A 72089-nucleotide genomic window follows, 5' to 3' on the forward strand; every position below is an offset into this window, starting at 1 on the left:
CTTTTTAATTGCATGATACCCATTTTTTGGCATTATCTACTTCACATTACAGATGCACATTGACCCACTAGTCATTGCAGTTCTGTGGGTTCCAATGCCAATCATCTTATTTACACTTTTTAGGCTTAGTCGAAAGGAGTACAAATATAGTATAAATATATACGAAATAATGCAAAATGTAAGGTTTTGCACTCTATATATTTGTATTCATACTCCTTCCAAACTGAGCCTTAATAAGAATTCTTGGTCCGAATTGGTATATATCGACTGGATGTGCACAACTGATAGGAGCCAGTAGCGCGTATCTAACGTACTAACTATTAGTGACACTATTGCAGCATCATCCCGCCCTAATTTTTTACTAGAAGGTAGCTCGGAAGAGAGGATGCTGAGGTCAATAGATCGAATCTGTGAAACAATAAACAGTCATAGTACCCGGGGTGATTGACCAGGCTAATGCTTAAGTTAGTTGAACTGAGCGAGATTGGTAAGAGGACAGAGAATAGAGAGAGTGAAAGCTTGTTTTGCATGAGATCGAGCGTACCTTGTGAGGGTTCGGAGGTCCCTTTATATAGACATTGGGGCCCGAGTGGCATGTCCGAGATATCCGGGAACGATAAGCCTTATCGGCCTATTATCTTTAGGGCATGTCGTACTAGTATTGTGATCACCCTCATCCGGTTCCTATCAAAGCGGATGAAACTAGGCTCATCACTGCCACATAGGCGACATGTCATTGTGTTCTTTGGAACTGATAGGCAAATCAAGTGGATGAGGTTGGACGTGTCACGTTGAGCTTTTACAGTGGAATAAAGGCTAACATGCAAGAGTCTTCTTGAATGGCCAAGTTGAACAATCACCCAACATGGATATCAACATTGTCGACAACATCGGCACCACACCTAACTTCGTCACCTCGTCCTCGAGGGGGCATTTGTAGGCATGTAAATTTTTAAAGCCAAATAAGTGGGCTTAATTTACATGACAACCTCTAAATAATATGGGCTTCCATGGGCCCAAGGCCCAAGTCTACATAAATATGTCTTAATGGCCTAAGGATCCAAGCTTATTAAGTCAAATTTGGCCCATCTCCTATTGTAATAGGGTAGCCCTATTGGCAAGACCACTAACTCCTACATAATGGTGAGTGTATAGGAGTTAATGCTAACCCAACACCCCACTCACATGGGATTGGTTAGCTAAGTGGGTTGAGGTGGCTGTCCTAATCCTTGGCTATAAATAGCCTTGCCTAGGAAGAAAGAGGCCATTTTCTTCATTTTGAGAGAATCACACTACAAGAAGCTCTCAGACACCAACACTGAAAATTGCAAGTAACCACAATCTCTTGCAACCTCCAGCAACTGCAAGATCAAGAGAGAAGAAAGAAGGCAAAATCTTATTCGTTCTCTACAACACTTGGATTCAGGCTCTCCAAAGAAGATCAAGCCACCACAAAAGGGCCCTTCTTAGAGAAGCATCTTTCACAGTCGATTAAGCGTGAAGCCCGGAGTGAAGAAATCTACATCAAATCTCCCAAAGCATCAAAATCAAGGAAATCTACATCAACACTTCAAGAAGTACAAGAAGCACGCCAACGGCCCTCGTCTTCACCAAATTTGACCGTCAATCAGAGGTTGCTCACGTCATCAAGCAGAAATCAAAGAGAGTTCATTCCCTTGTTTGTTTTCTTTATTATAAATTCATTTTTGTAATTTGTCTCCATATTTTGTGTTAACTAAAATATACGAAATTTGTGTCGACAAATTTCTGGTACGCCCGGTGGGACGCTCTCTTCCTTTCATCTTTCGAGTTGACAACTGCAACAATCATCCAATGGCTACCAAGAAGGCTGCAACTTCCTTCCACAAGTCCTCTGGCGCTTTCGGTTCTTCCTACAACCATCCTGTCACATGTGCCATGGCGAAGTCCAACAAAGCGCAACTACCATCTCTAGTGGAGCTTCCTACACGAAAAATCACCAAGGCGACTACTCTGCAGAAGGAAAGCCTCTTCAACTCTCCACACATTGATGTGAAAGGAAATAAACACTTTCTCCCAGATGACCAATCCAGCAATGCATCGAGGATGGCGTCTTACTCCTCTCCATCACACAACTCCTACTCTACTTCTAGTGGCGTCGTACCAGTGATGATGACAGAAACTGCGATGGTGGAAGAATGGCTCCAGAAGATGGTTGAAGCATTGGCAACCTCAAGAGCTCTAATGCTGAGAAAGATCTCTAGATTGCCTTCTTGATGAACAAATTGGAGATACAAAACCGCCAAGCAGAGTCCAGTCAATGATCTTCTCACCCTCCAGGATTCACTCCTCCAATGACTCCTAACCTCCAAGAGCAGTAGAAGCAGCAACAAGAGGAGCATGATCGGGTCACAGTGCAGAACATGATGCAAGACACCACCCAAGTTTCTGTCGCTTCTCTGATGGTGCAACAACTCCAGTACATGATCGCTGACACCATAAGGGCTCAATATGGAGGAGTTCCACAGACCTCTCTAGTGTATGCCAAACCATACACTCTCCGTATTGATGAGATGCGCATGCCAGTCGGCTACCAACCTCCTAAGTTCTAGCAGTTCGACGGGAAGGGCAATCCGAAATAGCACATAACCCACTTCATCGAGACGTGCAATAACACGGGAACCTACGACGACTAAATGGTGAAACAGTTTGTTCGCTCCCTCAAGTCTACAGCATTTGATTGGTACACCAACCTCCAGCCCAGCTCCATCGACAGTTGGGACCATCTTGAGAGAGAATTCCTCACTCGCTTCTACTGTACACGACAAACTATTGGACTTCTAGAACTCTCTACTACAATGCAAGGAAAGGATGAGTCTGTCATCGACTACATCGAGCGGTGGAGGAACCTCGCCCTTCAGTGCAAGGAACAAATAAGCCAATCCTCTGCCATAGACACAGCGTACAAGGGATGCATTGGGGACTACTCTATAGCCTCAAAGGGAACATGTCTACCACCTTTGAAGAGTTAGCTACTTGAGCTCGTGACTTAGATATCCAAATAGCTAAGCATGGGAATCCCCAACAAAGTAATCCTCGTGAAAAGAAGGATGAAAAGAAAGAAGTCAAGAAGGACCTTAACACCTCCTCCTCCAAAGGAAAGGAAGTCATGAATACCACTGCACCAGTTAAGATCTCCGACAAGAATAGGAAAACAGAGATCAAAGTGAAGTCTTTTGCAAAACAAGGCCAAGAGAAATCTAGGCCTACTCTGAAGGAACTAGAAGAGGAGTACCCATTCCCTGAAGGAACAAGAGAAATCTAGGCCTGCTCAACCAACTACTTCAATCAAAGTTGATCGAGTTTCCACCGCCCAAGCGACCTGAAGAGCAAGGACATGTGACTGACCCCAAGTATTGCCAGTATCATCGGATGGTAAGTCATCTAACTGAAAAGTGTTTTGTGAATGACAAAATACTTCATCTCACAGAACAAGGAAAGATCGAGTTAGATCTTGGTGAAAATTTTGCTGCTACTAATGTCACCATGGTGACCTTTAGGTCCTTTGACCCAGTACCATTGCAACCTTCCACGGGTTCTTTCTCCTCTGCTCAAGCTACAGCGAATGTCCAGACCTCAAGCAACTCTACACCCGCAAAAGGGAAGGCGACACCACAACACAACTCAGTGGATTCTCCTCAAATTATGGAGACTGGGGGCAAGGTAGCTGGACCCCCAACGACGTCTTTTCCTACGGTATCCCTCCTATAGGGGGCAATTCCTGTCCAGATTATTGTTGATCAAGAGGTGACCACGGTTTATGCCTATCCTAACATGCCAAGGTTCGGCAATCCTGACATCCCAATTCTCTATTAGTTGATGACTGATGACTTGGACTACTAGGAAGAGTCATCTGTTTCAGAAGATGAGATAGAAGATTGGTGGTTCACCTTCACCAGCAAGAAATCCATGGAGAAGGTACGGCACCAACCCAAAGGATCAATTCGAATGAGGGCAACACTATCTCCATCTACTCTAGTGACTCAGAAACATCTCAAAATGAGATCGGAAGGATTGTCGTCGCTCAGCGTAAGAACAAGGCTCCTCGTCCTGTCGTCCCTATGTCAACCAAACCAAAGCGGACTAGAAGACGGCGAATACACAACGCCTCCAAGAAGAAAGTGCCAAAGAAGAAAGCACCTCAAGTACCGCCAGTTAGTGAGGAGGAAGTGCTTCAACAACCTCATCCAACTCTAGTAACCCTTTGGGAGTTCATGCCAAGAGAACTTTTCCAGAGGAATGTGTTGCGACATACATGGTGACAGTTGGCGAAGAGGAAACATCACCATCAGTAGAAAAGGCTTCATCCGACGAGGACGAAGACATGACAAGGCTTCTTCAAGAGCACCCCATGTGTGATGAAAAAGTAGCAAAGCAACTGGAGGAAGTGCCATCCCACTTGTGCCTTACCCAAGCGCTATAACTACCACAGAAGGTTCACTTTGCAATGGCGAAGACCTTGATCCTCCCCAACAAGTACCAAAGCAAAGTACCAAAAGGGTACAACTGCACGGATTGCATGGAGACAATTACCTTCACATATGAAGATTTACAACTTGGGTCACGTCCACATAACATACCCTTGTATGTTGCCGGATATGTTCGTGAATAGAAGATGTCACGCATCTTCATTGATTATGGATCTGCTGTCAACATCATGCCAGTCTCCACTATGAAACAACTTGGGATTGACAAGGATGAATTGCTAAAGACCAAGTTGACAATCCAAAGCTTTAATCAAAAGGGACAACGTGTCGTGGGCATGGTTCGTCTCGAGATAGAAATAGGAAACTTAACATCTTCGACCCTTCTACATGTCATTGACGCCAAGACATCTTACCAACTACTTTTGGGACGCCATTGGTTGCATGAGACAGGAGTGGTTCCTTCAACGTGGCACCAATGCTTCAAATACTACCGTAATGAAACACAAAGGAAAGTTGTCGCTGAGCCAGAGCCTTTCAACAAAGCTGAAGCACATTTTGCTGACGCAAAGTTCTATGCTAACAAGGTCATTTCAGATGCTCTTTTGGTATTTGTGCCAAAACCTTTCACGATGAAGGTTTGGAAGAAAAAGGAAGACACGATGCATGAAGAAGAAAATGCATCTTCAAGTAGTGACAAGGAGCATCTACAAAACCAGCATGCATTTGCTACCTTGCCAACAACTCCACCATCGACTTCCTCTTCTTATAACCAATCAACCCCCTCCCTTCATTACACACCAAAGTCAAGGAGAAGGGAAGGGCAACTACCTTTTGAGATCATGGCTGCACCAATCACTGAACCAGTACCAATGAGTGACATTGGAGTTCTTGAGAAGGATTTTGTGCTTCCAATCTCTACAGCATTGAAGTCATCGGTCTCTAAGCCACCTCTAGAAGGATTTGTTAGAGCTTCACCAACCAGTAAAGTAGGGTAACATCAAGAATGGTGGTTTGACCCCAACGCTGAGAAGCTCCTCGAGAAGTAGGTTACAAAGAAGGTGAAAATCGTTAGTTAGGGACTTTGAGTCAGTCCTTACAAGTGGACAAGCCTATGGCCTAACAAAGACACAAAGAGCTTTACAAAGTGGAGGCTCCCACATCTCTCAGCAAAATGTTGGCTTAGGATACCATCGAATCCACCAACTCAAATTTCACGGAGGAAGGTGTCATCCAACCACATCACTGTAGAAGTGGTGGACAAGAAGAAAAAGAAGCATACACAGCGGAGTTTAGTCTTCGATTGGCTAGGAGAACCAAGAGAAAGACAATCAGTTTTCGACATACTTGGAGGACAAGATGCTGCTCCAACGTCATCTGCTCAACTACAAAGGACTTCAGTACTCTCCTACATAGGGCCCAAGGGCAGACAACAAAGTCAAAGCCTACAATGCGCCATCGCTACAAAGGAGAAGTCAGAGCATCGGAGTGTTGTTTCTTCTCGTATGAAGAGGGTGGTGAATTTGGAAGTTTCCTCTAATGAGACATTGACAGTTAGACAACAGATTATTGTCATCACATTTCCATCATCTTCTCAATTAAAGTTCAACCTTCAACCAAGACAAGACATGGAAGAACAAAGTGAAGGGCTAACTGAGGATGAAGACATTGTCTCAGTTAATCACATCACCATTGAGGAGAAGGAGGATAAAGATCTGCCAAGCAATTCTTCAGATGAAGAACTTGAGCCTGCTCCACCTACTTTTGTAGAAGGAGGCTAAGCAATAGTGGATGACCTGAAGGAGTTTAACCTTGGCACTGAAGAGGAACCTAGACCTATCTACATCAGTGCACTCCTTAGCCCTGAAGAAGAAGCCAAATACTTCAAACTACTTCAGGAGCATAAGGATGTTTTTGCTTGGACATACAAGGAAATGCCCGGGTTAGACCCAAAGGTTGTTGTCCACCACCTTTCTATTAGGCATGGGGTACGACCAATCAAGCAAGCACAACATCGATTTGGACACGAGTTGATTATGCAAATTGAAGCAGAAATCAACAAGCTCATTGAAGTTGGTTTCATTCGGGAGGTGAAGTATCCAACTTGGATTGCAAACATTATCCCTGTAAGAAAGAAGAATGGTCAAATTCGGGTCTGTGTTCACTTTCGAGACCTAAATCAAGCTTGCCCAAAACACAACTTTCCTTTGCCTATCACTGAACTCATGGTAAATGTAACTATAGGCCACGAGGCATTATCCTTCATGGACGGTTCATATGGATACAAATTCACATGGCGCCTAAGGATGAAGAACTCATGGCCTTTCGAACACCAAAGGGGATCTATTGTTACAAAGTGATGCCTTTTGGGCTTAAGAATGTAGGTGCTACATACCAGCACAAATGCAACAAATCTTCGATGACATTCTTCACAAGAAGGTCGAGTGCTACATCGATGATTTGGTTGTTAAGTCTAAGAAGAGAGAAGACCATCTCGATGATTTGCATAGCATCTTCAATAAGCTAAGGAGATATCAACTAAAGATGAACCCTCTAAAGTGTGCATTTGGAGTAACCTCAGGTAAGTTCCTCGGGTTCATTGTTCGCCATCGAGGGATTGAAATTGATCAATCAAAGATTGATGCCATCCAAAACATGCCAGAGCCGCGGAACTTACAAGAGTTGAAGAGTCTCCAAGGATGACTGGCTTACATTCGGTGGTTCATCTCTAACCTGGCAGGATGTTGTCAACCATTCAACAAGTTGATGAAAAAGGATGTCCCATTTAAGTGGGATGAGGCCTACAAAAAGGCCTTAGAGAGCATAAAGCAATACATTTTCAAACCCCCAGTACTTATCACACCAATCCCTGAGAAGCCGCTTATTTTATACATCGCTACACAAGAGCAATCATTGGGAGCCTTGTTGGCACAAGTCAATGAGGAAGGAAAAGAGAATGCACTCTACTACCTCAGTCGGACACTAATAGGAACTGAGTTGAACTACTCACCCATAGAGAAGACTTGTCTTGCTCTCATCTTTGCCACGAAGAAGATATGGCATTAGATGTTGGCACATACTGTCCACCTCATCTCAAGGGTAGACCCCATCAAGTACATCATGACACGACTTGTACATTCAGGGAGATTGGCTAAATGGGCTCTACTCTTGTCAGAATTTGACATCACCTATGTTCCACAGAAGACTGTGAAAGGACAGGCACTGGCAGACTTCCTTGCAGATCACCCTATTCTAGCAGATTGGGAACTCTCCGAAGACCTTCTTGATGAAGAGGTTTTTTACATAGACATGTTACGGCATGGATGATGTTTTTCGATGGAGCAGCACGCAAAGATGGTGGGGGTGCCGGTGTTGTATTTGTCTTGCCACAAAGAGAAATCCTCACATACTCATTTTCCTTGATTGAGCTTTGCTCTAACAACATGGCGGAGTACCATGCTTTAATCATTGGCTTAGAAATGGCTCTTGACTTGGAAATCCACTACCTCACAGTCTATGGGGATTCGAAATTGGTAATCAACCAATTGAAGACAAAGTATGAGGTGCGTAAGGATGACTTAGTTTCCTATCACCATTATGCAATCCAATTACTAAAAGAGTTCGAGCATGCTACCATTAAACATGTACCCAGAAGCGAAAACAAGCAAGCAGATGCCCTTGCCAATCTAGCAGCAGTCTTAGCACTCGTGGATGATGAAGCAACAACAATACCCGTTTGTGCACAATGGGCTCTCCCCCCTAAGTCACCTCAAGAAGAGATAGAGCAAGAAAGCAATGTAGCTTCTATATTCACTATAGATGTTGAGGACTAGAAACAACCCTTCATCGACTACTTGCAGCATGGGAAGTTACCCGAAGATCCCAAGCGTAGAGCCGAGATACGGCGTCGAGCACCTCGTTTCCTATACTACAATGACAACCTCTACAAACACTCCTTCAATGATGTCTACATGAGGTGTATCCACGGAGACGAAGTCCAAAGTGCACTCGACCAAACACACTATGGAGTTTGTGGTGCTCATTAATCAGGACCTAAGCTCCATGGTCGCCTTAAGCGAATGGGCTTTTATTGGCCAACAATGGTACAAGACTCAATTGAATATGCCAAAAGATGTTAAGCATGTCAAATTCATGGGGATTTTATTTGCCAACCACCAGAACTTCTACATCCTACAGTTGCATCATGGCCATTTGATGCATGGGGACTTGATGTGGTTGGTCCCTTGCCTAAGTCTTCTCGCCAGCATCTCTTCATCTTAGCAGAAACGGATTACTTTTCCAAATGGGCTGAAACAGTTCCTCTTCGAGAAGTAAAGAAATATGTTGTCAACTTTCTCTGGATTCACATTGTCTATCTCTACAGTGTTCCACGTTACATAATCACAAATATTGGGAAGCCATTCTCAGCAACATTGGTGACACATTTTTGTGACAAGTTTGGCATTAAGTAGATGTTTTCAACCATATACAATGCAGTGGCCAATAGACTTGCAGAGGCCTTTAACAAAACTCTTTGTAAGTTACTTGAGAAGATTGTGTACAATTCAAGAAAGATTGGCATGAACGCTTGGATGAGGCCTTATAGGCTTATCGGACATCTTACCGCACCGCTACAAATGCAACTCCTCTTCCCTTAGTATATGGTGTAGAAGTTGTACTTCCCCTAGAGAGACAAATGAACTCCCTAAGGATGGCTATCCAGGTGAGAATTATAGAAGATGAGAATGCAAAGCTATGACTAGCTGAGCTCAAAACGCTAGATGAGAAGAGATTAGAAGCTCAACAAAGAATAGAGTGCTACCAAGCTCGTTTGACTCATTCATTCAACAAGAAGGTTCATCTTCGCTCCTTTCAGAAAGGAGATATTGTCCTTGCTGTTCGACAACCTATCGTTCTCTCACACCGTTCAAGTAGGAAATTTGACCCTAAATGGGATGAGCATCACATGGTGGAAGAAGTCTACACTAATGGTGCTTATCTCCTTGTCATGCTAGAGGGTCTACATCTTGGGCCCATTAATGGAAAGTACCTTAAGAGGTACTACCCCTAGTCTTTTGCATTGTAACACTCCTGTCCCATATGAGCCTAAACTGTTAATGACAAAAAAAAAAAAACAAGTCTTTTGCATTGTAACGCTCCTGATCCGCATGAGCCTAAATTGTGAATGATAAAACAAAAACAAAAACAAGTCTTTTGCATTGTAACACTCTTGGCCCGCATGAGCATAAACTGTAAACGGCAAAAAAAAAAAAAAGAAAAGTCTTTTGCATTGTGACGCTCCTGACCCGCATGACCCTAAACTGTGAATGGAAAAAAAAAGTCTTTTGCACTATAATGCTCTTAGTCCACATGTGCCTAAACTATGAATGGCAAAACAAATGTCAAATATGAGAATTTCTCTCTTAGAAGAAAAAGAATGAAACATCAAGTTCATTTCCAACATCATTTGACTACAATGTAGAAGTTGTTTCATTTACAAGAGAAAGACCACTTTTTGGAGTTCTACATAATTGAATACACTCTTACAAAGAGCAATGAATGCTTCTACAAGTTGTGTTAACACTTAACATTGACTTGCATCTCTTGCTTGTTGGTTGTCTTCAATTTTTTCAACTCGTCATGCTGAGCTTTTCCGTTACAAGTGCTTCACTATCTTCCTATTGCTTCTTGCTAAAGTGTTGCCTTTGGAAGTTAAGGAAAGGTGTTGTTCCACCTACTTATATTATTGCTCCTCTATTCCTTGCCATTCCTCCTCAAAGGTACAAGACATTACATCAATGTGGAGTTTCTTGTTGTCGGAGGAAGACATGTCAACTAATCTTTACCCATTCATTCATATAGGTAAAGATCTTCACAATAAGCTTCCTTAGAAGGGGTACAAAGAATTTTCTCCCTTTCATGTTAAAGGAATGCGCTCATCCCATATGATCTCATGGAAGTCAAACAAACTCTCTAGAAGCAACAAAAGGCTCTAGCATTGCATAATCCATGACAATTCATTTTGGTTGGAGAGGTTCAAAGAGCTCCTTCTGTTCAGCTCTATGTTAACAACGAGGACTTGTCAAAAAGTTCTGTAAAAATAAGCACTAGTTGTTGAACATTCTACAAGTAAAGCAGAGAGATCATCCCTTCAAAGTTAGGTCTTCAGGGTTTGCCTCAAGGTGGAAGGTCTGCTGTTGATGAAGCTCCGCATGGTGTGACTCTCTAGTGAAGAAGCTCTGTGCAAGCTAATCCCTAAATCCAAGAGACCTTGCACCAAAATTTCAACGAAACTTAGGACCTAGGGACCCCAGACCATTGAAGGTCTGCAAGGACCTGCTGCTGATGAAGTTTTGCATGATGCAATTCTCTAGTGAAGAAGCTTTGTGCAAGCTAATCCCTAAATCTAAGAGACCTCGGACCTGAAAGGGACCCCAGACCATTGAAGGTCTGCAAGGACCTGCTGCTAATGAAGTTTTGCATGATGCAATTCTCTAGTGAAGAAGCTTTGTGCAAGCTAATCCCTAAATCCAAGAGACCTCAGACCTGAAAGTCTACGAAGCTCTGAACCTAGGGGCCCCGAATCATTGAAGGTCTGCGAGGGCTTGTTGCTGATGAAGCTTTGCATGATGCGGTTCTCTGGTGAAGAAGCTCTGTGCAAGCTAATCCCTAAATCCAAGAGACCTCGGACCCAAAAGTCTATGAAGCTATGGACGTAGGGACCTCGAACCATTGAAGGTCTACGAGGGCCTGTTGCTGATGAAACTCCGCATGCTGTGACTCTTTGGTGAAGAAGCTTTATGCAAGATAATCCCTACATCCAAGATACGTCGCACCTAAATGTCTAGGAAGCTCTGGGCCTAGGGACCCTAAGCATTGAAGGATTGCGAGGGCCTACTGCTGATGAAACTTTGCATGATGCAATTCTCTGGTGAAGAAGCTCTATGCAAGTTAATCCCTAAATCTAAGAGATCTCAAACCCAAAAGTCTACAATGCTCTGGACCTAGGGACCTCAAACCATTGACGGTCTACAAGGGTCTGCTGTTAATGAAGCTCCGCATGCTGTGACTCTTTGGTGAAGAAGCTCTATGCAAGGTAATCCCTAAATCCAAGAGACCTAAGACTCAGAAGTCTATGAAACTCTGGACCTAGGAACCACAGACCATTGAAGGTCTGCGATGGCCTGTAAGTGATGAAGCCATACTGATGTGCCAATTGGTGAAGTTCTAACCCGTCAAGTCTTATAGAAATGCGGTGCAATTCGTGATACCTTGACAAGAGATGACACACAGTTGACGTATCAAAGTACTAAGTTGTAGTATTAATGCACGAAGTAAGGCAAATGAAATGAGAAGAAGGAATCACTATTTTCAAATAAAGGAAGATCAGGGCATATGTAACCCATTAATCTAGTGATCCAGGGATGTGAAATCTCAATGAGATTTGGGAGTGCATGTTGCCATCCTTTGTACATCAGTGGCAAATCAATCAATTTGCTTTAATCAGTGGCTCGACTGAAAAGGAACAGCCTTGCAAGGACAGTTCAACGGCAAGCATAGGTATATAAATTCGTGCTTATAGAATTTGTGAGCTTAACAAACCCTCTGAATAAGCATGGGGTATGTATTTAGGCACTATTCATTTTCAATACAAGGCTTTGATGAAGATGGAGTTTCCGACAAAAGTAGGCCACACTCATGATGCCTATATATAGCAGAAATCAGCGTAATCCAGTTTCAAGCTAGAGTTCTTTACACTCCTATGGTCAAAATACAGACCAATAGTAGGTGAAGGAAATATCGTCACTGATATCCCACCATGCAGAGAATCTCAAAGAAAGATTCATGGTATCAGTCTCTTGCAGTCTTAAGAAACTCACGACATCATGGAGAATCCGGGTGTGTGTTGCACACACTCTTGATCCATTTAATAATGTTACAAAGGGAGGAAAAGATGCGGCCTAGAGCATCATTACCAATTCAGAAATATAAAAAGGGAGGAAATACAGTCATTTTATTGCAAAGATGGGAAACTCAATGAATGTTTAAATAACAATTCCATGGATGCTAGTACATGCAGTGACGAGTGCTTTGACGGTCCACTACAGTTATCATAGATAGATAATGAATATGGTAAAAGGCACCCCCAGAAGTTATGCCTCCATGATATGGCTTTGTATCTCTTTCAAGTCCCATTCATGAAAGGATAGGACAAGTGGAATGGTTTTAACCACATCACGTGTGGCTATTTCTAATCATCAAAAGTCTCTCCATGATTGTTTTAACAACCCAAGAAAGGGAATCCTTTTCTTCTCTTAACAAGAATCTTGTTTTGTTATGAAAAAGAGGGCAATTTTTGGGGTTTAATAATATTTTTTAAAAAATATTCAAAAATAGGTCAACTTTTTTAAAATAATAAATAAAGGGTAAAAACACTTTTCGCTATCTTCTTCTTGCCATTTGTTCACCAGTGCCGCTGCCCGCCGCCACCTGCCACCACTGTCCGCTGCCGCCCGCCTCCAGCAACGTTGTCGGAGGGAGCGCTGGTGGTCATTTCTCTGCCCGACGCTGCCACCTCCGCCTTCGACAACGTTGCCGGAGGTGGGTGGAGACAGAGGTGGCAACGACGGCGCTGGGCAGAGGAATGACCACCAGCGCCGCCACCACCACCTCTGCCTCCGGCAATATTGCCAGAGGCAGAGGCGGAGATGGGTGGCAGCAGACAGCAGTGGCGGACGGCGGTGCTGATGAACAAATGGCAAGAAGAATATGATGAACAGTATTTTTTCCCTTTATTGATATTATTTTTAAAAAGTTAATCTATTTTTGATTTTTTTTAAATATTATTTTAATTGATATTAAATCCAAAAGTTGCCCTTATATGCTATTACCCTTTATTATTATGGAGTTGCCTCATAATCAAGATTGAAAGTCAAATCAAGATAGGTTACAATGGTGGGATCGTGGAATTCAAGAAGGTGCATTGTACAGCTTATAAACATTAATAAAGAACCCTTGCCAAGAACAAACCTGAAGAGAACGAATTTGAAACGGTAACCTGACGCAGTAACGACAACTCTTGTCTTCCTGTAGAAATTCGTTTCAATCTCCAAAACTCTGTCCCTTTGGCAAGAAACCACTTCCACCTAGAGAGCACCTACGACACTTTGCTGATGGTTTCAAATTGCAACCTCGATCTCCACAGCAAGCTACAATCGGGAGTAACTGTATGGAACTCAATACCGGTAATGACCCGCAACTACATAAGAGGGGATGGTTCTCTCAGAGAATTCAACAGTAGTCTCTTTGAGGTAAAAACCCTAACATCAAGTCATGGTGACTATTTATGCGAGAAAACATGGAGAGTTTATATTTTACGACAAGTCCAATACTCCAAGTCTATCCGTGATTCTTTCCAAGAATTTCTAATCATTATCAGATTAGGTGGCTAATGGAGCAACCAGATAAGTGGGACATTGGCGTTCACCACGAGACCTGAAAATTTGTTGGTCTGGTAAATCAAACGAACAGTTAGACATCCTTGAATCCCACGTGCATCATGATTCAAAAACGTTGAGCTTTTACAATGGAATAAATGTTAGATATAATGATGATTATAGAAGTATTCTTTGGTCTAAAAATGGATTGAAATAAGTAAAATCGACCTTGAGCCGTTGATGTGAAGTTGGCATCCATGACTCTATTCCGATATTAGAGACCTTCAGAAACACCTCTTACAGTTTTGTTATTTTCTCTCTTTCTCTTCTCTATGAGAAAACGAACTAGAGAACACTTTGCTCATTGCTGAACTACAAAATCTGAAAAATAAAGTATAATGGAGACTCTTCTTTCTAGTCACGGTTTCTCTCAACCGATGGATGGCTAGTGTGTGTGTATATGGGGTTCTATTTGTAGAGCTCGAACCGCTTAGAGAGGGGCCTTCCTTCATGGTTAAGGAACTGTAAAACCAGAGGCTCCATCAACCTCTGTTTTACAAATCATTGGATATAAAACAATGTATTCCCTCTCTCAGTGGGAGCCTTAGGTGGGCTTCTAGAATAGCTTGCCATTTTAGCAGCTAGTTCTAGACACTACTGGGTCCCAGTTGCTGATTTATCTCAAGCTATAAGTTCTAACAATCTCCCACTTAGCTGACATAAATCTTTCTGTTTAATTTATATGGCCATTAATGACCCAGTATGATAAACCTAAGGGTATCTGTTCCATTCAATTGAAATGACTATCCCAAATCACCAAAGTCACTTCAGTTCTATTAATTTGACTCAGAACCATCGATGGTTATAGAGTTAGCAACTTCAACCAATATGAACACAATGCTTAGACAACCTAAGCATGGTCCATATATCTCAGTCTCATGTTATGTGTACACATTTAAATTGAGAGGAAGATTAGAGATATGTTTATCAGAATCAGTAACTTTATTGTGATCATATGCAGTGGTGTCAATAAGAATCATCACACTCAATACATATCCAATTTATCAAAACTATCCACCAACCCTATGCACGTTACATGCTCCAAAAAGAGTTTGGGTGGGAGTCCCTTCGTTAATGGATCAGCTAGCATGAGTATAGTATTAATATGTTCTATTGACACAATCTGATCTTGAACCCTTTCCCTCACAACGAGGTACTTGATGTCAATGTGCTTCGACCCTGTTCTTGTCTTATTATTTTTTGAGAAAAACACGACAGCAACATTATCACAATAAATCCTCATTGGTCTTTGAATCAAGTCCACTACTCGAAGACCTGAGATAAAATTATGCAACCATATGGCATGACTAGTTACATCATAACAAGCTATGAATTCTGCTTTCATAGTAGATGAAGCAGTTCTTGCAATTTATTTTGCACTTCTCCATGAAATAGGCCCTTCTGCCATCATGAAGATATAACCAGAGGTAAATGCACGAGTATCCCGACATCTAACAAAGTCAGAATCAGTATATCGTATTACCTCCAAATTTTCTGAGTGCTTATAAGTGAGCATATAATTCTTAGTTCCTTGTAAACAGCGCATGACTTTCTTGGCTGCCTTCCAATGGTCGATACCAAGATTCTTTTGGTATCTTCTAAGCATACCAACAACAAATGCTATATCAGGACAGGTACACACATCTGCGTACATAAGACTTCCCACAGATGATGAATAAGGAGTGTTGTTCATCTGCTCTTTTTTTAACTGGTTCTTAGGGTATTGAAGTAAACTGAATGTATCTCCTTTTACCACAGGAGCAGTAGTGCTAGCACAATTTTGCATGTTAAATCTTTTAAGCACCTTTTCTATATATGCTTTCTAGGTTAATCCCGGGATACTCGTGGAATAAAGGCTAACAATGTCATGTTGAGCTTTTGTAGTGGAATAAAGGCTAACATGGAAGAATCTTCTTGAATGGCCAAGTTGAACAATCACCCAACATGGATATCAACATTGTTGACGACACCGGCACCGCACCTAACTTCGTCACCTCGTCCTCGAGGGGAATTTGTAGGCATGTAAATTTTTAAAGCCAAATAAGTGGGCTTAATTTACATGACAACCTCTAAATAATATGGGCTTCCATGGGCCCAAGGCCCAAGTCTACATAAATATGTCTTGATGGCCTAAGGATCAAAGCGTATTAAGTCCAATTTGGCCTATCTCCTATTGTAATAGGGTGGTCCTATTGGCAAGACCACTAACTCCTACATAATGGTGCATGTATAGGAGTTAATGCTAACCCAACACTCCACTCACATAGGATTGGTTAGCTAAGTGGGCTGAGGTGGCAGTCCTAATCCTTGGCTATAAATAGCCTTGCCTAAGAAGAAAGAGGCCATTTTCTTCCTTTTGAGAGAATCACTACAAGAAGCTCTCAAACATCAATACTGAAGATTGCAAGCAACCACAAGCTCCTGCAACCTCCGGCAACTGCAAGATCAAGAGGGAAAAAAAAAGGGAAAAGCTTCTTCGTTCTCTACAAAACTTGGATTCAAGCTCTCTAAAGAAGATCAAGCCACCACAGAAGGGCCCTTCTTAGAGAAGCATCTTTTACAGCTGATCAAGCGTGAAGCCCGGAGTGAAGAAATCTACATCAAATCTCCCAAAGCACCAAAATCAAGGAAATGTATATGAACACTTCAAGGAGTACGAGAAACATGCCAACGGCCCTCGTCTTCACCAAATTCGACCGTCAATCAGAGGTTGCTCACATCATCGAGCAAAAATCAAAGAGAGTTCATTCCCTTGTTTGTTTTTTTTATTACAAATTCATTTTTATAATTTGTCTCTATATTTTGTGTTAACAGAAATACACGAAATTTGTGTCGACAGGCACCTAATTTTTTCAAGTGCTTATTCTAAAAAATAAACACTTATTTTATATTGGGCGTTTAATAACCTTTTTTCTCTAATAAGCACTTAAATAAGCATTTGTAACTATTTTGTCCCTGATTTTCTTTCAAATTTTCAAAATATACCCTTTGAAAGTACTTTTATTAAATTACTTTTATAAAAATACTTTTATGAAAGCACTTTACAAAAGCACATTTATAGAAGCACTTTAACGAAAGAACTTTTAAGAAAGTACTTTTATAAAAGCACTTTAAAATTCAGTTAGGAATCATTTTATAAGTTGTATTTTAAAATTCAACTGGGGATAATTTTGAAAGAAATAATTGAATAAATACTTATTATATAAGCACTTAAAAAAACTGAAATTTTAGATTTTAAAAAAATAAGCTCTTATTTTTAAAATAAACACATTTTATACTTATTTCCCAAATACCAATAATTACTTAATAATCCAGATAAACAAGTATTTATTTTTACCACTCCCAAACATGGAACTACTAATCCAAACTCAAACTGTAACTGTTTTATACAACCAATGAACCATGCATCACTCTCCCAGAGTCCCTGTTAAGAAGGAACTAGCCCATCGTGGCTCCTGGATAGAGGCTGAATGCAATATTTGCCATAATAAAGATGAATCAATCATCGTCTGTTTTTCAGATTTTCCAATAATTCGGGGGATCTGATTCAGTGATTCTCTTTCACTGGGTACAAGTTGAGGCTTGTGAAGAATGGAGCTTGAATGATTGGTTGATTCACTGGGTACAAGTAGATCATCTTCCAAACAAATTTCATTTTTTCAAATTTCTCTCAATGCTCGGTGACTCTTTGGCAGATTTGGAAATCAAGATGCCGCAACTGATTTTTGAGAGATCCCGGTCCTTTTTGATAACATAGACAGTGATATTTTGAGAAATTTGTCTTTTATCAACTGTTGTTCGTTTAGCGTAGACCTCCAACACACCATATTAATGCCCCGTTTGGTTCGTGGGAATAGGGGTCTGGAATTGGAATTGGAATGGGTTATTCCGATTCCAGTTGTTTGGTTGAGCGGCATCGGAATCTTATTCCTATTTCTGTTAGAATGGTATTCTTCCAATTGAGGGAATGGTCATTTCTTGCCCTTCCCTTGGGAATGAAATGTCATTCATACTAATTTTAACTCCATTCTCCTTCCTGTCTGAACCAAACAGATTATGAGAATGGACTATTCCAATTCTAACTACGAACCAAACGGACCCTTAGATGATTGGGGGTTTGATGTTTGCTCTCCTCCGGAAGTCGCCGTGTTGATATTACATGAAGCTTTGAAACTGGCCATTCAACTCCAATTTCATCAAGCCATTACTGAGGGCGATGCACTAGTAGTAATAAATTTCCTGGTGGTCCGGGAATCAAGTTTGCCATTTATTGGCCAAAAGATTTATTCAATTGTTTGCTCTCCTCCCTATAGAGGGATTGTAATATGAGCCTCTAATTTGAATGAATTGTAAAAAAAAAAAAAAAGAAAAAGAAAAAAACTCTTTACACAACCATGGTGATTTGGTTTATGCTTTCTTTAGGTTTACATTTTATTTTATCCGAATATGGGTGGAACTAAGGGTGTCAATGGACCAGTTTTAGATTGGACCCCATCCAGTCCAAAATCAATTTGGACAGATTGGACCGATCAACAAGACATTGGATTGGACCAATCCGGTCCAAAATATTTTAGATTGGATTGGACCTAATCCATCCATAATAAATTTATATTGGATTGGGCTGAATTAAACCAATATCTGGTGATTCTGGTCCATTGATTTAAGATAAGGATATAGGTGTCAATGGACCGAATTTGGGTTAAAACCAATCTAAATTAAAACGAATTTGAACAGATTGGACACTCTAGAGTCTAGACATTAAATTGGATTGATCCAAAATATTGATTGGGTTGATTTAGACCTGTTCCATTTATATGGACCAAATCCAGTCCAATTGACGCCCCCATAGGTGGAATCAGATTGTTAGGAAAGATCGAAAGCTTGAGGCCCACCACAAAATTAAGGGGGTATTTTCAAGCATGAATGTTAAATCAAAAGCTCATTCCCGGGAAGAAATGGGCTTGGACTCCGACGTTACGAAGTTGAGCTGGGCTTGAGCCAAATTTGCCCGTGACCAAGGAGATTGGGTTTACGTTGCCTTTTCTTTTCCTTTTGTTTGCCTTCTGCTATTTTATGTTTCCCTTGCTTTCTCATCAATAACGAATTATGAGAGATGTTCCCAAATCCTCCAAAGTATTCGACATACTCTGAATTTAGGGAGACCAAATTGGAACAAAAAACGATTCAGTATTTCAGTCCAACAGCAAAAGGAAAGAAAAAACAAAATAGAGATAAATACTTCTATAAATTTGTTACGAGCATATTCGAATGCCACATGAAAATGAAAAGATTTACAATTGTGGTTTTACATCAAATTGGAGGGAACAACGCTCACAATCTAAATTGAAGCTATACGTGATTGTAAGAAAGGAAAATTTATCCTGCCAGAAAAATATGATATCGTAAAAGTTTTGACCAATCAAAATCCTTCAATTTTGATAAATACCACCTGAGAAATTCATTTGATAGACCATTATTCAGATATTTTCTTTTAAAAATATGAATTTAGATATGTTTGAGAGATCTTAAAAATAAGTATTTATTTAAACAAGCACTTATTTTGGGTCAGGACCAAATTTTGGGCTTATTCTGAGTAGCCCAAATAAATGCTTGTTCTGAGTTACTCAAATTTTGGGCTTAATTTTTAAGTGTTTATTTCCTTTCTGGCCTATCTTAACCTACCACGTCATTTTGAAAATACCTATACTACCCCTGTTTAAAATAAATGTATTTTCACCTAACAATCATAAGCACTTATTTTTTCAAATCATCACTCCCAAATTTAGCCATAATATCTTCTGAGTTGTGTTTTTATTGGATCCCTACTCATAGGCAACTAGCAAATCGGGAGTTTGTACTTAGGGCTGCGTTTGGTTGTAATGTAAATGTAAATATGTACACAACATATTTACCCATTTTCGGTTCATGAATGCAAACATGGTTCATATTTTAAACCGTTTTTGCATTCATCTTGTTTGTTTGAAATGAGTCCAAAAGTGTGGGCTCACCACTAAATGCTCCAACTATCTTATGCTCCAATGTATTAACTTTGGTCAAAAAGTTAATTATCAAAAGAATATAAAATTGTATCAAAAAAATAGGTACAATAATGCTCTCTTTTCAGAGTACAAAACTGTCAGAAAATATGTCTTTTGGCTGAATCTTTCCGAAATCAGCCCAAAATAAGCTTCTCGCATCTTTTCGGTGTACCGTCTTTTAGCAGTTAAATCTTTTATGAACCAAAAAACCGTACGAAAAGACACGCCAAACAGCTCTAAACCATGCATGCATAGTTGCAAACAATCCGAATGTTGGGTCCAAATCATCCTAATCCAATACAGGCGGTGACAAGAATATCGGTTATGGGTCCTTTGTCTCGAGACCCAAGACTACTACTACTTAGTGCTTGGCTAGAAGCTTTGTATTATTCTGAAAATATTTGGAAAGAATAGCCGTTATGTATCCACTTCTTGATAAAGAGAGAACTTTTTTTTTTGGTGCATTTCTAATGTTTTCTTTCGAAATGAAGGAACAAGAAATAAGAAAGGGAACCTTGAAAAGTTGGTGGGAATTTGGAAATTGATTTCTCACTTTTTTTTTGGGTAAAAATTAATTTGCTCACTTTAATCGTTGAAAAAGAAATACCCTAAATTAAAAAAAAAAAAAAAAAGAAGAAGAAGCTGATGTTTGTTTGGTTGAAAAATCGTCTTAAAATCGTCTGATGCAAACTTCAATAGAGGAGTTGATGTCCCAATTCCTTAAGAAACTTTATTTAAAAAAAAAAAAACAACATTCCTGTGAACAAAGAACATGATCCAAACAAAGTGTATAGAGAAAGAGAAACAACAAAATGTCTTCCAGATCAACCACCACAGATGGAAATACTAGATAGATGAATAAACTAATAGAAATATTAATATAAAATGCAAAAACAAAATGAGAAAAAAACCAAGAAATAGCGTGTGGAGATCAAAGGTTTACAAATTGCAGGAATAAAATATTGATTTAAAAAAGTAAAAGTTAGGAGGAGGCCCCGTGACATTTACGCCATCAAAAGATAAAAAGTTTGGCAAATAATGATATATAATCAAGGAAGAGTGTGGAAGCCATGTGCTCAGTTTAGAATAATAACACAGACAATCTGAAACTAATAAGCGGCGTGTGGATTCCACGCGCTTTTCTCATTTAAAAATTCTCCGTGCTGAAAATGTAAGGAAGAATGTTTTCTTCTCTGTTGAATCTTAATGGTGTAGTTGTTGCGTTGTAATTTCTGAAGAAGGATGAACAAGTTTTGTATTTTATTTTATAACATTAATTACCTTATCTTCTGTTTATAGATGACTTAAGAGTAAAGCAATGCTTATAAAAAGGATTCTACTATTGCTAGTACTATTATTTTATTATTTTGATGAAGAAAAGGGAATGAAGAGAGGGAAATTTTGGTTCTAGAAAGCAATTTTATACAATGCCCAAGAAAAGTTGTTGTGACTTGTGATTTTTTGAGTTGATTGGGTCAAAATCCCATTTGGGTTTGAGTAGGACCAAAGCTGACCCATGCCATATTGGAAAAGTTGTTGTGACTTGTGCATTTTCATTTTTGAGGTTTGAGTTAAAAGAATGGATCAAGTGGCTTCTAGTGTTTCCTCCATAGTCCTAAAAGTGGAATTCTTTTTAGGACAAATAGTTGATTGATAGGATTCCGGTTATTTGTTGCAGTTGTGGATTATGTAAGTGACCATTTATTTGATCATGTCAAATTCTGGGATCATTTTTTTATGAGATTGAATAATACACAAATTTAACAAGGATCAAATTAAGAATGACACAACTTTAAGAGATATTTCAAGGCTTTTTGCTGCTATCTACCCAGTAGTACACTAGTACTTCTTCAATGGCTGTGGTTTCCTCAGTTTGAAAAAAAACTCCGACGACCCTACTAAATGCAGTGGCGACGGTGCTTCCACTGTGCACAATTTATCTGCTAAATCAATCAAACGTGCATTAATTATAAAGCAGAAAAATGGATGGGTCACAAGTTAATCATAAGAGAATGATTGTTCAGTTTATCTCAGAATTTTTATAGGGAGTAGGATGAATTCTGACCATAAATTGATGTCAAATCTAGATGTGGTTTATAGGGAGACTACTTATAGACTATGAAAGGCTATAATTTCAGAATTCTACAGTGGACTGCATTGTACTTCTCGGGCTGGTTTTAATCTTATAAGAGGCTTCCATGAAAAACTTGAAAGAGAGACAATTATTAAAATTAATGAGATGCATGTATATAAGTTAACAGAATAGTCAACTTTGGAAGGCGGATCTTCACCACTTAAAAGAAACCATTGCCTTTGATATACCGACAATTGTGAAGTTCTTTTCATTTCTTTTAGGTATCGAATTTCTTTCTTTGATACCATCGGGTAGTGCTTTTCTTGACAAATAACCATTAACCTAGTTTTCATATAGAGTGCGAGTCGGACCACATGGGTCAACCGCTCCTTTGATATTGTCTCTTCACGCCAACCGTGTTTTACTATGTCAACTTCAATTCATGGCTGAACTCTAAACATATATAATAATAAAAGCTTCAAATTCTATATTAGACAAACATGAAAGCACTAATTATATATGTATTTGGTTCCTTATGTTTATTGATGGTGTCACATAGGCGCCCTGTCAGCAAATGCCTCATTAATTTCATTTGTGTGTATCCAAATTTATAAAAGCAAACTTCGGTTTCTGTGCACCTCTCCTGTTTCAGAAAACTTGATTTTGGAGCTTTTTGGCATTTTGCTGATGTGGTGCCTAATAACGCCTATGTATCATAAATGCCTTCATTAAATGTGTTTCTCAGTTTTACAGGTCAGGTAAATATAACCAAACACACTCTATATTGGTGCCCAAACTTATCACTACCTCCATACATCTATACTATTACTGAGATTCTCCCGACATTGATAATAATAGTCGGATAAAGATGCAATTTATATATGTTGAAATTTTGAATCAATTTCGATATGCTGTGAATATTAGAAGAATGAAATCCTTTCGATGCAACTGTGTGCATTGTAAGAACACAACCAAGCATGCAATTAAAAGAAAAAAAAAAAGTGTAGGAACAAGTTTGCATGCTCCTATTCTCTCGAGAAGGACACTTCTTTTAAGAAGCTCATGATGGAGGAGAAACACTTTCTCTATCAAGTGCTATTCATAGGTCTCAAATTAAATAGCAGATTCCATTTCCAATATACATTTTACAGTGATTTTCACTTGCAAATCTAATGAAAAAAAAAAAAAAAAGTAAACGAAGCACTTGAGGCATCCATCATTTCAAACCCCACCTTCTCTACAATTATTTGAAATCCATATTCTTCCTTCCTCTCTTTCTTTTCCTTATCATTTCAATAATTCTCTCTCCCTCCCTCTCTCTGTCTTTTTTATTATTATATTCATATTTTCTCAGTTTTCCTCTATCTAGTTTGGATAAATCTCAGGGTCGAGCGTCATGAGTCTACACATATATCTTACAATATGCGAGGTCAAGATATATATATCTGGGAAGACAAATCAGATCAGGATATTGTTTTTTAATATATTTCCTTTCTAGATTTTCAAACACTTGACTTAGGACCAAATTTTCATTAAGTGTTCGTGGAGATAACAACGACCAGCAGTTAAAATCCGGTTTGGTCTGCTCCAGCAGGCAGTCTGGTTCACAGCTGGTTTGGTTTATTGATATATAGAAAATAAGAGAGAAACAGAACGTTGAGGGAAAATTGTTAACAAATTTTGTGTAATTCATTGAAAATTTTTCCTCAACTTTAATTCGACAGTCTCGATCTCTTGTTTTCTAACAAACAAAACGCACAACACAGCCTAGCTTGGGTCTAGTTTCAAGACAACGCACAGGGCACACGTCACCGATGACTGGCTATATATTAATGAAGAAAAGCAAAAGCAATAGTGATCACAACTATCAACGCTAGATATGTATAAACGCTCAGCTTGGATTATCTAATGGATGTGAAACCAGTTTTATCCTCTAGAAGCAAATAGAATTGGAGCAAGGATTGTTACGACGGGATACCATCCAGATGGAAAGAATGGGAGATGTGGGAATTGATACCTTCAGCGAGAGATCCACTAGAACATTCTGGGATGTTTTTGGACCACTGGGATCTAACCCACATAATATATATACATCAATGGAACAGCCTTTTCCATTAGATTACTAGGTTTTGTATAGATGGTGGGGTCAGTCGGAATCTGACCTAAGGATGGTCCAAGACGAAAGACTAGTTGTTGTTAAGAGAAAACGGGAAAAAGGAATATCTACAGAAAATTTGAAAAGGTTTTCAGAGGGAGACAAGGCATTAAACATTTTCTTTTGAGAGGCGAAGGTAGGAGTGGTGGCGGTGGCGGTGGTGGTGGTCTCTCTCCATGCTTTTTCAGTTTTTTCATTCATCAAGTCGCAACTCCCAACCCCTTCATTGTGGCCGTGTATATAATGGGCCCTAGATTCCTTCTGCCTAGCTAATGTTGTTGGACCTGGTCGATTCTTCGATTCTCTCTCTCTCTCTCTCTGTGGTGTGTGTGTGTTTGTTTTTGTTATTGTAGATAGGACCACCATTGGCAACAGATCTTGGGTCCAACCATGGAATAGGGAAGTCGCCGTTTTGTTGCTTGTTAACTTATGGTTGAAACATTTAATTGTGACGCTTTACATATGTGGTTATTCCCACCACTTCCATTTCTCCGATATGCATGGTTGTCTTTCATCTAGGGTTCATTGTGGATGGAAATACTCAAATACCTGGAGCTTTCTGTGTTCATTTTTGACTAGTTTCAATCAAAACCCAATAATCTAACATCTGATGCACGAATAGTATTGCCACATTTTGAAGAGGACCCATGTTTCAGATGTTTTGTTAACTCAATTATAGATGAGTGAGTGATATCATTGAAACACTGTGAGAGAGAGCCCCTCAGCTGAAGGACTATATATTACAACAATTGAATTCAGGTAGAACAAACTTTTGACTGATTGAAACTGATCCAAATATCTATACCACCATTGGTGGGTGCAAAAATACATTCTCTATACCCCACCCAAAGTATATGACTCTTATCTCTCACTTACTGACAGCAAATAATGGGGAGATCACTCATGATGTCTACCATATGTTTGCAAATTACATGGAAGTCGATTGATAATGTGTAATACCGACGATTCGCTAAGTCAACACACAGATATCGTTGAACCAAATGAAAATCTAAATACACCATTACTTGCTATCATCAAGTAGTTGAATATAACACTGATAGCTAGCTGTGCCTTAATAAGTGGGGTATGAGAGCTAAACGAATTCAAACTGATACACAATTGTAGTTATATAACAGATGAAGATACATGCACCTGGTCATCATGGATAAACTTATCAAGTAATTAAAATATAAAATTAAGCGATCTGAATTAATGGTAACTAACATCGGGTGCTTAATTTTGATGCATGGGAACAAACCAGAACAGTGCATGTCTCGATATGTCTCTGTAATGGCACTTGTTTAAATTGTGCATCTGCATCTCTTTATTTTGCATTACTTGGTCCCGGCCGCAAATGGGTTTGCCCAATACAATTTCTTTTTGTACTATCTATATATAATAATATATTAATAACTGTCACTGAGTACTTCTTGATTTTCTTTGTAGCTCTGTATGTAACTGCAGACTCTGTTCAAAAGAAAAAATCATCTGGGGAGTAATGCTAGCTAGTCCTGACATAATAAATGTATATACATACATGCATAGATATGTGAATATGTTACATAAAACAAGTGAACCATTTGGAGCTAATTTACACTTTAGTTTACACCATGCGTTCATATTCTTTGTATTAATTAACATATGTGATCAGCATAAAACATCATCTAACCATTATAAATGGCCTTTAAGTAAACTAATTAATAAACCATTTTCATATATATATATATACTCATCAATTTGCTGTGTTTGGTCGATTTTATTCTTCAATTTCAAAATACTACTTTCTTGAACCTTTCTCCAACGCTAATGTCATTTCTCTCATCTTGTGAAGGATGGTTCTAGCCCAACTTACTTTGCCAAAGTGTATCAACTGATCAACTCAAGATATCTTTATTGATCCCAACTCCCAACCATTTGGGGCCGGTTTTACTTGCTAAAGTGGTTTATTAATTAAAAAAGCAAAAAAGTTTCACCACTTTGAACTCAACGTATTTGATGGGTTATAGCAAAAGCTAAAATATAATAAACAAAGACAAAAAGTAGACTTGGACAAACTTTGAGCATGCAAAAGTTATTGTTTCCCACTTTCTGATTTAAAAGCAAAGCCTTACCCATTGGATGTGCAATTGAATAATTATATTATGAAGTGTCTCGATCGGTGGCACCACCCAACAAACTGATCGGGATTTGATGCACTAGGTTGTTAGTTGGAAAAATCCCCAATATCTATAGATTAAGAACAACTTTGTAATGGAATAAGACAATGTGATTCACAACATGTGGTTAGCAATAAAGTATAGTTCATTGTTTCATAAGCTCATACTTAAGTTCAGTTTGTTTGCGGTACAAATTTCATTTGCATTTGTATAAATGCATAGAGTGCAAATAATTACTTGAGATTAAATTCTGTTTTACTTTTGCTTCTTCAGATTTGCATGATGATCATCTGTTTGTAAGGCTCAGTTTGGAAGGAGTATAAATACAAATTTGTAGAGTACAAAAAATATGATGTAATCCCCCTTATCTAAAAGAAAATGGAGGTAAGAGGATGATTAATTATTTCTTTAGGAATGAGGTAATTAAGAAGCAAGATGATGTGGTCCCTGCTTTAAATGGAACAATTGATGTAGGAGGAAAGTGGTACAAAATTTGCAATGACATTGAGTGCAAATTAAATAAGGCAAAAAGGATAGAAAAAATCTATCATGCCAGAAAGACTTGATATTGGAAAGGATTTTACCAATCAAAATCCACCCTGAACTCTGATGAAAACTCTCCATTGGTTACCACTTTTATGACACTGGTTGATTAGTTATAAGTTTTTTCAGTATCATTTTTTTCTAGCATCATAATCAAACCCAAAAATATAAATTTTGTATCAGACAAGAGTGCAAATCATAATTACAAACAAACAGATGTAAAGCTGAATTTGATGCAAAATTTGTATCCCATTTAGACTTGCACTGCAAATAATGAAAACTAAGTCTAAGAGTCATATCAAAAGGCTATATCATGATTTTTAAAACCAGACCGCACCGGATGATCAGACCAGAAAAACTAGGAACCAATCAGGTGACTGGTTCCATTTTTCCCCATAACCGTTATTTCACCAAAAACTAGTTTGGGTGTTTTTATTTTTTGTCAGAATAGGCCATTGATTTAGTTCAAACGATCGGACCATTCAAGCCAGGAATGAAACCTGACCAGTTCAATGTCCGATTCGGTTTTAAAAAACTTGGGTTATATTGGTTAGATAGAATTATTGGAGAGAGAGAGAGAGAGAGGTTGTATCCCGGGGAGGTTTCCAACCTGTGTCATGTTTAAGGAGTTAGAAATCCATGGTGCTAATCAATCTTGCCTAACTCACTCCTGGAAAAGTCGATATTTTCTCTAGGAGGAAAGTGGAAAAGGTGAATCACTTTTTCCTCTCTTTTGCCACCCAGTTCGCATAGTTTTGAATTGTCGTCACCCTTCACGTCATATCACTTGCTAACGTGGTGATCACATTACCATATAATAATCCATAATATCATGTTTCCATGTACCTACAATCTTCATTTTCTTTCTTTGATAATCAAAGGGACCCTGAACCGACACTTAATTACCCCCTCAATGGTCTTTAATTTAATTTGGCTATATATATATAATATATATACACGATTTCTATTAAGTTTTTCTTTTTCTTTTTCTTTATTTAGAATATATGTATTACAATCTTAAATAAAAAATTCTAACATTCCTCCACGCAATAAGAAGAATTTCTCCCATTACTTTCATAGTTTTCTTCTTTTCGAAGGTAAACTCTAAAAATGGTGAGCAGGTTTGAACATCTGCTTTATAGCCAACATTGAGACCACATAAAACACATGAAACAGAAGCAGGAAATAAAAGCACTTGTAAGCTCTGCACCTCCAATATTGAACTTTGATCCCATTGATGGAATGAAGCTGTGCAATTAATGACGTTTCTCTACGTAACGTTATACAGTTTTTCTTTTAGTTTTCCGTTAAACCTGACTGAAACACTTCATAATCAGGGCTACAAATGGATATCTGCTCAAATCTGAATCTGAATTTGATTCATAAATTTTGAGATTCAGTGGCCGGGTTTAGATTCAATTCAGAATTAATTCGAATTGGATTTGTATATTGAACACCATTTATTAAGGTTATGTTTGGTTACAATGCAATTTTATTTGCACTGGCTCAGTTTGGAAGGAGTACAAATACAAATATGTACAATACAAAATAATACAAAATACAAGGTTTTGCACTCTACATATTTGTATTCGTATTCCTTTCAAACTGAGCTACTAGTATAAATGTATGGGAATGCAAATGAAAAGAATGCAAATTTTGGCTTATTTTATTTTGGATTTTACTTTATTCTGTTTCAGGTCTTATTTTACTTCATTTTTAGTATAATCAAATACAATAAGGTAAATTTTGAAATGAAAATATATCATAATTTACACCAAAATCATTTTCACTACAATAGTTTTGCATCAGTTCAAATAAATCCGCATTGCAACCAAACACAGCCTATGGTTCAAACTATTGGCATCACAATTTTAAGCCATGCATTGTAAGCAATATATATATATATACACAAGATGTACTAAGGAATGGTGGGGAAATGATAGAAGAATTAAATTATGACTTAAATTACAAAAATTATAAATTTCAATGTGTGAACCACTTTAATTAACGGCTTAAACATCTCTCTTTTGAATATCAATATATTTCAAATTTGAATTAGGCACATTGGTATCGGTTTGTAGAAGTTGAATACCAAGATAATTCGAATTTGTAATGGCTAATTATGGGTTGAATTTATTATGAATTCATCCTAGAAATTGGGTTGAACTTGATATAAATTGAGGGGATGCACTTCAAATTGTTCAAGCTTTGTTGGAGACTGACAAGTCTCCTCCTTGGAAACTACTACAAAAGGTGATTGCTGATTGCAGAGCTTGCTTGAATCAAACCTCTCAGTGCTCAATTCATTATGTCTACTAATTCTACTGCTCGTTGTATAGCTCGTTTTGCTTTATCTATTTCTCAAACTCAAACCCGAACTCTCTGTCCTTTCTTCCTACTCTCTTGTATTAAAAAGGACTGTAACCAAAGCATATGACTAATGAATTTGCCTCATCAGACTTCAAAAAAAAAAGAACTATGGGTTTCAAATGGTTTGTAGCAGTTGGGTATCGATTTGTAATGTTTTACCACCTGTATGTTACAGTTTGAAGACCAACTCTTACAAACAATATACAATCAATACTGCCTTGTATCAGTTAATACCCATTGACTTAGGTGTAATGACACCAAAACAAATTTTATATATTATGAAGCAGATATATATTTGCTTTATTATTGGTGCAGCTCATAAAAGTGAAGTTTGATTATATAATGTTAACTTGTAGTTTTACCCTTTATTTGCACATAAGCATAACATGTGCCCTTGCACTAGATATAATATAGAGAAGATGAAAAATAACTTTTAATATTGTACATATATCATGAATAAAATAAATAAATTGAAAATAATTTATATCAGTTTTGAAGTTATATATGATTTTTAGTAAACAAACAATATTAATTTATGTAGAAAAAGAAAAACAAGGCCACATGACCTTTTAAGATAAATAAAAAATGTGAAAGGGCATGGATACCCCTAGCAATTCTCCTACCAACCTTTTAGTAAGAAAACCTGCCTAGGGGCAAAATAATTTTTTTTTCTTACCATTAATTTAGTTGAAGGGACGTTAGGGTAAAAAAAAAAAAAAAACTATTTCCCACTCCCATATCTAAGAAAAAAAGTGGTAAATAATCAATTACAAACAATAAGGGTGTCATAGTAATTTGAAAACTAAAAGGTAGGTTTTAATAAATATGTGAAACTATAGAGGCGTCTATGTAAATGACCCATATAAATATTAAGGCTAGGTTGGGAATGAGTACAAATACAAATTTGTAGAGTGTGAAACCTTATATTTTGTATTATTTTGTATATATTTGCACTATAGATATTTGTATTAGTACTCCTTCCAAATGGAGCCTAAAGAATCAGATCATATTGGATTGGATAGTAGTAGAGACATATCAGTTCCAAACGGAATAATGTCAACAAATAGATACCATTTGCAGTCCTTCACACTTTTTTCTGTTCTAATTCTAGTAACATGTATTTTTAGTGGAACCCATCTAAAACAAGTCCCAATTAATTTGTTTGAGAACCTTTGTGGAGTGCTCTTAGTAGCATTGCTCTCTTTATTATGTTATTTGTATGAATTATTTGTTCTTGATTGTTTAGATAGAAGAGAATCTAGATAGGGGTCCATCTATGCATACCTTTAGATCGTTACTGTCAAGGAGGATTAACAATCTCCTCTCTCTCTCTCTCTTTAAATTCATTTAAAATATTCTATTTTCCAAATTATGACTCTAGAAAATTAGACCCAAACAATGGAATCCATATATGTGCAAGTGCAACTGGTCCACCAATCGAGTGCTGATCAAAAGTTGGCCCTCCACAGTAGTAGGCAAAAGAAAAAATAAAAAAGAAAGGATCCATTTTGACATGGTTAATATGATTTAAGCAATCATTTGGATTTTGAAATTGACAAATTAGTATTTTCAACACAGAAACGTTTGGAGTTGGAAATCCAAGGTTTTCAACGTTGAATAAGTTTTCCAAGTAGCAACAGTCGTCTATATAGTATGATCTGTCTTGTTCAATCCAGCTAATACAAGTAATCTTTTTTTTTTTTTTCTTTGGATTTTCTGATAATCGTCGCAAGTAAAATTGATGAAGACACCCTCCCTTTGAAAATGGGTCAAAGTGTTGCCCATAGAAAATCGAATCAAATTAACTAGTTGATGGATATTAAAATTAGCTTGTTTCAGAAGAAAACAAGTTTGAGCCTGTTTTCCTTAGACGTCCAATTGTGTTTACACTTAGAAACAGACAACTTCAGCTCCCATCTCAGTACAGATTATGGACGTTAGCCCATTAGGTTAGAATAATCCGGGTCCCCACTTGTCAAATACAGTCCATTCTCTAAAATTTGTTAAACACCATTTTGTTTATGATTTCTGCAACCCAAACCCGCCTGACTGACTTGTCTGAGTGTGAGCTACGTACCCATTTCCATTTATAAGCCCTCCTTTATCCCCTACTTCCATGCAGCTACCATTTGTAGGTAACGGTAGATGAGTTGTCCAGGTCTTGTCTTCTGGGAGAGGCCTTCATGCCCGTGACAGTTGGACAGACAAAACACTCTGGGGATGTCGTGTATCGGATCTAATTCATCAATCTCCACCATTAATGTAATGTAAGTTGCAGAGTAGTAGTTCTTGGGTGATCAGCCGATCCAAGACCCTAAGAGACATTGAATCTTATCCATGTCTATACAGCTAGCCCGTTTTTTCTGTCCTTTGGGGAGACGAAACTGATGATCTTGCCTTTTTAATCGTTTCCTTGTCATCTTCTGTTTGTTTTCCTTCCTACAAGACTTATTCCTCAAATGTTTCCAATTTGAATTATTCCATAGACATCATTATGCATTCTTATTCAAAAGAAGACAATTGGGGGGGCAGAAAAGCTACCATCAGGGGTACTTTTGGTTTTTAACAGACAATTCATTCAGATCCGGAGAGTACTGTTGCTGGATTACCCATATTCATACCTGGATCCAACATCCTTTCTTAAGCCACCATCATGATCATATACCCATATCCAGCATCCACTAATTTCAGGAAATCCTATCTATATAGTATAATATAGATCAAATTATGGGGGATATATTAATATATCCTGCTCCATTTTTAACAAGGAATTAATGAACTTACCCCGGAGCTATTGACAATTCGTGCATTATTGGGCGCCGGATCCAAAACCTTATTAGCTCCTCGCCCTTCTTATATATATAAATATGACAATTTTCACTGGAATAGAGATCATCTCACCCCGTGAGTCGAATAAAGTAAAATTGTCCTCTCCCTTCACGATTCAGCATTAACTGTTCAATTTGGGTGGCTATTTCATTGCCATGATCATCAAGGGAAAAATAAGACACCCCATTAATTAATAATGAAATACTAGGACATTTCAGTACTACAATGAGATTTTCTATAATCTCTGTTTCATTCTTTCTTTTTTATTTTTTATTTTTGTATAAATCTTAAGCTTAAGCTAGCTTTAAAAGTACTCTTGGTCTTGGTTTACATAAAAATACAAATTCGATGTTTTGTATTTTTGTTTCTTTTGGCATTATTTGTCCCAAAATGATTCAATGGGATAATGTTATATGTTGATTGGTTGGTCGGTTGTGGAAGAAGCGATCAGCTTGGAATAAACCAGAGGGTGCATGTAGAAGATAGAAAGCATTTGGGTGGGTATGCTTGGGTTTGGAGAAGGATGTCAATAATGAATTAGTAAGGAAGGCGCTCTGGCAGTGTGATCGATCGAGTAGTGTAGGCTTTGGCAATTATACAGCAAGGATGATGCTGACCCTTTTAATAACGTACGTACAATAATGGATTGAAAGGGGGGGTTGGGTAGTCTAGCAAGGCACCAAACTATGACCATCCATCACTGATGAAAGCTTGATTGACTTTGATGTGGGAAAACCATTGGCCATTCCCGTGGCTCAGACTGAGACGTTGGGTCTATCTCCTGACCACGACACGGGCTACAGATAGATATCCTATCTTGTGGGACATGCTTAACCCTCACACCCAGCTAAATTTCTTTGTTAATTCACTGTTCGAGCTCTAGTCCCATGCTGATCTCCTTTAACTTGTTCATTCACTCATTCCATCATATATATTAATGTAGTAAACGTTCTAATTCATATGATAGGTGCATGGTGAAGCTGCACAGTGCACAGTACGTCTGAAATAATTTTCTATTTCTTCTCTGAGCAATTGAGCAATGTTAGTGAAACGAGCTTCGGGACAAACGACCTATCCAACAAAAGTCAACTGCTTTCGTCCATATAGTAATTGATACGTACTACCAAGAAAGACTTGAATTTTCCTCCAACAGAACATTTACTGATCTTAATTTGGTGTGCATGCATCTCTCTCAAACACGCCACTGAATTAATTTAAAGGTTTCAAATGCTGTCTGTGCCTCCATCTCATCACTACTGGAACAAATGTCCTGAATCCTGATAACGATCATCATGTCTCAGTGGGGACTCAGGTTCAGCTCGGAGCTGCAAGGAAGAAAAGAGTCAAAGGGCCCGGGTTATGTCTTTGGCTTGAATCCCCGACCAACAAGTTAGTAACGGCCAAGCTGTCCGATTTGTATTGGGTAGTATACGCAGTAAATGCGCTCGTAAGTGTGTAATGAATAATATTGCAAAATTGACCTATATATAGTATAGAAGATTAACATTTTGTATTTGGTATTCAGTACTGGTACCTATTATATTATCCAGTGATATCCAGGTATAACTTGAAACACCATTTCTGGACGCTCGTGCCGACCAAGATTGCCATGTGTATTGAACTTTCCGGGGTCACTTCCAGCCCCATCAGGTCTATATTAGCAAAACAAACCATTTGCATTGCGAATAACCACCCCAATTCCTGCTCCATTTGTTTTTACTAGTCAGTCATTCCTTATAAAGTCAAGATCTATAAATTTGATCAAACCAGCCAAACTGAAGTCATATTGTTGGGCATTTCCTCTTTAACATGCCCCAAGTCCCTAAAAAGTGACTGGCGTGATAAAGAAATTGGCCCACTGATTTTAGGTATTTATATATTGATCCTCTTCCTCCCCTTCATTCGTCCCTAACACTTTCCAATATTCCTCTAGGACCCACATGGTCACATAGAGGTCCACCATCTTCCAAACTCATAGATATCCATTCTGGCTCTCATGCATCCACTTCTGCATCTTCACCTCATTCCTCGGACAATCCGTACCACGACTACTCCTTGACAAGGACCTGCTTCAATGCTTCTTGTTCCAATTCCCAGAAAATTCTTCCGGCCTGTTCTTCCCCTCAACGAAGAATAATCCCATCGTCTTTGCCACCTGCACATCATTTTCTACCCTTGTTTCTACAGAAAAGGCCACTGCTTCATGCTCAAAATCGACACTTTCATTAATTTTGCCCGCCGAAGGAGATCTCGGGGATGCTCTCTGCACTCAGGAAATGGAATCTAATCTACGAGTAGATTCCACGTGCGAGCACCCATTTAAAGTAATTAATTATTAATTAATAACAATAATTACTAATTAATTACAGTATAGTGTAATAACATGCACCCATCCAGTAATTAATTATTAATTAATGACAATAATTACTGATTAATTACTGTTATTATAAATATTATTAATAAATAGATATTTACTTAAATCTTACTTTAAATTAAAATTATAAATACTGTTAATAAATATAGTAATTATTGTTATATTCAAAATAATTAAAAATGTTATTAAAAGTATTGTTATTGATTATTTAATAAAATATTATAATTACTGACTATTACTAATAAATACTATTAATTTAATTTTAATTTTGGTAATTTTTAATTTAATGAATATTGTTAATAAATCCTATTCATAAATTTAATAATTACTGTTATATTAAAAATAACTAAATAATATTATTAAAACTATCATTAATGATTATTTAATTAAATAGTACAATTACTTATTATTATTGATAAATGTTGTTAATAACGTTCTGATAACTCACGGTTCAACCGTTTGGTTCGAACAGATGGCCCGTTCTAACAACAAAAATTACAAGTAAAAAATTACGGAACCATTCTGGCCACCGGTTTTTTGGTCGACGGTTCGATCATTCGGTTCGAATGGACAGTTCATTCTGAGAACAAAAATTATAGGCAAAAAATTGAGTTTGTGAGGTCCACTAAGTAGTATCATACATGTTATGTCATTTGAGTGTGTGACTCATACGACCCAAAAATGGAACCATTCTGGCCACCAATTTTTGGATTGAAGGTTCGACAGTTCGGATCGAACGGACGGCCCGTTCTAACAACAAAAAAATTATAAGCAAAAATTTACGGAACCGTTTTGGCCACCGGTTTTCAGGTCAATGGTTCGATCGTCTGGTTCGAACGGACAGTCCATTCAGACAACAAAGATTACAAGCAAAAAATTGAGTGTGTGAGGTCCATTGAACAGTATCATACATGTTATGTCATTCGAGCATGTAACTCATACAACCCAAAAATGGAACCGTTCTGGCCACCAGTTTTCAGGTCGACGATTCAACTGTCTGGTTCGAACGGATGACCCATTCTGACAACAAGAATTAAAAAAATAAAAAAACAGCCAAAAACCATTGAACGGATTGGGGTTCGACCATTCAGGTCAATGGGTCATTGACCGATTCAATGGTTTTTGGTCAGGGACCAGGATTGGGGTAAAATAGAACTAGTTGCATGGACAGTTTCCAATTAAAAAAAAAAAACAAATGGCCCATTTTGACAACAAAATTTACATGCAAAATATTGAGTGTGTGAGGTCCATTAAGCATTACCATACGTGTTATGTCATTAGAGCGTGTGACTTATACAACCTAAAAACGGAACCGTTCTGGCCATTGGTTTTTGGGTCAATAGTTCAATTGTTCAGTTTGAACAGATGGCCCATTCTCATAATAAAAATTTTAAAAAATAAAAAAACAACCAAAAACCATTGAACGGATCAACAATTCGACCACCTAGGTCAATGGGTCGTTGGCCGATTCAACGATTTTTTGCTACAAACCAAGATTAGGATAAAACGGAATCAGTTGCCTGGATGGCTAATTAAAAAAATAAAAAACAGTCAAAAACCATTGAACAGGTCAACAGGCCAATGGTTCGACTACTTAGGTCAATAGGTCATTGACCGATTCAACGATTTTGGCCAAGGACGAGGTCAACAAATCAACATATTGACAGTTCCATTCCAACCCCTGCGAAGCAGGGCCACTCTGCTAGTTATCAATTATTCCACATTACCCTTTATAACCTGCCCAACATAAGTAAGCACGTTGAATGAGTACTTGGTAAGTATTTTAGGGTTTTAATCTTTGGGATTTTTGGACTGCAATCCCCATCAGAAATTTCTTTTGCAGCCCCCTCCTAGTTTACTAGTAGCCCCCCTATAAACCACATCCTGAATTTGGCATCAATCCACAGGTAGGATTCAGTCCACCCCTAGTAAATCCTAGCTCCACCTAGGGGTGGACTTAATCATAAAATCCCCTTAATCTTTTTCAAGGGTGGGGCGAAGGTATTTTAAGGATAGGTGTCAAAAAATTTTCAAGTGCTCATTGAACATGCTTATTAGGGGTACTCACGGTTCGGTTAACTGAACCATGGGTTTTTTTTAACCAAATCGGTCCTACCGGTTTTTTAAAAACTAATATAACCGAAATTGAACCGAAGCCAATTGGTTTGATTCATCGTTTTTTTTATAATATATATAATATTATATTTTAAATAATAAATCATTTATATATATTATAAATATATATTTTTATATATAATACATATTTATTAATTTATAATATATATAAAAATATATGTATACCAATCGATTCGATTAACTGCCGGTTTTTTATATTGATTAACTGAAACTGAACCGATACCTTCAGTTTTTAAAAACACCGAACTGGTCAGTTTAATTAACCAATTTTTTGGTTCGGTTTCAATCGATTCGATTTTTCGATTTTTTTTTTCTCACCCTGCTTATAATAGCATTGTAAACTTGATCCAAACTGTCTTCTAATTGACAGTATCATAATAAACATCCTATAAATCTAACGTCACCCTAGGTGGCATTTGGTTCATTGATAGGTTTGCAGTAACCTACTTAATTGTCAAAAAAGTAAACTTATCACATAACTTATAATTTATCATCAGTTACAAGTAAATTACTAATTATACTTAGCAAAGATGTTTTAATTATAAATTGAAAATTAAACTTTCTTTTACTTTTCGACTGATGATGAATTGATATCTATCACTCAGTTCAAGTGTTTTTTTGCTATCAACAGATGGCCTTTTGCTGAGGTTATGCACTGAGTTATTTAACGATTTAAGTTGAAAGTATTTATTATTATTTCCTAAAAGATTTTATTATTTAATTATATTATCCAATAATAAGTCAATCAATTCAGCCAATTAAGCCGTTAAACCAAACGGTCCCGAGTGACAAGAGTCAGCTTCGGCGTGATGGCCAACTGAACTACTCAACTATTTACTTTGTGGGTGGGGTTGGCTTTGCCTTTGAGGAACCTGCCTCTCGGATCGCTAGATACCAAGGAATAGAGCGAGAGACTGACGCGTGTCCGGGACCAATGGACAAATCAGTAAAAATGGGCCACATAAAGTGATTCAAAATGAGGCAGCCCGTCAACGGGCCCATCAATCATGCTCATTGCTCCATCAGTCCATCCCCTCAAACCAGAAACTCAACGTTGATTATTTCGAGATAAACGTTTTTGAATCTGAGTGCATCGGCGGCATCCAGCGACCGTTTTGGAAATTACTTGGAAACAAGAAAAAGCCCACCAGTAATTTAGGGTTGGCCATTATCCCTTTAGGCATTAGTAACCCAAAAAAGGAAAACAGAAACGATTAGTAGTGGGACCTTGTGAAGATTCTTGACCCCACCCACTAACTCCGCTGGGTTCCTTTCCCTGGGTGATTTCTTGGATTGGTTCTCATTTCTGAAATAAACGCGTCGACGTTGGAGGTCAAGACTCAAGAATGTGGAGGCGGGGCGTCGTCGAGAAGTTTGGAATTTGGATGATAAATCGGTATCAGGGGCCGATACACGGTAAAGGCTAAAAATTGGTTGAATATATCGGACGATAAGCGATATTTATCCAAAAGTAGTATTTATCTATGAATAGTTTCCAGGAAATGAAAAGTGAGAGATAATTGGGCATGCTAATGGATTAGCTAGTAAAATGGATTCTCCCTTCCAAACATGTTATTTGGGATGGATTCATGGATGTATTCATTTGCGTAAGCTTTCTTCTTGTTTCAATCAAATGGGACGGCTTGAGCTTGACCCCAGGTTCAGCTCCAGCGCCTTCATCAGTGTGGTTTCCGATCCAAAGAAAAGTAGAAAACTGACTCTTATAAGCTATAATCCAACATCAAAAACGTATGAAACGTAGATAGACCAGTTTGGTTAGGTGTTGAGTGTTGACCCAATTCATCATTTCCAAGCCCTCTTTGGCTCTTTAGTCTTTATGGTGCAGTAGACCCAAAGAAGCCAAGACATCCTCCCTTAAATGAAATTGGCCTACATAAATTTCAAGCTAGAAATTGCGTCCAAGCATATATAAACAGCACGAGTTAAGTAAACTCAGATTGGCTTATTGATGGAAGGCCCTCACTCCTCATACACAGTGGAGACTTAGGCTTTTAGCTATTAGACATGCAGCCCATGCTTTGAATTGAATTGTATATATTAAGTACCTAATCTAAAGCCTAAATTCCAGGGTTAGAACTTTGAAAATGGGCCTTTTATATATATAAATAAGCACAGCCTCATATAACAATTAATGTTATTTACCAATCATTTGTCAAACAAATATACCTTTCATTATTTTAATTATATATATATATATATATTTTTCTATTGGCAGGTGAAATATAAGAGCATGGTTAGGTGTCGTCAGGTGAAAAGAGAAAAGGAAAATAAATAATAAATAATAAATAATTAATTCCGTAAATTAATTTCAGAACTCGGAAGCAACACTGATAAGTGATAACACCCGCGTTATTAGCTTCATCAATACGTATCTAATTTTGGCTGTATAATATATAAAAAGGTGGGGCCAATTAACTCATAATTCTTTTATCATTGAGGTATACAGTAAAGGATCCATAATACATCTAAGAAGTACAGTCATCGAAAATAATTAAATAATACGCACAAGTAGTATATATAAATTATAAAGCCTCAATTTTTTTAAGAGGAAATAATGTTATAGCCTTAATTTTCAAGTACTGTATATATGTCCACTTAATTTAATTCTACTTACGCGTCTAATCAACATCTACCTGCCAAGTGGTTGGAAGTGATGAATGCCACGACAGCCCTTGGCACGCGTCAGACCTCATCCGAGACATGAGTAAGCTATTGCTATTTTGCTTCCTGTTTTGCCGAAATTCACAAGGCACGTGTCGGTCCATTCGTATGGAAATTGGAGTTTGGAGGACCCGCAACGCACTTAGCCACTTAGGGAGATATGAAACATCCCCCACCCACACTCCTTTCCTCCTCTTTATAACCCCCAGTCCCTCCCTCCCTCAGTCTCACTCCACCCCTATCGCCCATCGCCCATCGGCTCTCGCCCGAAGGCCTGTTTTTCCACTTCGGCCACCACCACCTTCTGCTGCTATAAACTTCAGAGCGCAGAAGCCACCTCCCTCACTACTACGCTGAGGATAACAACATCCCACCAGCTATATCTACCCACCTTCTATAAGTTCGCACACGCACTATCATCATCAGCTTCACATTATTTGAAGCCATCTCTATAAGTATATACAGTGCAACTCACAAGCCCCCCCCCCCCCCTCCCCCCTCCCACTCCCACAAAGAAAGCATTACTACTAAGTTTAGCAACCAACACGGCCTGAGGTGACCAGAAATGGGTAATTCCGATTACGCATTCCCCTCCAAAGGCGACTGTGCTCATCGCGTGGCGATACCACCGCCACAGCCATTTTATAAGTCACTCAAGAGATCCTTGAAAGAGACCTTTTTCCCAGACGACCCACTTCGCCAATTCAAGAACCAACCACCCTCTCGGAAGTTCATATTGGGTTTGCAGTACTTCCTACCCATTCTCGAATGGGCTCCCCGCTATACTTTCCAGTACTTCAAAGCCGACCTTATCGCCGGGATCACTATCGCCAGCCTTGCCATCCCTCAAGGGATAAGTTACGCCCAACTGGCCAACTTACCGCCCATCCTTGGTTTGTGTGAGTATTCGACGGTCGTCAGACTAAGACAAATCCACAAGGATTATTTGAGTGAAAATAGAGATACGAGTAACTGGATTCTTTTTTTTTTTTTTTTAATTCTTAAAAAGTTTTATCGTGGGCAATGCAGATTCGAGCTTTGTCCCGCCGCTGGTGTACGCCATGATGGGGAGTTCAAGAGATTTGGCGGTGGGGACTGTGGCTGTCGCATCACTCCTTACGGCTTCTATGTTGGGTAGCGAGGTGAATGCTAATGACAATCCAACTCTGTATCTTCACCTCGCTTTCACGGCAACATTCTTCGCCGGAGTTCTTCAAGCTACCTTGGGGATCCTAAGGTTGGTACAACGAAGCAACATATGCTAAAAGTTACAAGGAAAGATGGGTTCCTATGCTCAAATTAATCCAATTCAGTCTACATCTTGTTCTTTCAATTTTGGTCTGATACGGACTTAGAAAGTTTAAAAAGGGGAGATTAGCGTTGCGTGTTTGCGACCTCTCTGTCTGTCTCGTGTCATCTTGTGTGTTGGGATGCGGATTGTCAATTTTCCCGGGTTTGGGTTTGTCATTTCTCATTTTGCATGTTTAATCAGTGATACAGGGTAGAGAGACATAAGGTGACAGATATGATCGATAAGTGAGAGAAAGCGGATAGTTATTGTCCTTAATTTTGTCTTCAACGTTCGGAATACAACTTTAATTTGTTTGTGCAGGCTTGGGTTTATTGTGGACTTCCTGTCGCATGCAACAATAGTGGGTTTCATGGCCGGAGCAGCCACGGTTGTTTGTCTTCAACAGCTGAAAGGGATCCTTGGTTTGGAGCGTTTCACCCATGGAACTGATGTTGTTTCTGTGATGCGTTCTGTTTTCACCCAAACACACCAGGTTTCTTTTTGAAGCTCCTCCTATTTGAAAATCTCTTTCAATTCATAATTAATTATCAATTAGTTTTTATTCGTAACTACGGGTACGTATTATGGGTCTTGTTTTAGAGTCACCCAATAACCTTTACTGATTTGATACCGATAGTTTTGCATTTCTTCGAGAAGCTCACCCACCATTCTCAGTCAACTTGAGGCTTAATCTATCATGAAAGAGAATGTCGTGGTTTTTCTTTATTTATCTTCGAGAGAATTATTTAGAATTCAGTCTTGTGTTTCGAAAGACAAAATTATTCAGCAGAAAAATCAACAACCAGGTTTTCGGGTATGACTATGACATGAATTACCATCACCAACCGTGTTCCACCACAAAACCATCAATGATCCACCCACAATAAAATGAACAAGTGTATTTTGCAAATGGAAGAGCAAAGCTTTTGTCCTGTTTCGTTTTTAACTTTTCCGGTCACGAGTAATATGTAAAGAAAGGCATTAGGCTTCATTCGTTTTTTACTCTTTATTTCTGATGATCATTCATTGTTGTGTGGTGATTGATTGTTACAGTGGAGATGGGAAAGTGGTGTCTTGGGCTGTTGCTTCCTCTTCTTCCTCATCCTCACTAGATATATTGTGAGTAAATTCATGTACCCCCTTCATTAATTCTTCTGAAACGCTAGCTGTAGTTTACTCTGTTATAGTGAAACAGAACGAATTACTATAAATATTGCAGGCTACATGACCTTAAAGTAAATAAAATACAACTGTATTCCCAACCTCACTTGTCGTATATCCCATTTGTTGCTGCCAAAAAGTGACAACAACAGTGATAAGTTGACAATTAAATGGGTTTGTCTCCAAGCAACCAAAATGGGCTTTTTGAAGATTCTGAACTTCACTTGATCTACCGTTCTTCCCTCACTCAATTCTAGCTATTAGTTAACCCTTCCTTATCTCTGCTACAGTTCCAAACTTATCAGTGAGGTGAGCAATAGTAAGAAATATCCGTTCATCTTAATTTGTTTGGCTAAGTAGTACTAAATAAAAGGGATCAATTTCTTGCCCTCTACGTGAAAACCATGACCTCGGATTGATTAGGAAGTTTTACCAAGTAAATATGTCGGCTTTTCCTTTCCCAATAATAAAACTTCTTTTTTCCTTTTATTTAGTACTAGTTGGATCCATTTTAATTTCCCATTTCTCTTGGCAAAAGGAATATTAATTAAGTTCAAGTGTTCCATTTAGATTAATCAAATTAATGTGATGTTTTTGACAACAAACAGAGCAAGAGACGACCAAAGTTCTTCTGGATATCAGCCATGGCGCCGCTTACTTCTGTCATTCTGGGAAGCCTCCTCGTCTATCTCACCCATGCTGAAAATCACGGGGTCCAAGTGGTAAGGAATCCCAATTCCCATCCATCCCCACTCCCAACAGTAGTCAAAATCTTTTCTTACTATATGTCTGGCTCATCTCATGGGTTTAGCCAAATAATATTGATCAGTGGAAGTGCCAAGCAACAAGTGGGCCCACGTGATGACATGTATGGCCACTCATTTCTTGGCTACCGGCCAAATTTTTATGGGTTTTGAGGTTACTACTTAGTAGCCGGGTAGGACCCAAATACAAAATCAAAAATCAAAAACGGGTTGGTGTAGATGGGCTTGCTGCCTAGGACAAATGCCAAGGACAAAATAGAATTACGGATGGTGGTGATTGGAGGATAATAGTGATCAGATTGTATTGTTTTCTACTGTTCTACTGTAACGTAAAGGCGATTGATACGCTGTATGTTTTTTGTCATGTCTGAAACAGATAGGACACTTGAAGAAAGGGCTGAACCCACCGTCTTTGACCGATCTGGCTTTTGGGTCGCAGTATGTGACGTTGGCCATGAAAACCGGAATCGTCACGGGTGTCATCGCTCTCGCCGTAAGTACTCCGTCCGTCGCCTCCTGAGTCCTGACCCCCTCACTCCTCAAATTATGACAAATTATTCCCCTCAGGTTCAGCCGTTCAGGTTCACTTCAACGAGAGAAACCAGAAGCTTGACTTTTCTTGACCACACATGACAGCAGACACCACCACGAATCTTTAGTACATACTTTACTAATTTCAGAATCGTCCGGTCCAGCCTGCCCACGTTTGTAGTGGGTCCCGCGGCTTAGCAGCTGCACGTGACCAAGATTCAGATGTTTGAACTTAAAAGCCGTTTAGTCACGTGATTAGTTTTAAGATTTTAAAATAAATATATATAATAACAATATAGGAAGATTGTCTGTGAGACTGTGACCCTGACTGGCTGACTCTGCCTCGCTTTGCACTGCCTCACATTCACATGGATAACATGTTTTCCACGTACGAGTCTGGTCTGGTACAAATAATTATGGAGTTTTAGTACATGAATGTTTTTTATTTTCATTTTCATTTGCTAAAAAAATCATATTAGCAAATTCTAATTTATTTTAAATAATAATATATGGTTTTAAAACCATCAAAATAATGTTTTTTTTTTAGAAAAAAAAAAACAAATTTTGTAGTCTAAGAATTATATAATTTATAGAACATGAAATCATAGCCTAGTCTGGTTTTGGACTGGGCTATTCAAATTTGCACCCCCTAGTAGATCGCTTTCTAAATTAATTTGTTGGTGAATAAAACTAAAATTTGTGGTGGTGGTGAATGAAAAACAGGAAGGAATCGCTGTGGGGAGAAGCTTCGCTATGTTCAAGAACTATCATATTGACGGGAACAAAGAGATGATTGCTTTTGGCATGATGAACATCGCTGGTTCTTGCACTTCTTGCTACTTGACTACAGGTTTTTCTCTATTTCCAGTTTGCTTGTGAATTTCCCCCCTGTCACTTCATCCCCCCAGCTTGGCTCGAATTGGACCTGGTTGATGTAAATCCCCTATCATGCTAAATTTTCAACCCTGACCCAATCAGTTAATGGATTTGGATGGGTTTCAGGTTGGAACCTTAGCCACATATTCACAAACAAGTCCCTAAATGCCCACAACCACTGAACCGAACCATACACACTTTTTATGCGGAGATGGTACATGGGTAATTGCCTTGGCCCAGCCCATATCTATAGACCTGAAATATAGGCCCAGCCTCAACAATTATACATAATTAAATTAGGTTATCCTCTCTCGGTCTCTCCTATCCCTCGCCAACTCGATTGCTTATTTTCCAAGAATTCCAATCAACAACCATAATAAATCAGATCAGATTTGGATTGTGGAGTCACTTTTTCAGAAAGTGCACATGGTGAACCAAGTCCTTTCATCCCCTATTAACTAACACTCTTAATTTTTGCTCTTCAGGGATTTAAGTTTTATTTGTTTTTGTAATGCTTGGGGTTAAACTATTTCTAGCTTCTCCTATTTTTATAAAAAAAAATAATAATAATAACAAACCAGATTTTAGATTTTAAATTTGGCTAGCATTTCCCAACCTTAACCCTGACCTCTTTTTCAACCCAACCCTATCTTCCTTCGGCTATGTTGGGTACTTGGGTTCAGTTTGGCCAAATCCAAGCTGCAGACCCTGTCGAGAAGGGTATCATAGTAGCCTAAGGCATGAAAAAGCTGAAAAGAAAAAGCATTTCTGGTTTGTTTTGGGATTTACTAACATTGTTGGAGCGTAATTGGAACTTTTCAGGGCCGTTTTCGCGATCGGCAGTTAACTTCAACGCAGGATGCAAGACAGCAGTTTCCAACATTGTGATGGCCACTGCAGTGATGATAACACTGTTGTTCTTAACGCCATTGTTCCATTACACACCTCTTGTGGTGCTCTCCTCCATTATTATTGCTGCAATGCTTGGCTTAATCGACTATGAAGCTGCCCTCCATCTCTGGAAGGTCGACAAGTTCGACTTCGTTGTGTGCATAAGTGCATACATCGGTGTGGTTTTTGGCAGTGTTGAGATCGGCTTAGTCATTGCGGTATGTTATACTAACGGGACTAACACTCAGTCAGTCAGTCATCCAGGGTATCCCTGATTCTGCCTCTCTTGCTCTCTTTCAGTCTCACAACTGGGCCTGGGGCAATTATTGGGCCAGGCTGGATTAAGTGGGCTATCCAATTAGCCCATTAAGTGTCCAGGCTTGATTTAGCATCGGCCTAGAGTGGTCACTGGTCAGGACTCAGGAGTTCATACTTGAGCTACTTGCTTGTATTGTAAATGACGTGTATAATATGTTTATGTGAACGCAGGTCGCACTCTCAGTGCTTAGAGTACTTTTGTTCGTAGCAAGACCAAGGACCACTGTTCTGGGCAATATCCCAAACTCCATGGTTTATCGAAGTGTTGAGCACTACCCAGTTGTAGATAGTGTTCCAGGAGTCCTCATACTTAGAATTGATGCCCCCATCTACTTTGCCAATGCAAGCTACTTGAGAGAAAGGTAATACTCAAAACCATTACAAACAGAGATAAAGCGTATAATAGAACTTGCACAAATTAAATAATATGAAATTTCACCAGTCACCACTAGTAGACAGACTACTCACAGTATTCACGATTCTGGGCTTGCTTAGGATCTCGAGATGGATAGATGAGGAGGAAGACAAGCTAAAATCATCAGGAGAAGCCAGCTTACAGTATATTATACTTGATATGGGCTGTAAGTTTGTGGTGTTTTGATCATTGTTTTGGGTAGATGGTTTGGCCTTTTCTGACAAAAAAAAAATAAAAAAAATATTTAAAAATAAGAAAATGGTCAAAAACCATTGAATATTTAACGGTTTTTTACCAGGGACCGGATTTGGGGTTAAACAGAACCGGTCATCTGAACGGTTCCCGGGCCAAATGGTTCGACCGTCCGGATTCAAAAACCATGGTTTTGATACCATAAAATTATGTCATATAAGCAGGATTCATCTCACACTCAATTTTTTTTTTTGGATTCACAGCCGTAGCTAACATCGATACAAGCGGGATCGGCATGCTTGAAGAAGTCAAAAAGATCATTGACAGAAGAGGGCTCAAGGTACAGTCTCTTAGTTTTGTTTCCACTTTCCAATTCCCGACGCCCAACCTCTCTTCTTACATTGTGGACTTACTATTCTGTGTGTGCAAATTAACTAATGTTGTAATTTTGTGGATGGAGCAGCTGGTTCTAGCAAACCCTGGAAGTGAAGTAATGAAGAAGCTAGACAAGTCCAAGTTCCTCGATGAAATTGGCCAGGAATGGGTCTATCTAACGGTTGCAGAGGCAGTGGGAGCATGCAACTTCATGCTTCACTCATGCAAGCCAGCCCCTGCAACTGACAACAATGTGTGAAGACGAAGCAAATTGCCTAGATTTATTCGGGGTTCACGGCAATACGTGCGTGGCAATGCCTATGGCATCTAAATCAATGAGGATTGAGGATTAACACATCCAGCCAGAGGAAGGGAAATTGATTTAAAACAAAGCCACCTTATTCTGTAGAACTCGATCGGGAGGCTTTCTTCTACGAATCTTTTGTAATGTGTAGGAAATCTTATACATACTTGTAATTTAGTTTAAGTTTTTTTTTTTGAATTTTGAGAGTGGTGGTTATCACTTGTCAGGGGCCTCGGTGGCTGGTGACTGCCCTCCTCAATCCTCATGTGATGTATGTAATGAGAATCAGCTTTAAGCAGAATTTCTTTCGGGCATTATTCAGAGGATTGTCTTCGGTTTGGGGGCATAAATTACCATGGCTAAATGCTTTTGAGAGTTTTAGACCAGGAGAAGGCAAACAGTTTAGAACATTTCCACTAATTCTTAAGCCCATAATTAATTAATTAATTATATTTCTCGTCCAAATGTGAAATGCTCAGAAAAAACTCAGCTTGCCAACTTTGTTTGAATTTTTGTTCCTCGAAGAAGAATGATCCTATGGTCCTTTCTGGTTAGCGCACAAATCAGTACAAAATCTTATGTTTACATATCTGCATTTGCACTCTGAGCTTGACTGAAAAAGGGTTGGTGTTTGTGTGATATACATAAAGTCGGCTGAGTGCCCCTCTAATTCTCAAAGGTTAATCACGTCTTTGAACAAGTCCTGCGCTCTAAGGCTTTGTTAGATATAACCCTTTTTTCTCTAAGTAGTGTTTGGTGGATAAACCTTTCTCTCTGCGAGTTGTTTTAATATATATAATGCTCAATACTTCCCTTAATTGGTTTCACATCATGTAACATGATGACCATCCAATAAATAATTCTAGTCCTAGTCCATTTATCTCCTTCCTACCAAGCTAATAATCAGAGATTAATTATTGGTTTACACTCCATAAGCTTGATAATAATAGAAATAACTAGTTAACCGTTTAGGCATAGGCTGGAACCAAGTATTTACCAAACTAATAATCAAGGTTATTGGTTTGCACTCGATAAGCCTGATTAATAATAGAAATAATGACCTTCAAAAAAATAATAGAAATAATGGGTTATTTGTCTAGTTATTAACCGTTTAAGCCCTAGCTAAATTGGGTGACAAAATTATACACATCGGGCTGACCTACATATGCCAGTGTTTAATACAGATGGGTCCAACCGAATGTATGGAGTTGTCCACTTTCTAATATTTAATTCAATCTAATTTGGCTGGGTGGATCTGGATTGGACTATAGGTGAAACTTGGGTCGAGAATTTGTTAAATTTTTAAAAAGCCCAAACCCTGATGCATCCAATGTACTTGAAATTATTTAAATCGTAGCCATAATGTAAATTTTGGAAAGCTTTAGACAGAAATCTTTGAAGCTGTGATAAGCAATGGATTAGTCTGATGTCTAAAAGATAAATGCAATTTATAATAGAGAGAAATCATCTGCGCTATACCATATAGTAATTTATAATAGAGAGAAATCTTCGTTTTACTTCATCCCACAAATTTTTATTTGTTTCCTAATTAGGGGGCATTTTTTTTTTTTTAGGATTTTGAGAGGGAGAAATTTGGTCAATGGAATTTTGGTTCTCATTGATCAAGAATCTCATGTTCTTTTTTTCAGATTTATGTGGAGATCAGTGAAAGTTTATTTTCTTCCTAGGTGGGTAAATAACTTTCCCACTTAGGGGGAAAGTCGCCAACACTTGAATGGGATAAAAATGCCCCTTTTAATAATAGGTTTTTATGGCTAAAATGGTCATTGCCTTATTTACATGAAAAATAAAAGAGCATGGATAAATGCACTTACCCATTTTAAAACCTTATTTTTCCCTTCATCCCTCTTCTGTAAACTGGGTACCTATTACCGGGATACCGGTCTTCATGGCACCTGAAGTTGCTCGTGGGGATGAATAGGGAATCCCTCATGGACGGAAGCCCCGAGCTCTTGGGTGTATGGTGATTGAGATGCCACTAGACATCCCTCATGGACGGAAGCCTCGATCTCTGCCCTTTACCAGGAAGGGCTGGTGGCATCGGTGGTATCATGCGTGCCGCCTATATAAGGGAATCTCCGTTTGTACTAGCCCATTCCCTTACGTGAAGACGATTCCCCTGTGTCACTGAACTCTATAGGGGATTTGGAGAGAAACCACTGTTTGTATCGCCTCTACAAGGGAATCACTGCCTCTTGGAAAGCTGCGTTCCTCTGCCCGTGGTTCTTTAAGGAGTGGCAGCAAAACTCTTGATTGATCAACACGAGCGAACTATGCTTAGACGCTTCGTAAAGCTACACCGCATCTACAAGAGGAGCTGATGGATGAGTAGGCTTCCCCTTTCAATTCACGGAATGTGATCTAGGACATGATGGGAGTTTGAGTGCCTCGCTAGGAAAGAGATCGCCAAAGTATAGCACAAGATCACCTTTCCTTCCATACAGCCCAAGGGGTTTCATTGCTGTCATTTCATCCCTTTGCTTTCTCCACCATCAACTCGACGGTGATCATTGCTGCCAATGTTTTCAAAGTATTTTCAGGTGCAAAAACGTTGAGAATGTAAGTATTGAGATCGCCTATAGAACCACCAAGTTCAGACCAAATTGTGATCTTGAGGCCGAAGATGGTGGCACAGGTTTGGGGAAGTTGGTGGCGCCACCGCCGGGGAAGGACGGGAAAAGTTGTCTAACCTGGGGGTTTGGGCACATGAGGGGGCTTCCGGTTCAATGGAGATCAATAGGGGAGTCTGAGTAGTTTGCAAGTCTGAGTGAGTTGCCAATATTTTGAGGAAAGATGGACAGGATTTAATAGAAGGGTAAAACTACATTTCCGTTTCCAAGTCTTAACCCCATACCAACCCGACCAAACCCATAACATTTCAATTGCATGTTTTAAACATGTTTTGAAGACATAAAATCCATTAATTTAAGTTAGGAAATTGTTTTATAGATTTTAAGGTGCCACTTTTCCCATTAAAAAAAAGAAGAAAACCAAAATCAATACGTAAATAAATCTTAAACTTTAATGTTACAGAGTTAGAAGTCGAAAAATTAAAAGAATACTTTGAATATATGCAAGGTATCATGACCCATCGGGACAAGTTAGCCAAAACCCGAACCTAACTCGAGTCAAAGAATCAAAACCCTAGCCCGAATATACTTGACCCAAGTCGGGTTAACCATTTAACCCGATCCATTGACATCCCTAATTTTGACCTTACACCAACCCAACCCCAGCCCCAATGGCTAGACCAGGTTAGGTTGTGTTGGGTACAAAGCAGGAAAAGCCAAGTGAGGAGTCTGGATCTCCTAGACTCAATAATTTGTACTTAGGCCATGTTTGGGAGTACTTAAAAATAAGTGCTTATTTGGGTCATTAAGCACTTATTAGTGTTTGAGAAATAAGCCCAAAATAAGTACTTATTTTAAAAATAAGGGCTTATCTTTTAAGCCCAAATTTCTAGCTTTTTTAAGAGCTTATACAATAAGAATTTATTCAATTTTTTTCTTTGAAAATGATCCCTAGTTGAATTTTAAAATACCACTTATAAAATTATTCCTAGTTGAATTTTATAAAAGTACTTTCATAGTGCTTTTGTAAAACTACTTTCATAAAAGTACTTTCATAAAAGTGCTTTTATTAAAGTGTTTCTATAAAAGTACATTTGTAAAAGCGCTTTCGTAAAAGTATTTTTTTATAAAAGTGCTTAAAAGTACTTTTGTAAAAGTTCTTTCACTAAAGTGATTTCGTAAAAGTGCTTTCATAAAGGTGCTTTTACAAAAGTGCTTTCATAAAAGTACTTTTGTAAAGTGTTATTATAAAAGTACTTTTATAAAAGCGCTTTCGTAAAATTTGAAAGAAAATGGAGGACAAAATAGTCACAAATGCTTATTTAAGTGATTATTGGAGAAAAAGACAACCAAACACCCAATATGAAATAAGTGTTTTTTTTTTAATAACCACTTGAAAAAGTTGGGTGCCAAGTGCAAATAAGTGTTTATTCGAATAAGCACATATTTTTAACATAAATACTCCCAAACATGGCCTAAGTTGTACATTAGCCAATGAGAATTCATCAAAATTCATGGAGTGGTTATGACCAATTTATACCAGGGTTGAAATCAAACCAAGCTCTAGTCAAATAGTTGCGTTCGAGTTTGATTAGGCTTGATTCAAGTTTTATTCTAATCGAGCTTGAATTGAGTTTGAATCTCGAGGTAAGCTTGCTTGGTTATTCAAACTTAAGATCGACCAATAAAAAGTTCAACTCAAAAGCTAGTGAGTTGACTCAATTTACACTTGCATACATACATACATGTATTATAAAATATAAAAATATATTTTTATATTATATATGTAATATAAGAATATACGTGTTGGTGTATAAAAAAAAAGAGAAAAAATAATAACAATAAACAGATGAAAGAGGAGAGCTCAGGGAAAGCCAAACAACAAGGATTGGATGGGTTATGTCTCAACCCGACGGATGTGAAATTAAGTAGGGCATGTTGGGCCTAATGGGATGGAAGGTTTAGTGGGACCCCATGTATGGGCCCTCTAACATATTGGCCCAAGGTGTTGGAGCACAATATGAAAAAACAAAAAGAGGGGGGAAGAAATGCTAGTTGGATCTTGACCAACCTAGTTGCCAAGTGGCCTCTTCATAAATGATTTTCCAATCAGTTTAGCATGGCCCCTTAATTAAGGGTGGATCAATTCACTTGCCATTTCAGTCTAGAGAAGACCATTTAAATTGAATATTGTTGGATCTCAATAGTATCCAAATTAATGTAATTTCAAAAGGAATGTTACAACTAGTCAATTGGATTTTCTTTTATGTGTAGGCCCAACCATGTGCCAAGTGGCACTTGGTTCCAAGTACACTTAGGGATTGAAATTAACTTCAATTAAAGGGCCTATTTATCTTAACCAGGTCAACAATATGGTCACCGCATTATCAATTTGTGGGTCCCATGTCAATCAGCATTAAATGGTGATTAATTGAATAGCAACTATGATGGGAGGGTTCGAATCAATTCAAATCTTTGAACCAGCTCATCGTCTAATGGTGAACCTCTATAAATAGAGGAAAAAACAAGAGGGAAGGGCTCCCTTTTTCGGCTCTTCCTCATTCGGCTTTCAGCTCCTCACTAGAAACATTTCTTGCAAGAAGAAGAAGAGGGCTTCATCGGGCGAGCTATTCCCATTCTAAGTTGTTGTAGCTTTCATCTTGAAATTGGTACAATCAAGATGCCTACAATTAAATTGCTGCAATTATCAACTCAATAATTCAAGTCATCAAGTTGTTGCTACAATAAAGCTTTCATCAAATCACCACAATTGAAGGATCTTCTATAGGTAAAGGTTGGTGTTGTGGTTCACGCTCAAATCAATAATTGATTGTGAACAAAAACTTTGTTCACATACAATTGATCACTGCAAGTTCTTTCTACAACTACAAGTTGTCAAACTTTTGGGATCGTGTCTGTTACAAGCTACAAATACAAGTTCAGGTTGTGTTCGTGCTTACATTTCTCAAAAATAAAATAATTAAATTTCTTTTAATTTGTCTACATTTTTTGTGTTCCAAATTTAGGGCGAAATTTGTGTCAACAATACTACATGTTATAATATATATAATATAAAAATGGGTAAATTTCTTAAACTATCCCAACTGTTTAGCGTAATGACACGCGGTACCCCTACTGTTTAACTATTGTCTTGCAATACCCTTAAGTTTTCTAACAAATGACTAGCTCTACCCCTACTGTTAATATCCGTTAATGTTCCATCGAAATTCATACACACGTAGCACCATGTGATGTATAATTTTTTTTCAAAATCCAATTTTGCCCTTCGTTCCTCTCCCTTCTTCTTCACCATCCCTCTCCCCGACGGTAGTTATAGTGAACCACTCTACAACCGTTCCACTCCCTGTTTCTCCGCCACCACTGCCATTGTCTGTATTCGACCACTTTCGTCGATAACTTCTTCAAATTTTCAAAATAAAACAGAGAAAAAGGGAAAGAGATTCTACTTCATCAAAACCCTAACCTTTCAAACCCAGAAGCTCCACTCTGTGGTGAAGACAATGCAGAGAAGCAAAACAAGAGCAATAATAGAGGAGCCATGGAAATGGAGGTAAAAATGTTCTTTTCTACCATTGTTGAGCTCAGCTAGAAGCTCACCTGAGCTCAACTTCCCTTGAGTCCAAATGGGTCTAAACTCCATTAAATTCAATGGTTTTGAGCGACCGCTAGCAGCACCGCCAGCACCTGTCGTATAGATCTTTTGGATTTTCCAGTGACAAAAAAAATTATAAAAATATCAAATCGAAGCTAGTGGATGGTGGAGTTGCAGTAAGAACCCTGTCTCCTATAACAGGGTTGTTGCTGCTGGTTTCCACCGATTCAACCCTGTCTCTTGGCCGCACCAATTCAATCAAGGATTGTTTGGAGATCTCCCTCTCCCTCACCGTCGGTTCCCATTGATTTTCAATCAAGGGTACCCATGTCTTTTCGGCACAAGAAACCATCAAAGCCCTCCAATAGCCACGTCGGTGGCATCCATACACTTGTTGATTTAAGTAATTTTTCCTCCCCTATCATCGTCGTTGCAACGACGATTTGGATAGAACCTCCCTCACTGGACCCCTCTCTTTCCTATTCTTCCTCAACCTATAGCTCACCTCTCTTGTTTTTTTCCATTCTTCTTTAAACATATTGGAATTCGTCATGGACTAGGAAATTCTGGATAAGCATGGATAAGCATGTATCTAGGCACAAATTCTGGTAGTTCCCTAGGCGTCTTTAGCTAGTTATGATTAGTAGGTAGGTTACTACTACAAGTGAGTCTCCTGCTCCAAAATTTCAGGCGTCGATTGTATGTGTATATATATGGTTGTGCCTTGCATAATGAGAGAGGATTCTCCACAAAGATTATTTTTTTCATGGTATCAGAGCCATAACGAAGTTGCTGAGAGCAACACCGCATTCGCTTGGCGTCGGCAAAGTCCAGACCTTGCACTCCAGTTTTTCCAAATCGGCACTGTAGCTCGTCCCCTCCATTCGAACCCAACCCAGAAGAGCGGCGGCGAAGCTACTGTTCCTCCTCTCTCCCTGTTCAAGCGGAACCAGCGGCGGCGAGAACTGTTCCTTCTCTTCTCTCCCATTGGCAACTACGACACTGGCAACTACGACACCGGGGATGTTGCGGAAAGCCTTCACAATCTTGGAACCCTCAGTGCCATAAACAATGAGAGGACCCTTGCGAGAAATGTATCGACGGTACCTCATCTTACCCTTTCCTGGTCGGATCGCATGGCTATCCACATCGGGATAAGCACCGACCTGCTAGAGGATCTTGATCGCGGAAGATGTCTTCTCAACGCCCGCGGGTCATCGGTTTCAGATCCACTGCCGGTCTGGTTTTCAAGACAATGAACAGTGTCGCGATTTCTGGGAAGAACACAAAGAGGATGAGAGACACTGCTCCATCATGCGTTCCTTTTTTTGTCGCCATTGCCTCCGGTTTCGGGTTCGAAAGAAGATGCTAATGAACAGTGGATTGGTTATTGTTGCTATTGCCTCTGTTGATGTCTGAAATCGATCGACGGAATAAGAGAACTGGGACCCCTTGTCCCCGAATGGTATCGAAACTCGGGAATCGGAAATTGATACGAAGCACCGATGCTTCATCGAATTCGATGAGAACAAGAGAGAAAGCTTGTCGTTGCAACTCCTCTTCCCGCCGCAGAGTCGAAATTAGAAGGAAGAAAAACTTCTGACACCTCTGTTGGTTGCCGCTGGACGGCACGATCAGTACCCCATGACTCAGCAGAGGTCTGATGGGTGGCACGCTTGCTGACGGCTGTCTTCCCTTTTTTTTTGATACATTGACGTGAACGAAGTTGACAATGTCTGGACGAATTGACGCTTTCATGACGTCAGGGAGGGAAACGGCGACAACCATTTGCAGTAGGAAAGGTGAGAGTTCAAGGAAGTATGTTGGACCTTTTGGCGGACGTGACCGAAGTTCAGCAAAAACTCATGCTGCTCAGTCATCGGCAGGGCATGAGGTGGCTGCTGATGCAGCCGTAACTGACGGAGACAGGACTGGATTAAACAGGCTTAATGACGAGCAGTGGCAGATTCTCGTAAACATGCTTGATGCTTACAAAACCAGGACTAATGAAAAACTCTCTGGTAAGAAAAATTCTACTGATTGGATAATTGATTCCGGGGCGTCGCACCATATGACTGGAGAAATTGACTTATTGATGGATGTACGGAATATTACACCGTGTCTGGTGGGACTTCCCTATGGGAAGCAAACCACTACAGTGAAGGAAGGGACTTTACATTTGGGTGGAAATATTTATCTACATCATGTGCTTTTTGTACCAAGAATGAACTACACCCTTATTTCCGTAGCAAAATTGTTGCGAGAGATAAATTGTACTGTCACTTTTACTGACAAGCTATGTGTGATACAGGACCAAACCTTGAGGAGTCTGATCGGAGTGGGTGAGCAGTGTGATGGGGTCTATAATTTTATAGGAGCAGCACCGGTTCGGGCGAATAGAACAAGAGGTATGGATGAATGGGAGTTATGGCATCGCAGATTAGGGCATCCGTCTAAACAGATATTATATTTTCTTCCTAAAGCAGATAAATTAAATAGTAGAACTGAAGGAGATAAGCCATGTGATGTTTGTTACAGAGCAAAACAAACACGGGAAATTTTTCCTAAAAGTAAACATAAAGTTGATGATTGTTTCTCTCTAATTCATTGTGATACATGGGGTGCCTATAAAGTACCTGCCTCTTGTGGTGCAGTTTACTTTCTAACCATTGTTGATGATTATTCTCGTGCTGTGTGGGTTTACTTGTTACTGGACAAAAGTGAAGTAGCACATATTATTGAGAAATTTTGTGCCATGGCAGAATGTCAGTTTGGCAAGTAAGTCAAGACTGTTCGAAGTGATAATGGAACAGAATTCAAAAGCTTGAAATCATACTTTGAGACTCATGGCATTCTGCATCAAACTTCGTGCGTTGGGACACCGCAACAAAACGGTCAGGTAGAGAGAAAACACAGGCATATCTTGAAAGTTGCGAGAGCATTGAGATTTCAAGCAGGCTTGCCCATTGGTTTTTGGGGGGAGTGTGCCTTAACCGTCAGATACTTGATAAACAGGACACCTTCTTCTATACTTGGCAGGAAGACTCCGTATGAGGTACTGTTCGGGACGCCACCTCAATACGAGCACATGAGAGTATTTGGCTGTCTCTGCTATGCTCATTGGAGTCCTCGAGACAAGGATAAGTTTGGAGAAAGGAGTAGGAAGTGTGTTTTTGTGGGTTATCCCTACGGAAAAAAAGGTTGGTGCATATATGATGTTGAAAGATGTGAATACTTTGTCTCTCGTGATGTAGTCTTCCATGAAAATATATTTCCATATGTCGCTGGTTCAGAAGCCACTCTGGGAGACAAATCTGGCCCGGCCATTGCACCAGTTGATGATGCAGTCAATGATGATGTTGTACACAGCCACAGAGGGAATAAAGACAGGGGGAGTGATGCAGCCGACATCTGTGATAGGGGGAGCCTTGAGAATAATGATGATGGAAGAAAGGAGGAGCACGGAGAAGAAGAGAGTGTGCAGGAAGTGGGAATGAATGGCAGTGAGGACAGAATTAATGTGGATCCAGCACCACAAACGGCACCAGAAGAGCAACTTGATGGGCGACATCGGCATCGCACGCCGTCTGTTTTGTTGAAGCCCTACATGACCTACACTTCTCGATGTTTGAAAAACCCCATTCACACTCAAACCAACTCTGAATCAAAGTCCTTAGGTACAACTCCCTATCCCATAGCAAATAATGTGACATGTACTAACTTTTCTGCTAGACATCAAGCTTTCTTAGCTGCAGTCATTGTAGGAGCCGAGCCCACCAACTTTTCGGAGGCAATGAAAAGTGAGAAATGGAGGGAAGCTATGAGGAAGGAAATCCAGGCTCTGGAGGATAATGGTACTTGGACATTGGAAACTCTACCTCCTGGGAAAAAGGCAATAGGGAGTAAATGGGTTTATAAGATCAAATATAATTCAGATGGGACAGTTGAACGACATAAGGCTCGGCTAGTTATTCTCGGGAATAGACAGGTTGAGGGGTTAGATTATAATGAGACTTTCGCTTCTGTGGCCAAAATGACGACAATTCGCACTTTCTTAGCCGTGGCAGCCGCTAAGAACTGGGAGTTGCATCAGATGGATGTACATAATGCATTCTTACATGGGGATTTGGATGAGGAGGTATACATGCAGTTGCCGCCAGGTTTCGCATCTAAGGATCGAACAAAAGTGTGCAAACTGAAGAAATCTCTCTATGGATTACGTCAGGCTCTCAGATGCTGGTTCTCAAAATTAACAGCGGCCTTGATACAGTTCGGGTTTGTTCAATCGTATCCTGACTACTCTTTGTTCACTTATTTCAAACACAATGTTCATCTGCACGTGCTGATATATGTTGATGATTTGATTGTTGGGGGAAATGATACTGTAGCCATTATGAAATTCAAAGAGTATCTAAGTCGATGCTTCCATATGAAAGATCTGGGTCCACTCAAATATTTCCTAGGTATTGAAGTAGCTCATGGTCCTTGGAATATATTTATCTCAACGGAAGTATGCCCTGGACATTATCTCGGAATGTGGACTATTGGGAGCCAAGCCAGCGTCAATGCTCATTGAACAGAATCATCATCTTGCACTAGCCAAGGGTGCTCTAATGCACAATCCGAATCAGTATCAAAGACTAGTAGGGAGTTTGATATACTTAACCATCACACGACCTGAGTTGTGCTATTGTGTTCATATTCTGGCCCAATTCATGCAAAGCCCGCGGCAAGAACATTGGGATGCAGCTCTACGTGTAGTGCGATATATGAAAGGATATCCTAGACAAGGTATAGTATTGCGTTCCGATAGCGATCTGCGCTTGTATGCTTATTGTGACTCTGATTGGGCAAGTTGCCCATTGTCACGACGATCGTTGACCGGCTATTTCGTTCTGCTGGGGCAGTCACCAGTTTCCTAGAAAATGAAAAATAGCACACTGTGTCGCGCTCCTCGGCAGAAGCAGAATATCGTTTGATGGCTGCGACATGCTGTGAATTGAAGTGGATGAAGAAACTCCTATTGTCCTTGGGAGTGGCGCATGACGAACCTGCGCACTTATATTGTGATAACCAGGCAGCCCTGCATATAGTCGCGAATCCAGTGTTTCATGAGAGGACAAAGCATATTGAAGTCCACTGTCATTTTGTTCGCGATGAGCTGCGGCATGGGAACATTGTTACTCGGCATGTTCGAACCACAGAGCAGTTGGCTGACATCTTGACGAAGGCTCTTGGCAAAGAGAAGTTCACCTATTTCCTTAGCAAATTGGGCATTCGGAATCTTCATGCGCCAATTTGAGGGGGAGTATTGGAATTCGTCATGGACTAGGAAATTCTGGATAAGCATGGATAAGCATGTATCTAGGCACAAATTCTGGTAGTTCCCTAGGCGTCTTTAGCTAGTTATGATTAGTAGATAGGTTACTACTACAAGTGAGTCTCCTACTCCTAAATTTCAGGCGTCGATTGTATGTGTATATATATGGTTGTGCCTTGCATAATGAGAGAGGATTCTCCGCAAAGATTATTTTTTTCAAAACATGTAACTTATCTCCCCTATTTTTCCTCCCTCCGTAGAGATCTTCCTCGTCAAGGAGTCAGGCTGCAGTAGAGATCTTCTTCATTTCTCGTGGCAAATAGAGACAGACTTTGAAAAGAAAGATCAGAGATATGTCACAAACTCCATTTGTTAAAGAAGTTTAGGGCAGTTGCAGACAAGTGCCAATCCTCACCCTTTCTAGTCCGGTCTTGGTGGAGCTCCGCCGCCGTGTTTAGATCCGCCACTGCAAGTGACGGGATTGAAACAAGGGAAGGTATATAGGTGGTGGAACAACTCCTCCCCGTTTTTGTGATGCATTCGTCATTTATAGTCTGTGTAGTTGTTCTTCTCTCATGTCTATGCATGAATACGGTATTGCATCCCATAGATGTCACCACAGCCACCGTTGTCGTTGTTGTCTCCGTTGCCACTACCGCTACCAGTATCGGCACCGGTCTCAATGGAAATGAAACAGACCTGCTAGCCTTCCTAGCCTTTGATTGCCTCGCCTAACGGTGAAACTGGAAGCCTCCGAGAAAGAAGGCATCACTGGTGCAAACCTTTGGGGAAGAATTGGCTTCCCATTCCTTGATATTTTGCACCATTGCAGACGAAGAAGAGTCCCAATTTTCGTCGAGACCTTGCTCCATTGAAGAGGAAGAAGAGGGCAAATTTGACGTTTTGTTTCCTTCCCTTAGCACTTAAGGCAATGACAACAATAGCTAAACAATAGGGATACCACGTGTCATTATGCTAAAGATAGTTTAAGAAATTTACCCTATAAAAAATATATTCAGTTTCAAACTTTTCATTCAAACTCAAATTCATCGAATATTTAATTAAACCAAGCTCAAACTAGGAAATGTACATTAACCATAAGAGCAGTTGAACTCTCAAGCATAAGAGCGGTTGGGTATGACACATGGGAATATCTTAGGTTTCAGAATTTGATTGAAACTACCCCATGAGTTTTGATGAACTCAAATTAGTTAGTGTCCAAGTTAGTACAAATTATAAGTCTAAAAATGATCCAAACAGCTAGGCAAATAAAAGAAGGATGTGGTAAAGAGTTTGGATTTGCTGACTACAACACATTGTTGGCCACATTTACACAGTTTGGATCTACTAACTATAACACATTGTTGGCCACATTCTCATCTTCCTCAAACTTTTCATCACTTGGGTTTTATTTTGAAAATTTGAATAATAGTGAAGGGTAAATTTGACATTTCATTTTTTTTCATTAGCACTTGCTGGCGATGTCAATTGTCGGAAACAATAGGGATACTTTGACAATATGTAAACAGTAAGGGTAGAGTTAGTCAATTAACTAAGACATAAGAGTAGTTTAAGAAATTTGCGCTTTTGATCAATACCACATGATTGGTTATCATTTTTGTGATACCAATTTATTAGTTACAAGTAGGGGTGTTCACGGTCTGGTCCAAACCGGACCAAACCTATCCATTTTAGTATAGAAACCAAACCAAATCAGATTGTTTTTATCATGGGAGTCTGGTTTCTAAAAAGCTTTGGGAGTCTAAAAGAGTTTAAGAGAAGTTAACTACATTTTTTTTTGCTAGAGATTATATTTGATTAGTTGTTTTGTTTGATTAGGTTTTCGACTATGATATGGAAAAGATATGATATTTGAAAAACTAATGATTAGTTAACTGGAATCATAAACGTGGTAGCCAATCAGTAGACCTGTTCATGGGCCGGGTCGGGCCGGGCTTTTAGTGTTCATTAACAGAAAAATAATAGGCCCAAGCCCGAGCCCGGCCCGACCAACGGGCCTAGAACTTGGGCCCGAGCCCGGCCCTGATAAAAAGCCCGAAGCCCGACCTAATAAAAGAAAATCAAAATTTTCCCTATTCAAATAGACATTATCTATTTTAATTCAAATGTTTTTTTCCACTATTTAAATGAACAATGGGCCTACAAGTGAATCAACAACCTTCTCAAATCAAAAAAATTATTCAAATGGACATCACATAGGGTTTTTACTTAGGTTTAACTATAGGTCGGGCCGGGCCGGGCTATTTTGGCAAAGCCCGAGCCCGGCTCGAATTTTCTGCGGGCCGGGCTTTTTAGCCCGAGGTTAAGCCCGCGGGCCAAAAAGTCTGTTCAAGCCCGTCCGGGAGTCGGGCTGGGCCGGGTCGGCCCGTCGGGCCACCCGGCCCATGAACAGGTCTACCAATTAGGTGTTATTTATCAAAATTCATGGATGGGTTTTGATTGGTCAAAACTCTTCCCATACCATATCTTTTCGGCATCATAGATTTTCCCGGTTTTTAATGGTTAATCAAGTTCCAAATCTTATTAGATCGATTTACTTAATCTTATAAATTAAAGACTTAGGGTCTGTTTGGTTTGTGGGAATAGGGGTATGGAATGGAATTGAAATCAGGGTGGTCTATTCCGATTCCAACCGTTTGGTTGGGCAGAATCAGAATCTTATTCCTATTTTTAGTAGAATGGCATTCCCCCATTTGAGGTAATGGTAATTCTCTCCCCCTCCCTTAAGAATGTGAATTCATTCCAGCCGATTTCAATTTTGGTTCTGATTCCCATTTGAACCAAACAGACTGGGTTAAGCCATTCCGGTTCCAATTAAGGGATTTCGGTTCCAACTGATTCTGACTATGAACCCAACAGACCATGGTTTTTTTATTGAAAGACCAAAAGTAGTGTAATATGTTTAAATGTTAAACGAGTATTATATATTATACTATTGTTGTATATATAATTACAAATTATTAATTCGGTTTAGTTTGGTTCATAGTCTGGTCTGATTTTTGAAATTCAGAAAATCAGACCGAACCAGAAAACTAAAGTCTGAGAAATGATCAAACGAGACCAAACCGCCGATTTCAGTTTGGCTGTCTACTCCATGTCAATAGAAGTAGAAATATACGTTTCTTTTAATTTGCCATCTGTTGTACTCTCAAATTCATCGAGAAAGCGAAAACATACCATCAGTAATAGATAAATATACAATTTAAATACTTTTAATACGAAACAACATCTTCCTTTCATCTAACCACTATTAACTAAAATAATACAACAAACATATATAAATATGTAGAAATACAAACAACGTAGGTATAGGCCAAACCCAAAAGCCCAGAAACATGAACTTTGGCTCACGATCCTCGGCCTTATGCAGAACCATGCTTGGTGGTTGTCAACCAACTTTCTGATGTCGACCCTGTATCTAAATATGCCATCACCTTTGGCTCATCAGCTCTGAGGTTCCTCTGGTTTGAACTTCAATCTCATCCCACCTAATATGGAAATTAAAATAAAATAAGCCTATTTTTTCACCAATAGGTGGACGTTTACTACGTCAACAGTATGTTAAATAGTGCTTCTTATCAATAATTTGGTCTCAAAGTTAAATTTGGTGATTTGACTTCTGCACTCCCAAACATTCTAAAACTATTTTAATGATCATTTAAGTTATCTCTCTACCACATGCTTCTCTTCAATATTTTTAGCTCAGTTCTTTGTATATATTTATCTGCTATTGTTTACTTTTTTTTCCTGTCCGCATTACTGTAACTATCATTAATTATGTTTTCTTGTTTCATCTGGTTTCCTCTTTCTTGTTCTACCATTTTGGGTCAAGCCACTTTTTTCCTTCCTAGTAATCCTTTATTAATTATTTGATTAATTCTAATTACTTGGCCGGCCCACCCACCCTAAACATATCTCCTCATTCAAGTGGGTTTAAATTAAACAAGTATCGTCGTCACAAGCAAAACAAAATCCAAAGGAAGAAGAAATTGTATGCAACTATACAAGGATCGGTGCTGGAATAATGGACCACAGGCACCACACAGGACACAGCACAGCAGCGAGTAGTTGAGTCTTGACAACTACTTGAACTTGCCTCATCTTGCACTTACCCCAACAAATTAGATGATGTATGTAGGTCCAGTGTAATCTTAGTTTCGCCTCTTCCTAATTATAGTTTAATCCCAAAATCTTTGTTAGTTCAGAATGAATTGTTTTGTTGCCTCAAGAATTTAGCAGACCTTTATCGATTCCATTTCATGCACAGGGTTTCTCGACACCTTTTTTTCTCTTGTTATATATATATATAGATATAGATATAGATATATTTGCCCTTTCTGTTTCTGTGGGGGAATAATGATTCGAATTTCAACCACCATACCATCTCTAATATAGAATAAAATGGTGAGCCCTGTAAATGAAGAGTTTCATCACCGGTGCGGAAGAGGAATTAATCCTTTGTGAATGATGAAACTTGAGAGAGACCCATTACCCACAATGGCCTAAATCTTTATTTATAACTTCAAATAAATCAGCCCGCTTTTCCCATGGAAGAAATATAATTAAACATACAACAAATGTAATACCGTGTTTTTGGTGAGGGTAGAAACCACTTTTCCTTCCTCCTCTCTTTATTTATTAAATAAAAAAAAGGAAAGAGATATTGAAGAACTTAATCATATATGCTATAAGCTTTCTAACATATATGCTATAAGCTTTCTAACATATATGCAATCTCTATCATGCCAGTGCAAATGGGCATACAAGGAAAATTCTACTTAGTCGATGATAATTCCAAACCCTAAAAAAAAAAAACCCAATTGGTGTTATATATCCTTGTTGATTGTATCTAAGTCAAAATTTCTTTATTCCAACAACCCAAGAGCCGATTGAGTCTCCAAGCAGTTGTTATCCATGTTTCCCCCCCTCATTTTTAAAATGGGAAAGAGATTTAGTCAAGGTTTTATTTTTTAATGACAATGATTTGTCTAATAATTAATCATTAATTGCTAGTATATACATATAAAGCTCAATCCCTCTCCGCAGATATCAAGCCACCAAAATGGGAAGCAGATCTCTGAGTTTAGCCTTCTGGGTTCTCTTGTCTCTGCTTCTATTCTTCTCTGGTCCATCTCATCAGCAAGGCCTTCCACCTTTTCCAAACCCAAGACTCCTGAATGCCTACACGGCTCTCCAGGCATGGAAACATGTAATTCTGTCGGACCCAAAGAACTCCACTGCAAACTGGTATGGCCCTCATGTCTGCAACTACACTGGCGTCTTCTGTGCACCAGCCCCAGATGATCCCTATATAAAAACAGTTGCTGGGATTGATCTCAACCATGCCGACATCGCTGGTTCCTTGCCGGAGGAGCTCGGCCTTCTTACCGACCTCGCCCTCTTCCACATCAATTCCAATCGCTTTTGCGGAACCATCCCCGAGAGCTTTAAAAACATGCATCTCCTTTACGAGCTCGATGTTAGCAATAACTGGTTCACAGGTCCATTCCCTTCTGTGGTGCTTTGCCTCCCTTCACTCAAATACCTTGACATCCGATACAATCAATTCGAAGGTGAAGTTCCCACCCGCCTCTTCGACTTGAATCTCGATGCAATCTTCATAAACAACAACAGGTTTAAGTTCACCCTTCCGAAAAACATTGGTAACTCTCCGGCATCTGTGCTTGTCATGGCGAATATTCAAGTTAGTGGTTGCCTGCCTTCAAGTTTGGGCAATATGACTGGAACGCTCGATCAGATTATTCTCATGAATATGGGTCTACGTTCTTGTATCCCGCCGGAGATTGGATATCTGAAGAACATAACGGTTTTCGACGTTAGCTTTAACAACTTGACGGGGCCATTGCCGGAGACCATAGGAGAGATGAAGAAACTGGAACATCTGAACGTGGCTCACAACAAACTGATCGGTGAGATCCCGGAGAGCATATGTGCCTTGCCGAGGTTGAAGAACTTCACCTTCTCGGATAATTACTTCTGCAGTGAACCACACCTCTGTCTCAAGCTAAAGCATAAGAACGACAAGAAGAACTGTATTCCATATCAACCAAAGCAACGGTCACCAGAGGAATGTAAGGCTTTCCTTGACCACCCTGTACATTGCGATTCATTCGGGTGTTCACCACCACCACCGCCTCCTCCTCCACCACCTCCGCCTCCACCACCGATTCATTACTAGTATCTATGAGTCATGACCAGTCCTAAAATTGTGTGAGATTGTGAAGTCGTCATTATCTCTTGGTTTGAATTGTTCAGTTTATATTCTTACAATAATCGATAAAAAGAAACCCCCCCCCCCCCCCCTCCAGTTCTTAGTGATAGAAAAATTAGGTGGTGCTTTTCAGTGAGAACCGAGGAAATACGTAGCGGTTTTTACTTGTAATAGAAGTTGACTTCAATTAAGGTGTCTGTTGTACGTGGTCATGATCAATCTGAGTCATTCACCCCATTCAATTCCCCTGAATGGGGCCATAATCCAAATATATTTATGCATGGTGGTGATTGATGAATTGAATAATATTCATAGTTTAATTATTCTAATAATGATCTCCGTTCTCCCAACTGCTTATTTTGTCTATATACATTAGTTATATAGCTCCATAATGGGCCATAACTCATGTTTTTGGACTTTGGACTTTTGGGGTGGTTGAGAGAACACGCTCTACACCAGAGCCGCCAGCCCATGAGCCTATCCCCCTGGTCCAATTTGGTGTTGTTGTTTACTTTTCATTTCCATTCCATGCATGGATGACGATTGATATCTAGCTGGGCTGCACTATCCCTCATTTTGCTTTTGACTTTTTTTTTTTTTTGCTCTCTCTTCTTCCTACTAAAAAACAAAAAAAAAAACTCTAATTTATCATTAATTAGCATTAAACAAAAAAAAAATCCTCAACTGTTTATTATATGAAGTTTATGATTGATGATTGTCCTTTCCATTCCATCACCTCTATAAAAATAAAATAGACAAGAATGAAGTTGAGGGAATAATACATAATTAGCTAAGGATCTGTTGTCACAGCTATTATAATAATGGGAAAATGACTTTGAACCCTCTCTCACAAAAATAAAACCTCCTGACACTTCAATGTTGAAAATCCAACCGCTGAAAACCAGTACTAAAACTAAAAACCCCCTTTTATTTGGCAGACGTATAAGTCAGCCATCTCTCAATTCTTTGATCATAATGCCCAAATAAAACTCATTGATCTAAACATCAGTTATGCAAAACTTTCGATATATGATTCACATGCCCACAACTTAGTCTTTTGATTTTTGCTTGTAAATTATTATTTTTTTTTGTAAAATAATTTGTAAATTAAAGGTGCACGTATGAATCTGTAATTTTCTGTTGCCAAAAGAAAATCCAGCATTTATTCAATGTTTAGATGAAGTAATCCAATAATTGGTGTTTTTGAACATCGGTTATAACTCCTCCACCCATCTAAAAAGAACATTTTTTTTCCAAAAAAAAGAGAGATGAATTAGATATCATAGCTCAAAGCATCTAATACATTTTGGCTGCCAACATTTGCCATCTATTAATATATATTCACAAGTTTTATATGCTAGTTCATGGGAGTGGAGTTTAAATTTCTACGTGCATATTTGATAGATATTGATTCAAAATTAGGGATGTAATTGGATTGGATTCAGATCGGGTTCATCAAAATGTGCATCACTGATCGGAATTTAAGACCTTGGATTCAAATTCAAATCTTAATGGATTCGGATCGGATCCGGATTTAATTTGATTCTACTTTGATTTTTTTTTAATGTCAAAAAATTTTAAATACTTATCGACTTAACATACTAAATTTATTATATATATATATATAAATTCATATATAATATAATATTATAATTTTAAATATAATTATATAAATTTATATATAATTAATAAATATTATAATAAAGGAGTTTTTATCGATCTCTCCATCCCATAAATCAAAATTGCCATTAACCTCGTACGAAAACTGAAATCCACGTCAAATCCAATTAATAAATCAGTATTTATTTTCAACTCCACCCCGTGTATACGTCACATACTTTTGTACAAAAATGCTCCTTCTTATTTAAAACCATATTCCTTCATGTTCGAGAGGCTAAGGGCACCGATTGCATCTATGCCCCTGTTGTCAAGCTGATGGGTGATCGGAAGGTGTCGGGATGCTCGGTGGGTGAGTGACAGTAGGAGGGAGTGGGTTTGGTGGCCATTAAACCCCTCCACACCCGTCGGAGTGGCCTCCAGGCGATTCTGCCATTTTCAAGAAGCAATCCCAAGGGGGGTATGGGGATAGACAGGCAACGGAACCACCTCTACAGGTGGGGAGAGGTCCCCTATACGTCCCCAGAGGAGGCAAAGATGCCCCGGGCCAACGGGAAAGACCGATGGTGGGAAATGGTGCTTTTGCAGAACCACCGTTTTCCACCATTGTCCGGGCCATTGGGCCAATAGGCGACCAGAAGGTGTCAAGATGCTCGGTGGGGAGTGGCAAAAGGAGGGAGTGGGTTTGGTGGCCATCGAACCCCTCCGCACCCGCTGGAGTGGCCTCCGAGTGATTCTGCCATTTCTAAGAAATGGTCCCGGGGGGTGCAGGGGTAGACGAGCGAAGGAACCACCTCCACAGGTTGGGGAGAGGACTCCTAGACGTCCCTAGAGGAGGTGGAGATGCCTCGAGCCAACGAGGAATACCAACAGTGGGAAATGGTACTTTGCAAAACCATTGTTTCCCACCGTCGACATGGGCTGTCAGGACAATGGGCGATCGGAAGGTGTTGAGATGCTCGGTGGGTGAGTGGCAGTAGGAGGGAGTGGGTTTGGTGGCCATCGAACCCCTCTGCACCTACCCGAGTGGCCTGCGAGTGATTCTGCCATTTCTGAGAAATAGCCTCGGAGGGGGGTGTGGAGGTAGACGGGCGGCGGAATCACCTCCACGGGATGGGGAGAGATCTCTTAGATGTCAGCAAAGGAGGCAAAGATGCCCCGGGCCAACGGGGAAGGTCAACGGTGGGAAGCAGTGCTTTTGAAGAACCATCGTTTCCCACCATCATCCCGGGACGTTGGGCCAATGGGCGACTGGAAGGTGTCGGGATGCTCGGTGAGTGAGTGGTATTAAGAGGGAGTGGGTTTGGTGGCCATCGAACCCCTTCGCACACGCCAGAGTGGCTACCAGGTGATTCTACCATTTTCGAGAAGTAGTCCCAAAGAGGGGATGCGAGGCTAGGCAGGCAGTGGAACCACCACCACGGGGTGGGGAGAGTTATCCTAGATGTTCCCAAAGGAGACAAAGATGCCCCGGACCAACGGGGAAGGCTGACAATGGGAAATTGTGCTTTTGCAGAACCACCGTTTCCAACCGTCGACCTAGGTCGTCGGGTTGATGGGCAATTGGAAGGTGTTGGACTGCTCGGTGGGTGAGTGGTAGTAGGAGAGAGTGGGTTTGGTGGCCATTGAACCCCCTCCGCACCCGCCGAAGCGGCGTTTGGGTGATTCTACCATTTTCAAGAAGCAGTCCCAGAGGGAGTGCGGGGGTAGACGGCAGGTGGAACCACCTCCACAGGGTGGGTACAGGTCTCCTAGACGTCCCCAGAGGAGGCGGAGATGCCCCGGGCTAAGGGTGAATACGAGCCAAACCGAGCCGAATATTTGGGTATTCAAACTCAGCTCGATATAAAATTACAAGGCTTGAACTCGGGCTCAAACTCGATTTGAACTGGAAATACAAGTTCGAGCTCAGCTCGAATGAAACAACTATATATTCGAACTCGAAGAAAAAAATAATAAGCTCGATTCGGTTCAGGCTCTATTTAAGAAAAAAAATAGGGATTCTAGCACAAAGAGTAATTTTTGACCTCTATTAGCAACAAAAGGTAGCTATTTTGTAAAATAACATAAACAAGGCGTCTTTTGCAGGGTAATATCACAAAAGGGTAGTAAAGCATGAGGTGCATCCGCCGTAGGGGAAATGCCTTTGATGCATTTTTTATGACAAAACTGCCCCTCTTCCTCTTTTTTTGCAAAATGTATCGAAAACCCAAAGAAATCTCTCCGCCTTTCTCTTCCTGTTAATAGACTGAAGCTTTTGAAACCCCATTGTTCTTCTTCCTAAAGAAATGAAAAACTATAAAAAATCTTAGTCCTCTCTCCAAAATTGAAAATAAACCCTATTATAGCCTTCATTCTTCGTATGAAATCCTGTTCATCTTTTTGTTGCTAGTAAACTCCAGCAGCTGCAATCCAAGAGATTCTTCCCAAGAAGCTCCCGACAGTGAATTTTTGGGCGTTAGCCTTGCTCATGACGTAAAAACCTGCCCAGTTTTTGTTGCTCGTGACATCAGCCTTGGCCACGCGAAGGCCGGTGACGCGGCCGTAACAGCCAAGAAAGTATAGCATTACACGACGGACGTCACTGTGCAGAGCGACTCGCCAGGTAGAGGTCTCCTCCTGCTAATCTGATTTCGCTGGAGGGGACATAGATGATGTGGGTGATGTACTGATGTATCCTACTAGTCTCCCCCATTCCTTGATGCAGGCAAGGCTTGCTTCCAGCGCAATCTCCAGTACTTACTGCTAGGTTTGCTATTTCGAGCCTTTGCTTGATTGTTAGACAAAAGTTGTGCCAGATAGGACACCAATTGAAGAAATTCAAAATGGAGGGGTGCAAAACAGTCTCTATCCCATTAGACAACATTAAAGCATTTAAAAATGAAGATGGCTCACCAAAGGCAAATGAATCACAATTTCGGAGTATGATCGGAAGTCTTCTCTATTTAACTGCTACAAGACCAGACATCATGTATGCAGTTAGTCTACTATCAAGATTCATGCAGAATCCAAGTCAAGTCCACCATGGAGCAGCTAAAAGAATACTAAGGTATTTGCAAGGTACAAAGAGCTATGGAATTTGGTACAGAGTCACACATGACTCTAAGCTCATTAGCTACACAGACAGTGACTAGACAGCTCATCAGCTGAAGCTGAATATATTGCAGCAGCAATAACAACGAGCCAAGCTATATGGCTCAAAAGGATATTTGATGACATGGGAGAACCACAAGTTGGTGCTACTGAAATCTACTACGATAGTAAATCAGCTATCGCAATGGCAAAGAATCTCATATTTCACAGTAGAACCAAACATATTGGCATCAAATATCGCTTTATCAGAAAAGCTGAAGGAAACAAAGAAATAGAACTAAGACATTGTAAAACTGAAAAACAGCTAGCTGACATATTCACAAAGGCACTACCAAAAGGCAAGTTTGAATTGTTACGAGACATGATTGAAGTTGCTGAAATGCGCACCAAGGAGGAGTATTAAATGTTGCTACACATTTTCAGGAGTCATTGAATCAATTCTCTCGAAGAATAGTAAAGATAAGTTATCTTCCAATGTTTGTTTCATTCCAATGTAAATTGTTGCATCTTCCAAAATTAATTAATTCTAAAGTCAATCGATTCTTCTCCCAAGGAAATTAATGTCAGTCCAAGTCCAATGTAAGTCGGTTCACCTTCAACCGACTTCATCTAATATAAATATACCTCTTCTGTACTGATTCGACACAACTGAGAGAAACGACAGAATAGTTCTACTATTTCTTTCTCTCAAATTAGTAAGTTTCTTTTTCTCCCTTCTATCATATATTTTTACTATTTTATGTTATAATCTTCTTCAAACCATCAGGTACTTGTCTAAAATCTCCTTGGAGCAGCAGCCACCGCCCGAGAGATTGTCCTGTTATTACCAGACCCATCTGCGGCCACCACAACACCAGCTCGTAAAGTTGCACTAGGTGATTGAAGAAGCTTCCGATTTGCAGCAGAGACCCATGTCGGGAAGCCATCAGAAAGCAACCGGCGATTACCACCTTCATCAATGAACAGAGCAAAGTATATTCCCAAATTTCTAAGAACAGTCCAGAGTAGGAGGTTTTTAACGGAGAGGGTAATTTTGTCTTGTATGATATAAATTCAATGTATATGATATAAATTCAATGTATATGTCATACGGTGAATACACGCCATATATCAATGCTCCTATCTGATATTTTTTTCAAAAAGATGCCTTAAAGCTGATATTTTCAAAGGATCATACCTTTGAATGACATTAAGAGTGAAAAGTTACCTCTATCGGTTATAAGACTGCTGCAACCCTGTAAGTCTCTAACTTACCTAAAACAGGAAATTTTATATAAAGAAAAGAAGAAAACTAGATATTAGAATGACTAGGGATAGAGTTTATTAAGCAATTATTAATGTTGATGAGAGCCAACTTTGAACTTCAAACTCAGCTCAGCCTTACAAAGTACAAAGAAAAACCCAAAATCAAGAAAAAGAAGAAGAGAGACTGAAATTAAGAGAGTGAGAGGTGACAATGGCACCGTTTTCCACCGTCGGCCTTCCCCGTTGGCCTAGGGCATCTCCACCTCCTTTGGGGACGTCTATGAGACCTCTCCCCACGTCATAGAGATGGTTCCATTGCCCGTCTACCCCCGCACCCCCCTTCGGGACTACTTCTCGAAAATGGCATAATCACCCAGTAACTGCTCCAATGGGTGCGGAGGGGTTTGATGGCCACCAAACCCACGCCCTCCTAATACCACTCACCCATCGAGCATCTTGACACCTTCCGGTCGCCCATCGGCCCAACGACCTGGGTCGACGGTAGGAAATGGTAGTTCTTCAAAAGCACCATTTCGCACACACCGTTTCCCACCGTTGACCTTCCCCGTTGGCCCGGGGCATCTCTGCCTCCTCTAGGGACATCTAGGAGTTCTCTCCCCTCCCCATGGAGGTGGTTGCACCACCCATCTACCCCTACACCCCTCCGGGACCTTTTCTCGAAAATGGTATAATCACCTAGAGGCCACTCCGACGGGTGCGGAGGGGTTCGATGGCCACGAAACCCACTGCCTCCTATTTCCACTCACCCATTAAGCATCCTGACACCTTCCAATCGCCCATTGGCCCAACGGCCCAGGCCAACGCTGGTTCTGCAAAAGCATTATTTTCCTCCGTTGGCCTGGGGCATCTTTGCCTCCTCTTGGGATGTCTAGGGGGCCTCTCCCCACCCCGTTGAGGTGGTTCCGCCACCCGTCTACCCCTGCACCTCCCTCTGGGACTACTTCTTGGAAATGGCAAAATCACCCGGAAGCTGCTCCAATGGGTGCAGAGGGGTTCGATGACCACCAAACCCACTCCCTCCTATTGTCACTCTCCCATTGAGCATCATAACACCTTCTAGTCACCCATTGGCCCAACGGTGGTTCTGCAAAAGCATCATTTCCCACCGTTGGCCCGGGGCATCTCTACCACCTCTTGTGATGTCTAGGGGACCTCTCCCCACCCCATGGAGGTGGTTCCGTCACCCGTCTACCCCCGCACCTCATTCCAGGACTGTTTTTTGAAAATGGCAGAATCACCTGGAGGCCGCTCCAGTAGGTGCGGAAGGGTTTGATGACCACCAAACCCACTCCCTCCTACTGTCACTCACCCACCGAGTATCCCGACACCTTCTGGTCTCCCATTGGCTCGACGATGAAGGCATAGAGGCAGTTAGTGTCCTTAGCCTCTCGAACCTCAAGGAATATGGTTTTAAATAAAGAGTATCTTAGTACAAAAGTATGTGGGTGGAGTTGAAAATAAATACTGATTTATTAACTACATTTGACGTGGATTTTAGATTTTGTACAAGGTTAATGGCAATTTTGATTTCTGCAATGGAGAGATCGATAAAAACCCCTATATTATAATATTTATTAATTATATATATTTATATTTAATTTATACATACATAATAATTTTAGTATGTTATACTTACATTAATTTATTATATATAAAAGTCGAAAAGTATTTAAAACTTTTTAACATTTAAAAAAAAAAAGAATAAAGTAGAATCGGATTAAATCCGGATCCGACACAAATCCATTAGGATTTGAATTTGAATACAAGGTCTTGAATTCGGACCAGGTTTTGGATTGAATTCTGATGCACATTTTTATAAATCAAATTGAATTCAGATTTTTATGAACCCGATCTTAATCCAATCTAATTACATCCCTAATTTTGAAACGATATCTATAAAA

General features: G+C 39.4%; 2 protein-coding genes and 1 pseudogene across 5 annotated transcripts; 2 read left to right on the forward strand and 1 right to left on the reverse strand.

Annotated features, from left to right (window-relative positions):
• Window positions 1–15329: 15329 nt before the first annotated feature.
• On the reverse strand, window positions 15330–15746 carry LOC148804135 (secreted RxLR effector protein 161-like). Its single transcript, XM_088899552.1, has one exon. The coding sequence runs from the start codon at window positions 15744–15746 to the stop codon at window positions 15330–15332; it is 417 nt and encodes a 138-aa protein (XP_088755678.1).
• A 23799-nt stretch (window positions 15747–39545) lies between these two features.
• On the forward strand, window positions 39546–46756 carry LOC104596599 (sulfate transporter 3.1-like). 3 transcript variants are annotated; one of them, XM_010257846.2, is made up of 12 exons: window positions 39546–40216; window positions 40347–40554; window positions 40930–41101; window positions 41662–41727; window positions 42378–42491; window positions 42910–43026; window positions 43788–43914; window positions 44763–45049; window positions 45321–45511; window positions 45645–45730; window positions 46020–46096; window positions 46220–46756. In XM_010257846.2, exons 1-12 carry the CDS (start codon window positions 39883–39885, stop codon window positions 46388–46390), a joined length of 1950 nt encoding a protein of 649 aa, XP_010256148.1. In that variant the 5' UTR covers window positions 39546–39882; the 3' UTR covers window positions 46391–46756. The 3 variants fall into 3 exon arrangements, 2 of the variants coding, with proteins under 2 accessions (XP_010256148.1, XP_010256149.1); XR_735074.2 differs by lacking the exon at window positions 45645–45730 and having other exon boundaries at window positions 46220–46292; XM_010257847.2 differs by lacking the exon at window positions 41662–41727.
• A 16256-nt stretch (window positions 46757–63012) lies between these two features.
• On the forward strand, window positions 63013–64490 carry LOC104596598 (leucine-rich repeat extensin-like protein 6 pseudogene; annotated as a pseudogene). Its single transcript, XR_016084738.1, has one exon. The product of XR_016084738.1 is annotated as a leucine-rich repeat extensin-like protein 6 pseudogene (transcript).
• Window positions 64491–72089: the final 7599 nt, after the last annotated feature.

This window comes from Nelumbo nucifera, chromosome 1 (assembly GCF_055504915.1).
Source record: "Nelumbo nucifera cultivar China Antique chromosome 1, China Antique-T2T, whole genome shotgun sequence".
Classification (NCBI taxonomy): Eukaryota; Viridiplantae; Streptophyta; class Magnoliopsida; order Proteales; family Nelumbonaceae; genus Nelumbo; species Nelumbo nucifera.

What these genes read in the sequence shown, in the direction of transcription:
- LOC104596599 (XM_010257846.2), top strand. Translation starts at nt 39,883, where the DNA reads ATGGGTAATTCCGATTACGCATTCCCCTCCAAAGGCGACTGTGCTCAT. An exon ending in AAAATCACGGGGTCCAAGTG is followed by an intron (nt 42,492 to 42,909) that starts GTAAGGAATCCC and finishes TGTCTGAAACAG; the next exon opens with ATAGGACACTTGAAGAAAGG. An exon ending in TTGACAGAAGAGGGCTCAAG is followed by an intron (nt 46,097 to 46,219) that starts GTACAGTCTCTT and finishes TGGATGGAGCAG; the next exon opens with CTGGTTCTAGCAAACCCTGG.
- LOC148804135 (XM_088899552.1), bottom strand. Translation starts at nt 15,746, where the DNA reads ATGCAAAATTGTGCTAGCACTACTGCTCCTGTGGTAAAAGGAGATACA.